The sequence below is a fragment of the Miscanthus floridulus genome, chromosome 17, assembly GCF_019320115.1.
Source record: "Miscanthus floridulus cultivar M001 chromosome 17, ASM1932011v1, whole genome shotgun sequence".
In the NCBI taxonomy this organism is placed as follows: domain Eukaryota; kingdom Viridiplantae; phylum Streptophyta; class Magnoliopsida; order Poales; family Poaceae; genus Miscanthus; species Miscanthus floridulus.
This window is the reverse complement of record NC_089596.1, coordinates 107686333-107758421: the sequence shown is the minus strand read 5'-3', so window position 1 is coordinate 107758421 and position 72089 is coordinate 107686333. Positions and strand designations below refer to the sequence as shown.

Genomic DNA, 72089 nt, shown 5'->3' with positions numbered 1-72089 from the left:
TCGAATACTACAAGATCGCCGTGGTCACTGAGTTCCCTCTGCGGGACATTCTCCGCAACAAAGAGGCCAATGGCCGCATCATTAAATGGGCTATTGAGCTCGGCACCTATTCCATCAAATTCAGAAGTAGACCTACCATTAAGTCATAGGTGCTCGCTGACTTCGTCGCTGAATGGACCAAGATCCAAGAGCCCATCGTCGCTGCTTGCCCCGAACACTGGGTGATGTACTTCGACGGTGCCCTTAACATCAACGGTGCTGGTGCGGGCATTCTGTTCATTACGCCGACCAAGGATAAGCTACGTTATGTTCTCCGGATACACTTCTCGGCCTCGAACAATGCTGCAGAATACGAAGCATGTCTCCATGGCCTTCGTATAGCTGTCGAGCTTAGCGTCAAATGCCTCATGGTGTACGGGGACTCTACGCTGGTTATCAACCAGCTCAACAAAGACTGGTCCTATTCTAGGGAGAAGATGGATGCTTACTGCACTGAAATCAGGAAGCTTGAAGGAAAATTCTATGGCATCGAGTATCACCACGTGGTGCGTGACCAAAATCAACTTGCCGACCACTTATCCAAGCTGGGTTCTTCTTGCACTGCGATCCCACCGGGGATCTTCGTTCAAGATCTCCTGGCGCCATCCATCAAAGAAGATAACGAAGTCGAAGAAGTTCCCCCTACCAAGTAGTTGGTACTTTTGGTACCTTCACCGGTCGCCGATTGGAGGGACCAATTCATCAAGTACCTCACCAGCGCCGAGGTACCCATAGACAAGACTAAAACTGAGTGCCTAGTTCATCAAAGCAGGCTTTACGTGCTGGTGGACGATAGCTTGATGAGAAAAAGTGCTAAGGAAGGGATACTGCAGAAATACATCACCCAAGAGGAGAGAGTGAAGCTACTTCTCAAATTCACTCTGGTTCCTACACAACCACGTGGCCTCGAGAACACTGGTCGGCAAGGCTTTCTGAGCTGGTTTTTATTAGCCCACAGCCATCACTGATGCAGAAGACCTTGTCGACGTTGTGAAGGATGCCAATCTTTTGCTAAGCAAATCCACGTGCCGGCACAAGAGCTGCAAACCATCCCAGCTTCCTGGCCCTTCACATGCTAGGGACTGGACATGATCGGGCCTTTCAAGCCAGCACCAGGTGGTTTCTGGTACATATATGTCACCATTAACAAGTTCTCCAAGTGGATTGAATATAAACCGCTCGTCTCGGCTACTACAAAGAAGGCAGTTGAGCTCTTTGAAGATATCATCCACAGATTTGGTCTACCAAACAGCATTATCACCGATCTCAGAACTACGTTTACTGGCCATCACTTCCGGGACTTCTGCAAAGGCCGTTGCATCTCCATCAAATATGTCTCCGTTGCTCATCCAAGAGCCAATGGCCAGGTCGAACGGGTGAACGGTATGATCCTTGATGTCCTCAAAAAACGCCTATATCAGAAAGATGAAAAGCATCCGGGCAGACGGCTCAAGGAGCTTCCAGCTGTAGTTTGGGGACTGCGTACTCAAGCCAGTCACAACACCGGCGTGACTCCATACTTTCTGGTCTATGACTCAGAAGCCGTACTACCAGCGGACGTTACTTTTCGAGCACCTAGAGTGGAAAACTATGATGAAGAGCAGGCTGAGGCTGTTTGGTCTGAGGACGTCGATAGGGCCGAGGAAGAACGCCTAATCAGCTACGTCCGTATAGCTAAATATCTGAAAGGCTTGTAGAGGTACTACAACTGAAACATCAAAGGTCATTCATTTGCTGTCGGTGATCTCGTTCTCTGCAGAAAACAAAAAACTGAAGGGTTGCACATGCTCTCTTCCCCCTGGGAAGGGCCTTATGTCGTCAAAGAGGTTACTCAACCAGGTTCTTATCACCTAAGTGACTTAGAAGGAGTCGATGTTCCCAACTCGTGGCACATCAAACACCTTATACGTTTCTATCCTTGAAACACTCCAGATATGTACTCTACAATTTTATATTCAATAAGGTTTTTGGTCTCCATAACTTGTCTCTGTTTTGTCTCTATTGTGGTTTAACACCCACTTGTGGTCGCCGAGCTCTATGCTACTTCATGACAAACTCCAATACGTAATCGCCGTAGCTGCGCCGAACATGATTCTCCAAAATCGTCGAACATGATTTCTCCAAAATTGCCGAACACGATTTCTCCAAAATCACCGAACATGATTTCTCCAAAATCGCCAAACATGATTTCTCCAAAATCGCTGAACACGATTTCTCCAAAATCGCCGAACACGATTTCTCCAAATCGCCGAGCACGTTTTCTCTAAATCGCTAAACATTTTTCTTGATCAGAGAGCAACATCCTTTCTTTTCTGTTCTCTTTGGAGATGACCCAGTCTCTGATTTCTCCCTACATGTGCTATGAGCTCCACGCTCTGTGTTATGGGTGGTCGGCTGCGGTCCCTTGGTCACACCTGTTTGTCCTACATGTCTACGGGCTCCGCGTTCGATGTTATGGACTATAGGTCAGCCAAGGCCGAGAGTTCAATATAGAATACATTGCTCGGACGCCGCTTTATGCTGCCTTTATCTCCAAGTTCGTATAACAACTGCCGAGCAGCACACGTTCCGCACAGTTTTTTATGGAAAAGACCTAGTCACCGATTTTTCCCTACACGTGCCATGGGCTCTGCGCTCTACATCATGGGTGGTCGGCTACGGTTCCTGGATCACATCTGATTACTCCTACACATGCAGGGCTCCGCGCTCGACGTTATGGACTATGGACTGGCCAAGGCCATAGGGATCAGTAGCAGACCAACTGTTTTGGACAGTTATTTAAATTATGCCTAATCGCGTCAGGTTTGAAGCTAGCGAAGATTTTTTCGCCGAACTACAAGCAAACTGCATATATTGCATATACATGCACCTTATAACATTTATTCAATGAATAATTGTTTCTTGCGCTTTGCGCGTTCTAATCACATGTTAAGCTTTTATAGATGATAATTTCTGAGCAGATTACTGAGCTTCACCATTACCATCCATCTCACCAAACTAGGTCTATATCGCCGGCCAGCATCTTCGCTACATCCTCCACTTCAGTCCTCCAGCTGCTGTGTCCCCATGTCGTCCAGTCCTTCGGCGAACCCACCCTGTATCGACTGGAAGGTCGATGGTCGGGTAATGGGACCAAACAACAGCGAGGACATGGGTAGCGACGGTCGTAATGGCGTCATGGTTGAAGGTCTTGAAGTTCTCCCATGCTGCCTTGCACCTCTGGATTATGGTGTCGGGACGTTGACGCCTGCCGTCGTGCTGAGTGGCTGGTTCTAGATCAACGTAGTCAAGCACCGACTTAATTGCGGCGATTACAGCGTCGAAGTTCTCCTTTTGGACCTTGGCCTCCTGCACCAGCATGTCGAACTGTGCTTTGGCTTTATGACGATAGCCTGCAGCGTTACAATAATCCATTATACAAGGAAGCTACTTCAACAGTAATTCCGATAAGGAGGAATTCACCTTTCAGCTCCTCAGCAAGTTTGTTTCGCCCGCTCTGTTTCCTTTGCCTTCTCCTAGCGAAGTTGGTCGACTGCCTGGCGCATCTAGCTAAGCTCAACGTCTTGCTCTATAAACACAATAGTTGTCAATGAAACTGCGGCTGTTCGGCAATACAAAGCTACATTTATTGATGTATCGTACCTGCTTTCTGTTTGGATACACTATTGAGCTGTTCACTTTCCTCTCTAGCTGCTCTGAAGCACTTTTCAGTTGTGACAGAGACAGCGGCCAGCTGCTCGACTAGCTCCGCACCTGCTTGGACATAGCCGCCAGCTTTTTGGTAAGGATCCCCTTCTAGAATTCCAGGTCCCGCGCATTCGACTCCGCAAGGTCTCTGTTCATGTTGGGCCCTCTGGATATTCTTCTTCGAGAGGTTCTTGGCCTCTTTGAGTTTTTCGTTCTCCATAGCCAGGGGCTCCATTCACTTTATCAGCTGGCAGCGCTGCTCGGCAACTCGAGATGTTTCCTACAAAATGCATGATGACATTATCGTTAACCAATTCCAATAAACAACCAGGACCTTTCTAGATGAAGTATTCACCTTGATCTGTTTCATCACACCAGTAAGGGAAGTCTCCAGTCTCCTGAACTCCTTGGTGGATGTCCTCCTCTTCGATAATAACTATTTCATCAGCCGCACTTTCAGAGGATCCGGACTGCTTGGGGTCGAGGTTCATCATGCATGATCTCCTCCACCTTGTCCTCCTCCATTGCAGCCGAGGGGGACCACCTTGGTGCTCGGTGGTCGGATAGTAGGTCTGACCATGCCCTCCGGAGTATCGGGGACCGTTGTTTGCTCCTTCGGCACCGAAAGCTTTGCGCTACTGATTCCACCGTTGCCGAAGGCGCTGTCGCCGACTCGTTCGCCATAGTAGGCAGTCGCTCATGACTATCAAGCCCACCAGGGGCAGCAATTGGCTCTCCCGCGTGCTCCCGAACACTCGAGGACTCCTGGATGTGGTCTACTGGCATCTCCACTGCTCTAGGGCCAGTTTCTGGTTGCTGCTCAGTCTAAGCGGGTGGGGTTAGATCAGTTGTTGGATTTGCACTGTACCAAATCAGTTATTCAGTCACAACAGAAGTAAGGGAAACACAACAAAGTAACGTCAGCACAAGGACACTTACGGTTTGGTCTGTTAGTTCAATTTCTTGAACCGACGGGTGTCGGCCTGAGCCTCCGGGCGTAGCCACGGGGTCGACTTCTGTGCTCAATGGGGGAATTCTCGGCTCTTCCTCGGCCAGCCTTGGTTCCGCCTGCTGCTCCGGGGCCGCTGCCGTTTGTTGCTCGGGGATCTTCGTTGCCCGCCTCGTGGGGATTTCCGACGTCTTGCTGGCAGCAATTCCCTCTGCTCGTTGCTCGGGACTCTCCTTGTCGGAGCTTCATGGACTTCTTCGCCTACCCCAGTTTTGTTGCTCCGCACGTGGGTTGCGTGGAGGCCCTTTGTGCTCAGGGGAGGGTTTGTGAGAATCTCATCGTCGTACACCAATCGAACACCGCGGTTCTTCATGTTCGATTGGTCTGGTCATCATCCAAAGAGATCCCGCCTAGTTTGCAGGGAGCAGTCGCTGCTGTTTTCCTCTTCTTCTGGGCTGGCTCATCTTCCATCGGCCTCTTCCCGGGTTTTCATCGACACCAGGGGAGGACTCTCTATCCGACCAGTATCCATTCCTCCAGATTCCGAGGAGACATCGACGGAGCTTTCTTTAATTTGAACATGTCATCGTGCATCCACTGACGGCGGCCAATCGATTTCTCGGCACGCCCGAGAAATACACCACCCTGTCCTGTGAATGGATCTTCACATGAGTAGGATCTGTTTATTGCTCGACAGTATAAATAAACTTCTCAGAAACATATAGTCATGACATTTACCTAAGGAGGCAGATTCTTGCAATTGAAGGGCTTTGTGTACCCTGACAGCCTGAAGGAGGATAGCGGAGCGAATAGCTCGGTAGTTCGCTCTTCGACGTTGCTCCTGTACAGTATTTGTGGCCTTTCTCGAGTACCATCGGTCTCCCCTTTGAATTCAAAGCCTGGGTGCGCCCTCTCTTTACAGGGTTGTATGCGGTGCACTATTTAACTTGCCGCTACCAATCCGCCATTGGTCTTCACACCCTTTATCAAGCCGAGGAGTTCATTCACTTGCTCCATGTTGTCCTTGCTCGGCAACTCTAACCAACTCCTCTGGCTTTCTGGGATGTGGTCGGCGTTACAACGAATCGCTGGGTGGCTTTGTTTCATGTAGAACCATCTGGTGTTCCACCCCTTCAGCGACGTGTTCAGCGGTATGGTAAGATATTCACTCGCCATCCCATCCTGAAGCTGGAGATACACCCCGCCGACCACCTTGGAACCAGCGCCACCTCTCTTCTTCAGCCAGAATAGGTGACAAAAAGATTGAAGTGGGGTAGGATTCCGAGGTATGCCTCACAAAAGTGGATGAAGATTGAGATGTGCAAAATGGTATTGGGGTAGAGATTACACAGAGTAACCCCCCAAAGCTCCAATAGATCCCTCAGAAATGGGTGAACAGGAAACCCTAACCCACGCCAGAAATAGTCTTCAAATACCACTGCTTCGTTAGTGTGAGGCATGGGAAAGGACTCACCGAGAGCTGGCCACCATCCGTCGGTCGCACGGTCGGGGAGAACGCCGGCTTCCACCAATCGGTTCAGCTCAGCTTCTCTTATTTGCGATAGCACCCACTCCTCGTCATGTCGGGCCATGGCGTCCACGTTCTTGGGACTCATCTTCTTCGATTTTGTAGCTCCTCTCTTCGGCGCCATCTCTCAGATCTAGTTAGGTTTTGGCGGCGGAGGCAAATGTGGTTGTGGTTTTGGCGATGTGAGAGATGAGGAGGAAGATGAAGTGGAAAAGGTGGGAACGGGGTCTGCGGTGGCACTATTATATAGGATTTTCCCCACCATTCCGCATTCAAGGTTTTTTGGGAACCGTTCCCGCGATCTGCACCCCTCCGATTTCTCTGATGTGGCAAATGGGCCGTTACCTGGGCTTCTGCGCAACCGTAGCCCATGGTGCTCATTTATCATTGCCTTCAGTTGCTCCTCGCTGAAATATCGCCGACTTCTCCACCATTTATTGAGGCTAAGTAACTGACACTGTACAGCCGTTACTCCGGTTTTTTCTCCATGATTCAATTTCTCTGATAACTCCACCTACAGCGTGGGGACTGGTGGCCTGCTCCATTGGTTTTTGATTGTTTTTCTAATTCTAACCCAGGCACCATGTGACTGCATCACCTACTGTCAGGCTCAGGGACTAAGTGGGCACACTTCATCTTGTGGTGAATGTGCTTTGTTTCTTTTTGGGCCACGCCCGGGGACTGGCTACCTGCTCGGCTGGTTTTCTACTATTCTTCAAGTTTCTGACCCTGGCACCATGTGACTACATCATCTGCTATTAGGCTTAGGGACTGAGTGGGCACACTTCACCTCACGGTGAGTGTGCGGGGTTTTTTCTCGAAGACTACAAGCCTATAGAGGAAGATTGACTCCTACAACTTTGTTCGGACTCTAAGTGGGCACACTTGGTCCACTGTGGAGATATTTTTGATTCTAAACTTGAGCTCCTTACACCCTTATGGCAAGCCATACTTGGGTCACTCTGCTTGGCGATGGTTCACGATGCTCAGCGATAGGACACGCTGCTCGGCGACAGGTTATGCTGCTCGGCAACGGTTCACACTGCTCAACGACGGTTCATGTAGCTCGGCAGTTCAACATGGTGGTTGGATCATGAGCTTGACTGCTCGGCGTCATTCGCACCTGCTCGAACAAGCTCAAGACGACGTTGCACAACGGGTACAAGGCGCTCGGGGACTAGCTGTGGGGTGTACGACCCCGGATACCCACGGCAGACCACATGGGCTACGCCCCTAGGGGTGGCCCAGCCCATAAGAAGAATGCCTTGCAGGGCACGACTCTGCTCGGACAGCCTTTCGTAAGACATCGGAAAGATATCCTGAAGATACTATGAGATCTGTTAGGATATGTATGATCCCAATATTTCTGTAATCAGTTATTACTTTCCGGTTATCTCTCAGATCTAACCGACTTGTAACCCTGCCTCCCGGACTATATAAGGCGGGTAGGGACCCCCTCTAAAATCACAGGCATATCATATGATAGCTAATACAAACCAACAGACCATAGGAGTAGGGTATTATGTCATACTGATGGCCTAAACCTGTCTAACTCGTGTGTCTCTGTTGACTTCTTGTTCTTGATCTCGCGCTCCTTTGCCGATCAATCTACCTTCGTGGGATACCCCTCGGAGGACTACCGACGATATTCTGTCGACATATAGAAAAAGTTTGAGAAATGTTTCATATTGGAACATGGAGTACCAGGTATTGTATGAGGACTACAGAAAAAGTTTGGAGGTCAAAAGTAGAAAAAAATGGTTTGCCGAGTGTCAAAAAATGACACTCGGCAAATCACCACTTTGCCGAGTGTCAGCAGAAGACACTCGGCAAAGGGTTAACGGCGGCTGCCGGCCGTTAACGGCGGCGACCCTTTGCCGAGTGTTCCAGTTTGCCGAGTGCCCGACACTCGGTAAACCTGGTTTTTGCCGAGTGTTATTCACTACATAGAAAACGATTTTTAGCAACAGTTCGAATTTTTTGTAGGGGCGGCTGGTGATGGAGCCGCCCCTACAGTGGCGTGCTAGGGTGCCTAGACACCAGCTGCCCCTACAAATGGAACAGCAAGGGCGGCTGGTGTTATGAGCCGCCCCTAAAAATAGGGTCTGATTTGTAGGGGCGGCTCAATTACCAGCCACCCCTACAAATGCCCCCCATATAAAACAAATGCAGCTCCTTCTTCCTCCTCGGGTCACTCACTCCAACCCGTGAAAAAAGGTGGGGAGGCCTTGGGCACCTCCCAAAAATTGCTCTACGAAGGGGGAAGGTTTTGGTCTCAAATCCTTTGGTGGAGAGGTTGTAGAAGGTAAGAAAATGCTATTCCAAACTTTTTTAAAAGTTTTAATGGTTGGTTAGTGACTAATTAGAGTTTTGTTTTTTCTCTCTCTTCTATGGTGCTTGAGCTATTTATGAGCAAATTAGACCCAACTTTTAAATGTACTAGGGTAAATTAGGGAGGGAAACAAGATCATACCCTTATTTGGTCCATGTTTCTTGATTTTAGTGAACCATTAGTTAGTTTTATGGATGTTTCATGTGCATGTGATCTAGATCTAGGGTTTGGTTTTTTTATTAATTTTATTTTTGTAAATTTATGTTTGATAAAATTGGACTAGGGTTTGTATGAAAGATATTGGGTAAAGTATAATTATTGCTAATTGTTGTCTTTGAAATTGTTTATTGTAATCAATAAATATGTATTTTAATTATTTATGGATAAATGGGCCATTAATTAATTTTTCTCTACCATGGTGTGTTTGTATGCTTCATGTAATTATATTAGATTTATATTCATATATATCTGAGGTATATACAATTATTCTCGAATAATTATTACTTTGATTCATTTTTATATATATCTGAATAAGTAGTCCTTTAATGTTTGTTTTGTTGTTGTTGTAAAAGATGGAGTACAGGAACTCTTGGATGTATGGTTCGTTAAGGTTCAAGGTAGGTTTCCGTGAAGAGGTGGATAAATTTATTGAGGCCACAACGAAGCATGCAACGACATTGAAAGAGAATAAGGATACAATTATTTGCCCCTGTAAAGATTGCAAGAACCGTATGGTATGGACAGATGTGACTATCATCAGATCACATTTGATTATGCGAGGATTTGTTGAGGACTACACAGTGTGGATTCATTATGGTGAAACGGTTATTGTTAACGACGAGGATGAGGAGGAATACGACGACGAAACCATAGAATCCCTGTCCCAATATTCAGCAGAGCTTGATGCATGAATGGATTTTGAGTTTGGCAATGAACAAGGTGGTGATGCTGGTGGTTGGGATGGTAACGACGAATGTGGTGCCAATAATGATGGTGGAGCACGTGTCGGAGTTGAAGATGATTTAGATGACATGATTCGAACCCTTGGACCAGAGATTTTACTAAATAGCCTGAAAGGTCTAGAAAATTTGGAAAGAGTGACAAAAGCATCGAAGGAGACTGTGTATGGTGTTGAAAAGGGTTGTCCGACACATTGGACATTACTACGTTTTGTGCTTGAGCTGCTCATCCTGAAGGCTAAGTATGGCTGGTCAGACTGTAGTTTCAATGATCTATTGCATCTCTTGTCATGGGTGCTGCCACAACTAAACTCAGTTCCCGCCAACACGTACCAAGCGAAGAAGGTCATAAGTCCATTGACAATGGGGGTTGAAAAAATACATGCATACCCCAACCACTGTATACTTTTTCATGGCGAAACGTTCAAGTTATTGGATAAATATCCCCGGTGTGGGGCCAGCCGGTACAAGAACAATGACCTTTATGGTGGGGATGAACCATCCATGGGGAAAAAGAGGAATAAAAAGGGTACAAAAAAGGTGGTACAAGAATCTTAGCCCCCAGAGGACACTCCATTAGGCAACGATGCAAAGCAGAGAAGAATTCCTGCCCTGGTAATGTGGTACCTGCCAGTGTCCGACCGCTTGAGACGTATGTTCCTAAACCCGAAAGAAGCCACACTCATGACATGGTGGGATGATGAGCGCAAGGTGGATGATGATAAGATTGCACACCCGGCTAATTGTAGTCAGTGGCAAAGGTTTGATGAGAAGTACAAAGAATTCAGCGATGACCCAAGGAATATACGGTTTGGCCTGAGCACCGATGGAATGAATCCCTTCAATGAGAGGATGAGCAACCACAGCACATGGCCAGTGATCTTGACCATGTACAACATTCCAACATGGTTGTGTCAGAAGAGAAAGTACCTTCTCCTCACTATTCTTATTTCTGGCCCTAAACAACCAGGCATTGATATAGACGTGTTTCTCGAGCCCTTGATGCAAGAAATAGAGAGGCTATGGAGGCATGGGGAGCAGATGTACGATGCGTTTCGAAAGGAGGACTTCATATGTAGAGCAATAATATTTGTTACTACTAATGATTACCCCGCGCTGTTTGCTTTGTCTGGATAGATCAAAGGGAAGACGAGATGCTTGGTTTACTTGGATGGTACTACATGGGTGTACCTAGATGCATCCAAGAAGATAGTTTACCTAAGGAACCGACGCTTCTTAAAGACAAGTCACAAGTACCACAGCAAATTGTTCTTTAGATTTTATGACAACACCCTGGAGATTGAACCCCCTCTGGAGTGACGTCATAATGGAGAACATGTGTACAGAATGGTGAAAAACATATGCGTCATCTATGGAAAGAAGAATCTAGATGGGACCAACAGAGATAGAAGCACACCTCCTGTCGAAGGCGTACCTTTTAAGAAACAATCGATCTTCTTTCAGTATCTACCTTATTGGCCAGACTTGGAGGTCCCCCAAGCCATTGATGCTATGCACATGCAGAAGAATGTCTTTGAGAGTCTCATTGCTACCTTGATGGACACAGGCAAGTCAAAGGATGGTCTGAAAGCACGGAAAGACATGGTGCAGCTAAACATGATGCCACAGCTTCACCCGATACCTGAGGCTAATGGAAAATACACTCTGCCCGCGGTGTGCTTCAACCTAACACCAAACGAGAAGAGAGCTATATGCACTTTCCTGAGGGGGATCAAAGTCCCGACTGGGTTGCAGCAAATGTGAAGAAGCTAGTGTCGATGAAGGACTTGTCAATAACACACTGCAAGGCTCACGATTGCCATGTGATGCTGACAGTGTTTCTACCTATTGCAATCAGGGCTATAATGCCAGAGTTCTTAAAAATGGCCATCACCCGCATGTGCTACTTCTTTTCGAAGATCTCACAGAAGACGATTGGTAAGGAAGAGCTGAGTGACCTACATGAATTTGTGGTGGAGACACAAAACCAACTAGAGATGTGTTTACCTCCTGCTTTTTTTGATATAATGCCACATCTCATGATTCACATGGTTCATCAGATACAGGCGCTTGGCCCTTGCTACTTGCATGAAATGTGGTCATATGAGCGGTTCATGTCAGTTTTAAGTCGATACGTGCATAATCGAGCATACCCAGAGGGCTCCATGATAGAGGGTTACAGTACTGAAGAAGTCGTTGAGTGCTGTCAAGAGTACCTAAAAGTACAGAAAGGGATTGGTAAACCCGATTCTCATCACAAGGGTAGGCTGGCTGGGAAGGGCACCAGTGGTAGAAAAGTGTTCATCGACCATGATTACAAAGAGGTGAGTCAGGCGCATTACAGTGTCTTGCAGAGTACACAACTGATGCAACCGTATATTGATGAACACTTGGCTATCATTATGGCGGAGAGAAATGGCCGTTCGGATGATTGGGTCATGAAACAGCACAAGCAACGACTAACTACATGGTTGAAGGACCAAAACATACCGCCTGAAGAAACCATAGACTCTATTACCATCAATAGGTTGGCGGAGGGGCCATCGAGACAAGTGACATCTTGGAACGCTTATGACATTAATGGGTACACGTACTATACCCACGCAAAGGATAGTAAATATGTGAACCAAAACAGCAGCGTTCGAATAGAGGCTCTCGATGGATTAGGGCGAAAGATCCAATACTTTGGCATCATTGAAGAGATATGGGAACTTGACTATGGAAGGGATATAACGGTGGCCCTGTTTCGATGTCGCTGGATCAAACAACACCAACTGAACGAGATCGGATTGAGAGTCCTGGACCTCGAGAATCTAGGCTACCAAGATGACCCTTGGGTGCTCGCTTCACGTGTCGCACAGGTTTTCTATATGTCTGACCCACAAAGTAACCTCCCCCCGAAGAAGAAGACAAAGCACGTGGTTGCCTCCGGGAAACAACACATTATTGGAGTCGATGGCGTGGATGATGTTGAAGCTTACAATAAGTACGATGAGATGCCGCTATTCACAGACTTTCCTAAGAAGATCAGTGTTGTGGAAAAGAACCTCCCCAAAGACATAATGCCATGGGAACGAAAAGGTGTCAAAGGGAAAGTCATTACAGCGGGCTAGGGACTATATATTTTTGTATGTGTATGAGACTACATTTTATGCATGTGTGTGAGACTATCCTTTGCAACATCCAGATGACAAAGTGATAGTAAACATTGTTCACAAATCAACATGTTTCTTGTATAGTTCATGAAACTATGAGTCATGTGAATTTATGAACAATGTTTACTAATACTTTGTCACATGAAAAAGTGACCAAAATAAAAGTTGTAGATATTGATGAGTTCTACAACTTTGGTATTCATGAGTTTTTCATGTGAAATCATTTACTCTTTCAAAATATTGTTTCAAGTTGAAATTATTTGAATTTCAAAATTTGAATCGTTCAAACAAAGTCATGACCAAAATAAAAGTTGTACATGTTGATGAGTTATACAACTTTTATGTTTACAACATTTTCATTTTATTTCATTTAACGTCATAAAATTGTATTCGAAGTTTTAAAATTCAAATTTTTAATTTTTGTTTTTTTTGTTTTCTATATTGTTTTGACTACAATTGTTTATATATATATTTCTTCATATATAGAATAATAAAAAATATTATATTTGTGTATATACACATTTTTTATATTACTTTGTATTTTTATGATATAAAAAATATAGAATTTATAATTTAAAAAAAATATTTGTAGGGGCGGCTGGATCCGGAACCGCCCCTACAAATGCATTTGTAGGGGCGGCTGGATCAGAAACCGCCCCTACAAATGGTACCTAGTATAAATAGGAGGGAAGCGCATGGGAGTCATCGTCTGGGCGCTGTCTTCTTCCTCCGACGCCGTCAGGCTGCCTAGGGTTCCGCCGCTCCCGTGCCCGCCGACACCCGCACCCGGTCCCCGGTGCCCGCCCCCGCGCGCCGACCCCCGGCATCCCGCGCACGGCCCCCCGGCGCCTCCCCCGCGCCGCCAACCCCCAGCGTCCCGCGCCTGGCCCCCGGCGCCCTCCCCCGCGCGCCGACCCCCGGCGTCCCGCGCCCGGCCCCCGGCGCCCGCCCCGCACGCCGACACCCGCACCCGGTCCCGGCTTCCGCCCCCGCGCGCCGCGCCGACCCCCGGCGTCCGTCGCCCGGCCCCCGGCGTCCTCCCCCGCGTGCCGACCCCCGGCGACCCGCAGGTAATATAACTTCTATCTTTTCCAGATTACTCAGGGCCTCTAGAAATCCCCGCACCTCTCCTTCGTCCTGCAGAGTTATTCCTATGAAGAGCGTCTGAGGTTTCTTAGCTTGCCCAAATCCTTGATTAAGCACCTGTCTCCATCAGCACCCTGCATCGACAGCTCTGCTAAGGACGTCAGCTCGCAGATCCAATCCGGCACTCTCGTCTTGTCATCAGCAAGTAGGCACACTAATTTTGTAAGCTGCTTCATACTCGTCGGTAGTTCTTCTACCCCAGTTCCAGTTAACCCTAGTGTCTGCAGAAACTTAAGATGCCCTTCTTTAGAAAGCTCACGGATAGGTGTATCCAATAGCGCAAGGTACCTCAGATTAAGTAACTTCCCCAGAAACTCTGTATCAAGATGACCTTCCAGAGGACGACAACCCACTAGAGACAACACACGCAGCAATTTAAATCTCAAAACAGGGGGGATGTTGTCTGTAACGCACCATATGGCATTAAATGATCTCAGTTTTGGCACGTCTCTATCATTAACTTCAATATGTTCTACCCGGTGCAAGGCTAGGCCATGTTTAGTTCCCAACAAAATCCAAACTTTGTCACTATATAAAAAGAAGATTCTCCATCACATCAAACTTACGGTACATGCATGAAGTACTAAATGTTGACGAAATCAAAAACTAATTACACAGTTTGGTTGTACTTTGCGAGACGAACGTTTTGAGCCTAATTAGTCAACGATTGGACAATTATTATCAAACACAAGCGAAATACTACAGTGCACTACTGTATCTACAGTAATTTTGGGGGCGCCGAATCCACGGGTAACTAAACGAGGCCCTAGTCGACGGACATCACTTCCTTGTGACCATTTACTATCCTGCACAGCAAAAAAGTTTTCATCCCGGGACAGATCACGAATCATATGAAGTACCATGTCATGGACACGACAACCATTTAAAAAACCATAGTGCTCCACTGGTTGGATCATGCCTCTGTTTATGAGCTCAAGGAAGTAGCTTTCTCCTACCTTAAAAGGCTCTTTTCCTTCTTCTGTCTGGACTAGACCTTCAGCTATCCACCTGTAAATTAATTCACCATTGTTGATCCTATAACCTTCTGGATACACAGTTAGATACAACATGCATGTCCTTAGATGACAGGGTAGATCGTAGTAGCTGAAAGATAATATCTTCTTCATATTGTTAACATGTCGGTCATCTCCATTGCCAAAACCAACTGAGTCATACACATTGGACCACTCCTCTATTTGTTTCCCAGCCAACAAACTGCCTATTGTAATAATACCTAGTGGTACACCATCACATCTATGCAGTATTTTTTGAGATACCACAGCCAATTCATCATTGTTCCCTGGCCATTTTTCTTCTGCGACAAATGTTCTTGTATATAATAGTTTTCTTGACTGGCTTTCTGGAAGCTTTTCCATTCTATAAACTTTGCCAATTTCTTCAGAGACTTTAGAATTGCGAGTGGTTGCAATTATTCTACTTCTAGGATTACTGTCCACGAAAGCATTTTTAATGACTTCCCATGTTTTTTCATCCCATATGTCATTGTCTCCCCAGAGCTCATGCATCCCTGTCCATGAAGCAAATAACTCTTTTTTGCCTTTTGAACTAGAAGGGTCATGCTTTAGTTAAAAGGCTTTGCATGTGTGGATGTTCTAGTTCTGGGCATATATGGATTCTTTTTCATCTCTTGCTAATTTTACTACAGTTCAGCTTGTAGTGATCGTTCTTTCTTTTTTGAATATGTACTTATCATCTTTAGTCACCTGGATAGTGGCTGTCAGTACTATTAAATTTTATCTAGCTGCTGTCAGTACTATTAAATTTCTAAAAACTAGATAGTGGTCATTTCAGCTAAGTGTCAGTGCTCATTTCAGTTAAGTTTCAGTGCTCATTTTAGTTAATTTTCAGTGCTCATTTCAGTTCAGTTTTAGTGCTCATTTCAGTTTCAGTTTTAGTGCTATTTTCTGAATGTGAACTACTTGATGCTGTGATCTACCTAATGTTGTGATCTACCTAGTACCTGAATGCTGCTGGCTGGCTGTAATTGGGCTTGCTGGCTGCTGACTGCTGGTTGGTCTCCTACAACTCCTATTACTACTACTTGCTACTCCTACTACTACTCTACTACTATACTCTCATCTACTCCACTCTACTCCTCTCCTCTCCTAAGCAGCTTTTGCTACTTCTACTACTACTCTACTACTTCCCTAATACTACTGTTTACTACTTCTACTTCTGTCTTCTATCAACTACTGGCTGCTGGCTGGTCTCCTACAACTCCTATTACTACTACTTGCTACTCCTACTACTACTCTACTACTCTACTCTCCTCTACTCCACTCTACTCCTCTCCTCTCCTAAGCAGCTTTTGCTACTTCTACTACTACTCTACTACTTCCCTAATACTACTATTTACTACTTCTACTTCTGTCTTCTATCAACTACTTGTACTTCTGTCAACTAATTCTACTACTTCCCTACTACTACTGTCTACTACTTCTGATTGTCCAATCTGCCTATTAGGTTCAGAAGATATTAAGCATATGATGTTCATGTGTGATCGAGCAAAGTTAGTATGGCAGCTGTTGCTTTTTTGGGAAGCAGCACCTGCTTTTTTTTTTGCCAAATCTCCCCTCTCCTCTATTTTTGCCGCCTTTCCTATCCTCTATGTTTGGGAAGCAGCAGCTGCTTTTTTTACACCTTTTCCTCTCTATGTTTGTTAAGCAGTTGTTGCTTTTTTTTTGCCAAATCTCTCCTCTCCTCTCCTCTCCTTTGTTTTGGCCGATGATGAAATTGTCCAAGTCCATACATTATATGGAATATGAGCTGATGATCAAGAACTTGTGAGGAACTTGGCATCATTAGCAGCCGCCCCTACATTACCTTCTCCTCTCTTCTCTGTTATGATGCCTTGATGCTCCAAGTTCAAGATCAAATGATGATTGACATGTTTCTGAGGCCTCTACCACTGCTACTTCTCATTTTTTATATTGTTGTTTTATAGGACTACTTTGATTTATAGACCTTTTTGATTTCTTATACCTTCTCGCGTACCTAAAGCACACTTTCTTGCATCTTTTAGAACAAAGCGCGAAATAATGTCACGGACAATAGACAGTGCAGCTCGATGCCCCGAGCATGATGAGCAGCCAACCCTTGAGGAGCAAGCACTAGAGGACCAGCTTACTCAGGAACAGTTCGATAACGAGGTAGAAAAGGATCTAGAAGTGATGCTTACTTAGGAGGAGTGTGACGAGGAGGAAGGCCCCGAAGGAGAGGCTGCTGAAGGTGAAGAAGAAGAGGATGATGAGTCAGAAGAGGGATATGAAAGTCCCGAGGATCCTTTCCCACCTGAAGCAAGAAGGAGGCCAACGGAGGAAGATTTGGACAAGGATTTTGACCTAAACGAGGAGGTAGGGAAGAAGCCTTAGCATGTAAATTTTGCTAAAGCTTTGGCTGTGTTACCTCTGCTAATACTTTGACCTGTCCTATATACAGGTCCCTCTTGAAACTCAGAAAAGACGACGTCGACGTCCACGACATCTCGTTGGACAAGACGGAGTAGAGAAAATGAGAGCGGAGGCAACAACCACAGAGACGGATCATGATGGCTCTGCTCAACAAACTCAAGACACAACCACAACTACCAAGCCTAAGAGGAAACGAGAGGATAGAAAAGGAAATCTATATCCAGATAAGTCTTGCTAAGTGATAACGGAGGTTGGGCCAGTAGGGGAGATCCTTGAGCCGAAGGAATTAAGAGGATGATTCCATAATGCGATCGGGGCCCTAGTAAGAGATAAATTGAACCCAGCAATCCCTAACTGGAAAGAGGTACCAGAGAACAAAGAATGCACTATGGGATAGGCATCTGAAGGTCAATTTTAGATTTCCGGAGGGTAAGCACGAATTGGTAAAAAAAATGCTTTCAGGATGATGGGAGAGTCATTTCGACGTTGGAGGTTGGAGCTCAATACGAAGTATATCCAAAAGGGGTTAACTCCCTTCAATGAGTTTGGCAAAATAACTCCTAGTCAATGGGAGGAGCTCGTAGCTCAGAAGATTTCAGCGGAGGCATTGGAGCTCAGTGCCTGTAACACCGAGCTGGCGAAGAGGAACAAACACCACCATCATCTAGGCCCCGGTAGCTACTATGCCAAGGAAGAGCAATTTAGGAAGATGGATGAAGAGGCCGCAGCTACTGGGAATATCGATGTGACGAACTTGAAGGTACGCTCAAGGAACTGGATATATGCGAGGAGTACAGAACCATCCGGCAGTAATCTTAAGTTTGATAAGCCGGAGACCCAAGAGGCGGTATCAAGGATACTAAAATATGCTGAAGACAAAGAGACAGGCTCATTCAATCCTTCCAGAGAGAGGGACGAGCTTAGCCTTGGCTTGGGAAACAAGGAGCACATAGGCCGCACCAGGGGGCTAGGGAAAAGGATGACCTGGAAGCAAGGATTTGAAGAGGGCAGGCACATGTATAAGAAACATGGCCGAGACCGGGAGACTAGTCTTGAGCTCCAAGTGAAGGCTCTAGTTGCGAAGGCGCTGGAGGAGCAAGGAATGTCTACGGAGCCACGTATATTAGTGACGCCACCGGGAGAACTGGCATTAGTTGGCAGCCCTCCAAAAGTTCCTAGCAGCCAAGGTTCCACTGCAGCCACAACCCCAGTCGATCTCATACGGGAACCTACTAGTTGCACCTTGGTGTTTCTCAGCGGCTGGCAGAACACTGTGATGGAGGTGGCAACGGGTGTGGCACATCCTCCTGGTGGCTTACACCACAATAATAAGATACAGTCGGAATACACTAGGGTCGAGGTGCATACAATGAAGCCCAAGTTCATGCAGTGGAGGATAGACTACGCAACTCCCGAGGGGCTGGTGTTACTCGGAGACGTTATGGGGCAGTTCATCCTCTGGCACAAACGGGACATTATATTGACTGCTTCTTCGCCTCATCTCCCTCTCCCAAATTTAGAGCGAGTTGTTGAGGACGGGGAGATATTTTCACCGTCTCGTGACCCCCACATTCCTGAGATGCCACATTCTTCCCCGCCTCCTATCGAGCATGTGCCTGATGAGATGCCACAACCTTCTCCAGCTCGTACCGGGCAAGTGCATCATGAGATGCCACAGTCTTCTCAACAAGCACAACCGATACATGAACAACGAGTGTCTCCTGAAGAAGGTGATGCACAAGAAGATGAGGACGTGCCTGAATGGGAACTCTGAAAGAAGATTCCAATCAACATAAGGCCAGTTTATGTTCTGATCAAAGACGTCTCGTCGGTGTCCAAGTGGTATTCCCATGATCAGTTCAAGCCTGAAAACCAAGTTAAAAAAGTCCCATCACGGGGTTCTGAGGAGGCCGTCAGTAGCAAACTCCACCAAATTGCAAAGTAGTATCCAAATATTGATGTCATCGAATGGTCAAAGGATTGCCCGAAAAAATATGAAAGAGGCAAGCCCTTCCTACCAAACCGGGACATCCAGCGCCTACCACTTAGAATGAGAAGGTTCCATGATTGGTACTTGCGTGTTCTCCCAATGAGCATAGATATCATATAAGCATGCTTTCCCACCGGCACATTTGGAAGCCCAGCCGGAAAAATTGTCTTTGACTTCAATGACATGCACACATGCTTTCACCTGGGAGAAATGGAGATGAATCTAATTCGCACGTGGTGCCTGTAAGTCCTTATCCTCCCGATATGATATGAATGTAATCTTTGAATTATGTTGTAACTAACCCACGCCGTGATTTGTAGAATGCAAGTGCACATTGTCAAACAAATGCCAAGTGTGAAAGCCGGGTATGTAGACCCTCAAGCTATAGCCCAAACAAATTTTAATTACCCTAAACGGTGGATACTGGATGCCAAAGAGCTAGCAGCTGCAAAGACTCTTCAGGAGAAAGAGCGCATCCGTAGTGCGAAGCTAAGGGAAGAGTCCCTTAAGGTTGCGGCATACATTGCCTTGGCTTTCAAAAATCTCCAACACCACTCTACTATATGGCTACCATACAACTTTGAGTAAGCTCAACTCTATACTTAAAGCTTTGTTCGATATATTTCATTCGATGCAAAAGGGCTTATCTAGTTCTATGATTAAATCCATGCAACAACCACTGGATTTGTATAGCCGTCGATGTCGGGAGGAGCATGGCATGGGTCTTTGATTCATTAGATAAGGACACGGTGACATACAAAGACTTCATATCGATTCTCAAGACGTATACATATCGACAATCCTCATTAGCTTATATGTTTGTATACATACTTGTAACGTTTACTTTTGGATACTAACAAGTTGTATTTGCTAAAATAATTCGAACAGGGCATTTAGGTTCTATGTCACTAATCATCATGGAAGGCATGATTCAGCAAAGAAGGAAAAGCTGGCTATAAAAACACTATGTGCGGTAAGTGTAACTTACTTCTTCAGTACTCCGTTACATGGCTGTCAAAAGCATTACTAAACATTTTCATATGCAAAACACACAGTGCCCCAAGCAGAAGCCTAGGAGTGTACATTGTGGATACTATATATGTTCTATGATGGGTAACACTGGTGCCTACAGGAGACACCCCTTAAGGGTAAGTTTGAACCTCTTCACCCATAGTATAAAAACTTCGTAAATGGTATGAAATACTAAACCGAAACTTGTTTTCTTATAGTGGAGAGAAGAGAAAGGAATGAAAAGAGACCCATACAAGGATGATCAACTCTTAGAGCTCGTCGGCGACCTTTGCAACTTCATATTGGACCAGATTGTACACGTTAGAGGTGCCTACCATGACCGAGAGTCTGAGTTAGGTACAAATCCTCAGTACCAACACCTTCGTGAGACAGAAAGGCTAGCTCTAGGACGTTGATAGCAATGTGTATGGAATTTGTATATTTAATGATGAATTGTATATATTCATGTGAATTGGACTTGTAATTGTAGTTTATAGAATACTCTTATGTTTGTAGTCGCGGTCGCGGGGTGTTCGGCAACGCGAACGCTGGTCACGGGGCGTTCGGTAACGCGAACGCAGTTCGGAACGTTGGTTGTGGGACGTTCGGCAAAGCGATTTTGAATTGAAAAGCGATTTTTTTTTACGGAAAAACGTACTGTAGGGGCGGTTCTAGATTGAACCGCCCATACAAATACCCGTTGATAGGGGCGGCTGGTACTACAGCCGCCCCTACAAATCTATTTGTAGGGGTTACCAGCCGCCCCTACAAATATTTGTAGGGGGCTGGTAATAAGAGCCGCCCCTACAAATAGATTTGTAGGGGCGGCTGAAAACACCAGCCGCCCCTACAAATCGATTTGTAGGGGCGGCCTGGGAACCGCCCCTACAAATGCATGATTTATAGAGACCCTTGCGTAGGGGCGGCTGGGTAAACCGCCCCTACAAATGGTCTACAACCGCCCCTACAAATACTTTTTGACGTAGTGATTGTTTGCCGAGTGCTCGGCACTCGGCAAACCATTTCTTTGCCGAGTGTCATTTATTTGCCGAGTGCTTTCTCTCTGGCACTAGGCAAATAGTCTCTTTGTCGAGCGCCCGATAAAAAGCACTCGGCTAAGGCTGAGACACTCGGCAAAGATGCAGTCTCGGTAGTGTATGAGGGCACGTGGTACGTTTTGATAGGACAAAGTAACGACCGACGGATGGATGGCGTCCGGCCAGGTAGCAACGGGTTGACAATAATGCATGGGCGGTGGTGCCCCGGTGATGCATGCAGATTAATCTGCTGCTCAATGCGTGTGAACTGAAACCTGCGTTGCAGATTACCAAAAGCAGATAAGATATGGATGGATGGATGACAGGATGAGGCATGTGGATTGTATTTTGGACGGCAAGGCAAGGCAGGGCACGGGAGGGAATGGAGAATTGAAGGCCCCCCGGCTCGATGGCGAAAGGGAGGAGATTTCTATGGAGAGTCAGCAATCGATCGGCATGGATTGGTTTGGATGGAGACGAAAGCGATATGATGGGATTGGAGGAGAGGAGGAATTCATCATATATTGATTGATTCATGGGACATGCATGCATATCGATCGGCATCATCAGCATGAAAACGGTTTGGCAGTTATTATTCCTACACCTGACAACACAACACGCAACCGTCCGTCAGCACAGGTCAACAAGGACCCCACCCACCCACCGACTCCGCCGACCATTTTTTTTTTTTTTTGAAAAGGTAAATTTCATTCAAAGCTTAAATACAAGATACTGATATGGGGCAAAAATTGCCCCGTTGAAAGTTGTTCAGAGCCATCTGGATAGTACAATTTCTAGAATGAGTCCCGGACTCGCAAGAGAATAAGCAAGAAGTAGGAACTGCAGCCCGTCTAGCTCTCTTTGCGAGATTGTCAGCCACAGAGTTTGCATCTCTACCAATTTTAATGATAGAATGTGTCATATTTGCTGTAGAAGCTATAAAGTCCGCTAGTATTGGCCACAGTGACCAATGACCTAGACTATGGACGAGATCCCTCTTGTTCGCCGCAGTCGCCAAAACTTCATTATCTGTAATAAAGCCGACCGTTATGACCAAGACCGAGCAAACCAGCAAGTACCCGTGCATCCTCCATTGCCAATTTGCCATCCTTCACCATCGCGACACCCTGCCACGTGTCGACGACGACGACGACAGGCCATTAATTTCGTAGACACCGCTCCCCCCCCCCCCCCCCCCCCCCCCCCCCCCCCCTCGATCCCCTCAATCCCCTTCTCTCTTATCACATATCACGATTAGAATAGAGTCACTTTGGGATTACTATCGAGTGAGCGTTTGATCGCCAAGTCATACGTACAAACTCTATATATACCGCCTCACAGGGCTCAATTGCCAATCAATCAATCATATCTAATTCTTTTCCTCCCACAAGGTAAGATGAGTCCAGGTTTACATCTTAACCCTTGATGTTGCTCGCTTTTGCACCGTGCACCCTCAGAGAGATCGATCTCGATCGATACGTAGCACCACTCACTACTACAGAACTGACATCTAGTCCCGGTTGGGAACTGGTTTTAGTCCCGGTTTCCCAACCGAGACTAGCGTTCCAGGACTAAAGGTGGTGTTCTTTAGTCCCGGTTTGCCACAACCGGGACTAAAGATCCTCCCAGCTTAAAAAAAAATAATGCCTCTCACCGCTGCGCCATGTGAGATTCGAACCCAAGACCTCATGCACTGCCTTGTGCGGAGCTTACCACCCCACCTACACAACACATCTAACAATGGATGGGATGCTTTCCTTTTGAACTAACCCATCGGGGGACCTTTAGTCCCGGTTGGTGTTACCAACCGGGACTAAAGGGTCTACTTTTAGTCCCGGTTGGTATTACCAACCGGGACTAAAGGTTGGAGGACTTTTAGTCCCGGTTGGTGGCTCCAACCGGGAGTAAAGGAACCTTTAGTCCCGGGGGCAAAAAATGCCGAGGCTAATGCCAAATTGGGACATCGTTCTAAAGTCTGTTCTCTAGTAGTGACTGATTAGGCGGCAAATCCTATTGCCCCAACCACCTTCATTGTCACCATCGTCAAGCAAAAGATATGCATACCTCCCCGTGCTTGTCCTCATCATTATAGTCGGGCTGCCACCATACGTGGTGGCGGCCATGCCAGGCTGCGCTATTTCCCCTAGTCGTCATGATGGCGGCCGACGAACTAGATCGTATCACGTCCACGTGCTTCGGGGCCTTGGCGTGGGCCCTTCCTTCGCTGGTATAGAAACAACATCACCACCGGGTCTAAAATGGCGTTCATCGTTGGTTTTGCTCTTTGGCGGTGAAAGTGGACGGTCATACTAATCTTCATCACCACCGGTTTTAAACCAGTAGTCAAAATGGTGTTCATCTCGGTTGGCTATACCAACTGATGGCGACAATCAGGAAAAAAGCCAAAATAATATAGTTGCTCACTGGAGAGCACGCTTCCAGCCCGCGGCCGCTACCATGATGTCCACACCACATCACCATCTCCTCTCCTGAGCCCATTGCCGCCACCTCCTTTTGCCACCATCTGCCACCACCAGGTCTGATGAGAGAGGGAGAGGGTGAGGGAGATTGTCCGAGGAGAGGAAGAGAGAATGGAGAGCACATCTCCATGATGTGTGTGGTGGGGGGGGGGAGAGGGTTGGGCACCATTTCCACGGGCATACGCTTAGAGGTCATCACCAGCGCTATAGCGTGGGCGCGGGGTCCGTTCGCTGCATTTGTTCTCTACGTGTATAGTTAGGGATGAAAACGGATCATACACAGATATCACTGGTATTATATTTATTTTTGTATTTATGTCCGGATTCGGATTCGAATACGGATAGTGTCAACCATGTCGGATAGGATATGATTGGATATCGACATCATAAAAATATGATTTTAGTATTCGGATACGGATACGATATCGGATGTTGAATATCCGGACTCGGATACGGACATATCTAAACCTCTCTAAACGGATTCGGTCTCGAATACGGTCGGAAAATATCCTTACTGTTTTCATCCCAATTTGTAGTACCCTTTGTTTTCCATGGAAGCGGCACAGATAGAAGAAAAGAGGACGAGATGGGGTTCTAAACCGAGGTCTATGTCTGGAGGGGTGCATATTGAGGATTGTTGTACATCACACATAGTCGCTTGTGCAACATTCTGTTCAATTTCTTAAGTTTAACCAAAATTATAAAGAGAATTACAAAAACTTATGACAATAAATTGGTATACTATGAAAATATATAATTAATGAAGAATCTAATGATACTTATTTGGTATTATAAATGTTATTATTTTATTACATAAACATGATCAAACTTAAGATGCTATGACTTGATCTTTAAAAAAATTAGAATAGCTTATAATTTACTGATGAATGGAGTATTGTTTATTAGTTATAGTCCTACTACTTGTGTAGGTTTGTGTTTTGATGCGTTGCTTTTGCGCTGCACACGGGAAAGAACGGAAGAGTTGTTGTGGCGCTAGCTAGGACTTTTGTACTTGCTTTGCAGTTTGGCCGTGCATTATTCCCGCTCGTCCCTTCACTCGCAAACTTTATTTTGTGCCTTGCGGTTGCGGCGATCCGGCGGTCCATGCATGGCGTGGGCGCGTGAGCTCCAGAAAGTTCCACTTTCTTCAGGGTCAGCGGCAACCCAGCAGCAGCAGCTAGCGTGCCTGACTGCCTGTTGTTCGTAGTATTTGTATAATCATCGTTCATGTGCCGTTGCAGTGCAACCAAATAAAAAGTAATTTTGTTATTTGTATTTGTATCATATCGTTCATCTGTCTAACAGTAAAATAAGTCGTTCTGATTTATATATGTATGTTATGTATTTAGATGTATAATAAAAATAATGTATTTAGAAAAATTTAGGGGCTCTTGTGTTTGTACCTTTTTTTATCGAAATTATGATTTTGCCCCTATTTTTTGACTTTGTGAATTTACCCCTATGATTTCAAAACGAAGCACCAGTTTGCTCCTACTCCGTCATCCACCCCTAACGGTGTTAAACTTTATACAAAAGGACATGAATGCCCATACGATTTTACCCCTGTTTGTTATGCCTAATTGTGATTTTACCCTAATTTAGAATTAGACTTTTTTATTGTATGCTGACAATTGATTAAATTTGGTCAAACATATTTGGCACAACTTGCAATTATTTGAACTCAGATTTAATATTGATAAATATTCAAAATTTTAGGACCAAAAGGTTCATAATGATGATAGATGTAACACCATAAGAAATATTTCGATATAATCTTTTGTGTGGGACCAAAAATCTTCAATGTATAAGAATACATGTAGAACATCGATTAACAAACTGTATAAGTAGATGCATGCACTGATAACCTTAGTACCTTACCACATAAGAATGTCATACAGTACATGTTTTTCAGCAAAAGTAACCGCCACACAAGTTGGTTCATGTAACACTACAAGCACTAAAACTACACCATGTATTTACTAACCAAATTGGAAAAGAGAATGACATGAATAAAAAGACAGTTGTGAATCATCATGATTGACCATAGCAGCATTTACTACAGAAACAACAAGTCATAAGTTCTGAAATAATGAGTGGTAACATACTAACAGTAAAGAAGGGTCCTGGCCTCTAAACTGACCTGATACATTTCTAAAAATTGGGTGATTGAGCATTGGAGAATATACAATGCTCTCGATTGACTAAGTCAACATTTCCATTGCAACTTAAGGGTGCTGACACACATACGCCTCTCCATGTACAAGCTAAGGCTAGGATCGTCAGCGACTCTAGCTTTCAGAGGCTTTGGTCTCTGCTCGATGCCGTCGCGTCCAGCATCGGCATAGCCCTGGACGCTGCCGCCTTCTCTCGGTGAAACCTCCTGAAGCCGGCGACGAGGCCGACGTCCATTACTTGGATCGACAGAACCTGCATTGCATTACTTGGCTCCAGCTTTAAGGAATCAGAAGAGTACTGTTTTGGATGCCAGGCGAGGCGAGAACTATTGAGCTAGGTACCGATTCGGCGACGCCGCGCAGGATGGTCTCTGGCACGAGGAGCAGGGGTGGCGGCAGGACATAGGTGATGGCGATATCCAGGTGGCCCCTCATCCGGCGTGGTGCCGTAGCTGCATGACGACGACGGGGCGCACGGTGAGGAGGAGGAACTGCAGCGGCAGCATCTGGACCTGCCACTCCCTCTGCAGAACCCAAAATCTATAGGTTTCGCCGGGCGAGCTGGAGAAATCGACAGGAGCGGGCGTGTGAGGTGGTGGTTACGTACGTCACCGACCCACTAGCTCCTGCTCTCGTCGAGGAACATGGCGCGGAACACGCGCGCACGGTCCTGGAGGTATTCATCGAAGGAGACCTACACGCGCACGCACGGCCCGTCCGGGACAGCTTCAATTTTTGCCTGAATCCACATCTATGGCCGCACTCGCAGAGATTAGGTGGTAGCTGGCAGTTGGTTTACCCTCGGGGATTCGTGGTGTAACACCCTAGGTGTTTGGCTTCCACAAAAGTGCATTTCATTTCATAAACATATGCATCATCTATCTCATCATGCCATTGTCACTAAAACATACATATGCAACATTCGCAATTCTGTTTGTTTCATACTTGATTTGCTTGTGAATGGTAGTAGTGCAACATGTGAATGCAACATGAGTTTCTCATACCTTGAAACATGGCAACATGGTAGTAATATGACAAGTATAAAATAACAACAAAGTCATGAAACATGTGAAACATGGATTTACAACATTAGAGTGAAATGGATTGTTTTGTTGCTTCATCACATGTGATCAGTAGAAGTTGGTGTAGCACTTGTGTAAAGTGGTTGATTATGGTCTAATACACCTTAACTACACTTAGGGTAATTGATGGGACATTGTTCAAGTGGATCAAAATGACTAAATTGCCCTTTAAGTGGAGGTTTGACTTAGAATGACCTATAAAGTACCACTGTTTGACTGATTCAAAAGACCAATCTAGAGACCTTGCATGGCTGTGCACCCTTTACCAAAGTTGTAGCCAATTTATCAAGGAACAAAAGTCTCAATATGACCATCTCATGAAAATGGCTAGAACATGTTCAAACGAGGCCCACAAGTCATTTTTCCTTGCTGAGTTCACACTTAAGAATTTTTCTAAGTCCTTAAGACGATTTACAGTTTCATGTGTCATAGTTTGGAGCCTTGTATCTCCCTAACCAGGCCGAACCAACTCGAGCTCCAATTGACAAAGTTGTTGTACTCACTTAGATCTTCAATTTTGTTAACTATACCATGAATCAGATCGCCACCGTTTGGGAGTTATGGATCGTTGAATTCACGCTGTCAGTCGTGCCATCGGGCGTCGTTTCAGTCTGTTTCAGAAAACCGACAGAGCCATCATGGCCGACCGGCTCAAGAGCTGAGCATCGCGTGGCGTGCATGCTCTGCCAGCGCCTCCATGTCACGTGTTCGTGCTCCAGATGAAAGCCAGCGCCTCGCCACTCTCTCAGCGTCTCGCCAGTTCGCTCTCTGCCATCGTCTTCCTCCGCGAGAGCGGCGACCGGGACGCCGTGGCAGCCGCCGAGCCAAAAACCCACTCAACCGAGCGCCATTGACCAATTCATTAGAGCCACAGCACCACCGTGAGCTCCTCCATGTCCGTGACCACACCGTCATCGCGTTTTCGCCTCAGGTAGAGCTCACCGTGAGCGTGGCTCCACCGGGTCGCCATGACCACCCCCGGCAGAGCTCACATGCGGTTGTGCCGCTCGAGCCCCTTGCTGTCTCATCTTTTCCTTGCTCTGGGTCCTAGGTGTGATGCTGATGCTCGTAGGGTCACCCACTAGGGCCATGACGCCATCACCTCGCCGAAGCCGTCCAAACCGTGGCCGTGCGCCGCCATGGCCGACGCCACCCCCTCTAGCTGCTGTAATCACTGCAATATATGGTACCCCTAGGTGTGCACGGGTGAGGCGAACATGTTGGCACCGATGGCCTTGTCGGAGCTGCCACCGGCGATGAGCTACGCCATCGTCCATCTTTCCCTCCCCTGTCTGTCTCTCTATCGTGCGGGACCCACGCGTCAGTCGCTGAGCGGAGGCGGGAGCCTGTCCTGGGCCACGCCAGCGCGTGCTTCGCGGGCCGCCGTATTCTTCCGGGCCGGCCCAGCCGTAGGATTAGGTTTTCCATTTTCTGGTTGTTTTATTCTTTTCATAGATTTGTGTATATATTCAAAAATATGTATCTCCTAGTTGGTAGATTCAAATGATGTGGTTCCAATTTTGTTGAGTTCATGATAATGTCTAGTTTATATTAAAAATATAATTTATGCCATGTTCTGTTATGAAAAATGGAGTTGCTAATTATCTCTTTTAATCATGAGGGAAATAGGGGTAATTATATCTTTTTCTATGTAGCTCCAAATGGCATGAAATTTTTATGGTGTACTGCTCATATCATGAATAGCTTGTAGTTAAATTTTCAAACATTTTGGACACTATATGTAGGATTTAGGAAATTCTCTTGTTTGCATGGATGGATCTTGTGTGAATTTTCATAATTTTTCTATAGATCCAGTAAAGGTAAAATTTGGTGAGTGCTATTCTTATGCTAGAATGATACTAGGAAAAATGATAAATCTGTTACTTGACACTTTTCAATAGGGTTTCTGAATTATGCTAGAAATAGACATGCCCTCTGTTATTTTGGATACAGCAAGTTCTACTTGCCCAATGGCTTTGAAATTTTTATGGTAGTCTATGTGAAGCATGAGATAGCTACTGTAATTTTTATAGATTTTTTTTGAATAGTTTTACTATATATTGCTTTAATCACCTAATTAACTAAATAAATTAGAAAAGGATATTAAATAATTTATTTAGAAGTTGGCACTATACTTTCTGATGTTCCTCTAGTATGCACAACAAGTTGGTAAACTTGGTTTGGTCCAATTATGCTTTTGCATCATCACTAAATAATTAATTTAGTAAATCTGTCATTTCTGGATAGATTCTAGGTTTACTTGAATTCGATTTGGTTAACATAAGAATCATGCTTTGATGTTTATAAATGAATTGTAGAGAATTTCATAAGCTTTCCAGAATGTCCTCTTGCAAGTCATTTGAATTTATAGAACTCTAGTTGTGATTGAATTAAGGAACTACTCGTTTGCATGTAAAGCCTTAACTTTGATTTAAGTATGCCTTTACTATTTCCTAAGCTTGTGGTAATGTTCCTAGGTGTTAGGCCTTTAACTGAAGATGAGCATCTTTATCTTAGGTTATGCGAGTTAGGTAAGTAGATCTCGTTCTTTAAGTTAAGTTAGATACATGTTTTAAAGTGATTTGAATAGAGCTATTCTTAATCGGTAAACGAGTGTCCAGTGATGTTTCGTTAAACACTTACTGTGATCCATTCATCATAAGCATCATGTCATTCCTTATGCATCCATGATATTTATCTTGTGCATCGACATGCAATAGGTGTACCGAAAGGTGTGACACTGCTGGAATTCGAGGAACTGAGCGAGCAGCAGCAGCCAACACCGGAGGTTCAAGAGGTGCAGCCCTCGAGAGAAGTGCCAGACGAGGTCGCCGTTGAGTGCCCAGTTCATCGTCCGTGCAACTTTGTGAAAGGCAAGCCCCGAAGCATATTAAGCCTTCTAATTTCCGAAATGCAGTTAAAGTATTATTGTTACATATATATATTGTTGCATTAAGTTTAGGTGTTGGATGCAAACATTTGCTGCATTGGTTATCCAATCCTTGTCCAGATATTGATACCCTGAATCCTATGTAGCTCAGGTTCGTGTAGTGCTTAGCCCTGCTTAAACGCGGTAGAAGTCGGGTGATTTTCTGTCACCTGCGAGATATAGGGACATACATATGGCACGGTTGGCTATATTTGCTATCGTGGAAAAGAACCTATCTTAATTTGAAATATAGACCGGGCGGAGGCTTGCCGGTTTGTAGTGACTCCGTCTGTATCGCTTAAGGACTGAATCTTGGAGCCTTTCCTATTCATGTTGAATGCATGCCTCTCTCTTAGTTGGCCATGTTCGAAGACCGACCGCGAAGCCGAGTAGCTCAACTCAGGCCGGGAGTCGATAAGTATAAAGTATGCCTCGAAAGGGAGCCGTAGGCGTGAGTCCAAGGGCAGGTGATTTAAAAGTTCTGATCGTCCTGGCAGAAGGGTAATCCCTGAGAGTGTTGGCGCTGATCGAACCCGCGAATTTAGTTCCTGAGTTGTCCCAAAGGTGACCCATGGCTACCCTTGCAAAGTATGCTAGGGGCTAGAGTTAGGAATACCCCCTCAGCTGAGTTGTAATTCGATTCGAGTCACCGTCTCTCCCGGTTAGTGAGAACTTGATGGGCTTATCTCCAAAGTAGATACACTAAATAACATAATGGTTCGGAAATGATGATATGATGATGACAGCCTTATTATACCTGCTATGGTTAATATTGTTTGCTCCTAATAAGTGAGTGCTCTAGTATATGTGTAAATCTAGTGGACAGGTAAATGATGATAAACTTGATGCGAAGTTTGAATTGGTTACTATATTCATAAGCTCTTTTATGCAACTGTGTCCAGCTAGCCCACCTCATAAGCCTTGTATGACCCTTGGTGTCTTTTATTTCTGGTTTTGACGGGTAAATCTAGCTAAGTACCTTCTCGTACTCAGGGTTTATCTCCCACCTGTTGCAGATGACCAGTTCTATTTTGGTTGCTGCAAGTATTGCCTTCTCCTGGCTGGGGATGAAGACTAGACCGTTGGGCGCGGTCTCTCCTAGTTCTCATACCTGAAGATGCTTGTGGGACATGACTAAGATCTGGCAATGTATTTGAAACTATGAAGTTATGTACTAAACTATGTTGCTTCCGCAAATCTGAACTTGGTTTGTAATATTTTATTTGAACTCTGATGGATGTAATCCGAATATTACTTGTGAAATGTTGTAACGAATGATGTGTTGTGTTGAATCACTACGGTCTTGGTTTGCATGTCGAGAGTTGGTTGAAATCCTTCATGATTTTCGGATTACCAGGATTATGGGAGCTTAAGTATAGGAATTTGATCACTTCGATGATTATTTTTGTACTTACGTTCTTATGATTTGGTCGGTTCTGTTACAGCTGGCATCAGAGCAAGATTCGACACTAAACATGTCATTTGTGTATTTAAAACAAAAGTATTTATGAAAATTCTAAATTAAATACTAAGTATTGCCAGTGGTCATATCCCTTATGCCCAAATAAGGACTCTTAGGTGGCTTATTAAAGTACTAACTTGGGGGTTCCTACTTGTTTCTGTTTCATTGTCCATACGGCGTGCTATTGTATGGATGCCATCCGCTTAGGTGGTAATGTATGGATCAAAATACCTCTATGCTCTGGTAAGTGGGAGTTGTGAGAGCATAACTGTCCAACCGTCGGTCTAGGGGAGAGTAGTTGTGGTTGCTCGCATACTTACATGTTTGATCATGTATCTATGAGAGTACTTAAGTGTGGTTATCTCTGTCGGGTAGCTATGATACTAGAGTATATACATCAGGAGATGTATGTATGAAAGTATTTAGTTTACTGCTTACTTTATATGCCTTTTTGGGAAATTATTGGGCTGAAATGAAATTTGCTGCAGGTACACTAACAACGTATCGTTGTAGATCAACTAGCTACCGTATACGAGAGAATGTATATATGCCACCGTATATTTCGCTAGCCTTTAATTTTTTTCTAGGTGTGTGAGGACATACGGATCATGCATGCATCATGTTCAAGCATACATAGCATTTTTGCATTACTCCCTCCTTTAAAATTGATGGTCTCAACTAATTAAATTTCGTATCCTTTAAATGATTCTTCCCTTACGTTGCAACTTTTTGCTACAGATGGCACGCACGAAACGCACTGCTCGCAAGTCCACTGGAGGCAGAGCGCCTCATCACCGATTAGCTCCTCGTGAGCCCTGTCCGGAGCCTACTGAGGCGGAAAGGCTGAGGGCAGAGCTAGCCCGGGTGACTACTGAGAGGAGTGCAGCTCAGCACCATTTGGAGCAAGTCACATAGGAACGGGATCAAGAGACCCTAGAGGTTCAGAGGTTGATAGTTGCTCACCGCAACTGTGAACGTATGTTGATTCACGTGCTGAACCAATGGAATGAAGCCTAGCACGAGGAGAATGTGTTGAGAGCATGACAGGTAGAACTGGAGCAGTAGTTGGCAGCTGTCGAAGAGTACAATGACCATCTCCATGAGGAGGTTCACCTGTTACACAATCAGCTTCACCCTCTCCTGCCTCCTGATGATGAGAATGACAATGAGGATGAGATGGGCTCTAGTGTCATCATGGCTGAGGATGATGATGACATTGAGATTAATGGACCTGAGGACGTTCCACTTGATGAGGAGGAAGATGAGGAGTTAGAACCTGCTAGTGATGAAGATGGAGGAGAGATCTTTGACACTGACTCTGAGGACGATGCGTAGTTTAGCTTACTACTTAGCTAATGCGCTAGAGCTAGTCTTTTGTTGATCCTCATGCATGAACGAGTAGCTTTGTAATCAGTTAATCATTGGGATGTAATATCGAAACCTATGATATCTTTGATGTCAGTTTGGAACCTCTATGGCTTGGATGTAACCTATCAAACATGTTATGCTCCACGTATGTGAGCCTTTGATAATTTCCATCTGTGCGGTCTATCGATCTCATTGTTGGTTAAGTTCATCACATTAATGTGTCAATCGATGCGCTTGATGAGTTGTGTGATTATGATGGATGATTGTGCCTCTGTTGATAGTATAAATTCATTTTCTCCATTGGAGTCAGTTTGGCATAATTATACAATTCATCTACAAAATTTCCACATCGTCAGTGCTCATTGGCTATACATTTTGTAGATGGCTTATAATCTTCATCGCGGTCATAGCCTTGGAGATGAGGAACAACCACCTCCTCCACCGCCCACACCAGCTAAGCTAATGCAGACAGTCATCGAAAGTCAGCGCATGCTAGCTGAGGCTATGCACCAACTGGCTAACCGTGATGACCGACATGTCCGCCAGGGACCTGAGCCAAACCAGTATAGCAACTTTAAGGACTTCATGGACACAAAGCCTCCTATCTTTTGAGAGGTAGAAGAACCATTACAAGCTGATGAATGGTTGAGTACAATAGAGCAAAGGTTTGGATTGCTCCGATTGACAGAAGGTATGAAGGCCTCGTGTGCAGGACACCAGCTCTAAGGCCCTGCAGGCATCTGGTGGACCCATCATAGGACCACCTTCCCTGCAAACATCGAGATAGTTTGGGACTAGTTCTAGACAGCTTTCTGGGGACATTTTATCCCTCCTGGTCTCATGGCCATTAAGCATACCAAGTTCATGAAGCTAACTCAAGGCAACAAGAGTCTTAATGAATACCTCTAGGCATTTAACAACCTGGCGAGGTATGCTCCTGAGTTCATTGATACTGACGCCAAAAAATAGCTAGTTTCAAGAGGGGACTTTCCCCTAAACTGATGAAGTCTATGGGCAACTGTAAGTATGTCACCTTCATTGAGTTTATCAGTGACACCCTGACTCAGGAGAATAATAATAAGGTATATGATGCTTCCAAGACCTGTAAAAGAAACTTTGAGGCAGGTGCTTCTCAGTCTAAGGCACCAGTGGTATCCAAAACCCAATATCGTCCACCCCATGCTAATGTCCGGTACCGCCCACCTCAAAAGAAGAATCAAGCTAAAACTAGTTTCCACAAGGGGTACATAATTTCCTTGCCAAAGAATACCTCTGGGCAGAGTAGCTCCAATGTCCCACCAGCAAACAGGCCATGTTGGAACTGTAACAAGCCTGGTCACTGGGCTAGTACTTGTCCCTATCCTCCCAAAAATGCCCAGGGAAACGTCTGTCAGGGGCGTGTTCACTACACTACTGTGGAGGAAATTCCTACTGGTGAAGTGGTCACCGCTGGTAAGTTCCTTGTTAATGATCACCCTATAGTTGTGCTCTTTGATTCGAGTGCTTCGCATTCCTTTGTGAGTTCTACTTTTGCATCTAAGCATAAGATGAATGTGATTACAATTGTCAAGGGGGGTTATTGCATTAGTGCTGCTAGAAATAATATCATGACTAACTAAGTAGTTAAAGGTGTAAAGATTGAGATTGGGGATCAAGAGTTCATTACGGATCTTGTAGTTCTGCCGGGGGTAGGAATCGATGTAATCCTAGGGATGAAGTGGATGAGCGGGAATGGAGTGTTGATCGATACATCAACCCGTGTGGTAATGTTGTGAGATCCTGTGGATAAGAAGGGTTTTCTAGTGCAGTTACCTCGTGATATCGCTATCCACAATATAGTCAATGCTACCGTAGCCAAAGCCATTGAGGGTATATCGGTTGTCTGTGAGTTTCCAGATGTCTTCCCTGATGACTTGTCGGGATTACCTTCGGACCGTAAAGTAGAATTCAAAATAGAACTCATTCCGGGTACGGCTCCTATTTCTCGAAGGCCCTATAGAATGCCACCCAATGAGTTGGCTGAGCTGAAGAGTCAGTTGAATGAGCTATTAAAGAAAGGTTTGATTTGGCCTAGTTCTTCTCCTTGGGGTTGTCCGGCTATCTTTGTGAAGAAGAAGGACGAGTCTCTGCGCATGTCCATGGATTATCGCCCCCTTAATGCTGTTACCATCAAGAACAAATACCCTCTTCCTCACATCGATATTCTGTTTGATCAGCTCTCCAAAGCTAAGGTATTCTCCAAGATTGATTTGAGGTCTGGCTACCATCAGATCAAAATTCGTCCTGAAGATATACCTAAGACAACTTTCTCTACTCGTTATGGCTTGTTCGAATATCTTGTCATGTCCTTTGGATTGACAAATGCTCCGACACACTTTATGTACCTGATGAATTCGATATTCATGTCGAAATTGGACAAGTTTGTCGTAGTGTTCATTGATGATATCCTTGTATATTCTCATAATGTAGAAGAGCATGCTGAACATCTGAGAATTGTGTTAACTCGATTACGTGACAACCAGCTTTATGCTAAGTTCAGCAAGTGTGAATTCTGGTTGAACAAGATACCTTTTCTGGGTCATGTGTTATCTGGAGATGGAATTTTGGTTGACCCTACTAAGGTGCAAGAAGTCCTAGAGTGGAAGGCACCTACTACGGTCATAGAAGTCCGAAGTTTCCTAGGTTTGGCTAGCTATTATCATCGCTTTATCCTGGATTTCTCTAAAATCGCCAAGCCCATGACTCGACTACTTCAAAAGGATGAGAAGTTTGTGTGGACTCCAAAGTGTGAAGAGGCTTTCCACACTTTGCGGACCTTACTAACCTCTGCTCCTGTATTGGCACAACCTAACATCGAGAAGCCTTTTGATGTCTATTGTGATGCATGTGGCACCAGTTTGGGGTGTGTTCTTATGCAGGAGGGCTGAGTCATTGCTTATGCTTCGCGCCAGCTTCAAAAACATGAAGTCAATTATCCTACCCATGACTTAGAGCTAGCCACGGTTGTTCATGCCCTGAAGATTTGGAGACATTACTTGCTAGGTAATGTGTGCAACATCTATACTAACCATAAAAGTCTCAAGTACATCTTTACTCAACCCGAGTTGAACATGCGTCAACGACGATGGTTAGAATTGATCAAAGACTACAACCTTCAAGTGCACTACCATCCTGGCAAGCCCAATGTGGTTGCTGATGCCTTAAGAAGAAAGACCCATTGCAATTCCTTAGTTAGTGAAGACTTTCATCTGGCACACCTCCTTCATCCTGTGGTACTCCACAATATCACTGTGGATTGCTCTCTTAGAAGTCGAATTATTGAACTCCAGAAGACTGATGTGGGTGTGTTTCACATCAAGCGGAAGATGAAAGAGTGAAGGGACCATGACGCCTAAGAGGGGGGGGGGTGAATTAGGCAACTTAAAATTCTAACTCTAAACTATGGCCTCTTGTTCTAACCATAGCAAAACCTATGCAATAGATAAGCTATCTAGATGTGCAACTATGGTTTTGCTAGTGTTGCTATCTCTACCGCAAACGTAGTTAAGTAATCAATGTAAATGCGGAAGCTAAAGAGCAAGGTAGAGATATGCAAACTCCCATCGACGACTCCGGTATTTTTATCGAGGTATCGAGAAGCGCGCAAGCTTCCCCCTAGTCCTCATTGGAGCCCCTCGCAAGGGCCAAGCTCCCGGTCAGGTAACTCCATGGATAGCCTCGGGCCTTCCCCATGCGCAAGTGGGTCTCCGATGTGCCTCTCGGCAAGCCTCTCCCGGATGCTCCCCACCGTCTTCACTATCAAGCTTCTGGCCGAAACGCCGCGGGCCTTGTTCCCTCCGGTACACGGTGGCGGCCACACCACAAACGCGGTTGGTGTGATCTCGCAAGACTTCAAGCCCCTCCAATGTACAACACTTGTGCTCGCAAGCATGGGGTGGCAAGAGGTATGCAAACCTCACTTAAACACTAGGCAAACACCTAGAGCAAGCGCATAAGCGGTGGTCTAATCAACCTAAGCACTTCGCAAAGCACTTATGCTAATCACCTAATAAAACACTAAGCACTATGCATGTAGAGATCACTCAAATGGTGTATCAACACTCTTGGTATGTTTCCTCAGCTCCACACCTCTCAAATGGCCGGTTGGGGGGGGTCTATTTATAAGCCCCACTGAGAAAGTAGCCGTTGGGGTCGAACTCCCGCAATTCTGCTACTGACCGGACATTGAATCGTCCTGACCAGACGCGTCCGGTCATCCTGACCGTTGTAGCCATGAACCACTGATCGGACGCTGCCAGCGTCCAGTCGCCTGCCACCGGATGCGTCCGGTCATAGTTTCACACGCCTGGAACCTCTCTGTACTCGATCGGATGCTGATGCCCTACGTCCGGTCGGTTGCCGCCAGCGTCCGGTCTAGCGTCCGGTCGCCTCTGCGAGCTCGTTTCTTCGCGATCTTGCGTACGGCTTGGTTCCAATCTTCATGCTTGGACTTTGCTTGATCTCTTGGGTCTTCTCTTGTGCTCCTAAGGTCTTGCTTGAGGTGTTGATCGGCGGATCATCACGTCGCCTTCGTCCAAGTTACGTCTTGCATCCTATTGGACTACAAAACAAACACTTGCAAATTCATTAGTCCAATTTGGTTGTGTTGGTCATCAAACACCAAAATCCAAAGTAAATGGGCCAAGGGTCCATTTTCCTTACAATCTCCCCCTTTTTGGTGAGTGATGCCAACACGACCAAAGCAAGCAAATAATAAGAGTTTGGAAGTTAAAAAAACTACCTACTTGCTAGGATGCAATGCGAAGGGCAAGGTTGTATGATACTAATTGATAGATACCAATTGAAACTTTACTTCAAAAGCTTGTCTTGCCCTTGCAAATGTCCCCATGTGATATTATGGATTAAAGCCTAGCTTTCAAAAAAAATCTCCCATTACTTAGACTAACCCATAATTTACTTTCCTCCCTTTCTCGGACCATTACTACTTGTAACTAAATGCTTGTCTTTGGTCCTTCAAATTCTCCCCCTTTGGCATCAAACACCGAAAAGGAAGACATTGGTGGCACAAGGGAGGGTCAAATTTCATGATCCTTTGTATAAGAGTGAAATGGATCACAAAATTTGACTCTCACATTATATAGACTAAGCTCCCCCTAAATATATGCATACATATGGTAGACAGCAAAGCATATGCATAGTTAGCAATTTATTGTACAAGAGAGTTTAATCTATATAATGCATGGAGAAAGCATATAAATATGAAGAGAAAGGATCAACATGATGATGCCAATTGAAGAATAATGCTTAACTCCAGGGACTCCAATTTCCTTACAATGAGACTACTACACATGTGATAGGTTTGAAAAAAATTGATACCATTTGAACAAGTGTTAGTCTCAAAGCATCCAAGTTGTAGATTAAGCTCCCCCTAAATTTGTGCACACAAGTGTTGAATACTTGTAAAATTTGTGCACATTGATTTAAGTATCAAAATACCACTTGAAAGATGATATTTGGGAGAGATTATCTACAATTTGGACTTTGGCACATATTAGATAATTAATTGTAAAACAAGCTATGTGCCATGCTCCTAAACAATTTTAAACCATGTAGGTTTGCTCCAAGGGTTGATAATGAAACCGAGCAAGCCTACCATATGATATACCTATTGAATGCATAACAAGAGATGTAAGCATGTAAATGCAAACATAGGCATAAAAGATAACTAGATGCTTTAATAGAATATCAATTGAAAAACAAAAACAATTGAAAAGAACACTAATTGGAAGTAATGACATCTAGTTACCTAACATAGGAAGGAGAATTTGGGTCCATAGTATTCACTAACCTACTTGGCAATGACTTTGTCCAGCTTAATGCACCCCATGAAATGCACCCAAACTTTGCCAAGTCTCCAAATCCCTCGATGTCCAACGGACTTCTTACTTCCCTTTCAGAATCCAAACCTTCTTGGTGCTCTTCATATTGGAAATGATTTCCTTTGGCACCCAAAAGTGTTTGACCCCATTGTTAGCTTGCTTGTTCACCTTGATGGCCACTACCTTGTCATTTTTCTTCTTCTTCAAGAGATAAGGTGTGGAGGCCTTCTTGTCCACCTTGTTGGTGTAGGTGTTGGAGAGCTTGCTTGTTTGCTTTTTCTTCTTTTTCTTTGCTCCTCCCCCATTCTTCACCTTGCACTCATAGGACTTGTGACCTTCCTTGTGGCATACGTAACAAGTCATGGTTTGTTCTTCATCAAGCTTCTTCACTCCCTTGACGGTGTTATCTTGATGAAGTTGGGTTTGCTTCGCCTTGCCTTTTACTTGAGTCAAGTCCTTGGTGAGACGAGCTACTTCTTTCTTGAGTTGCTCATTTTCCTTTGCAACCTCTTGTGTGCATATATCTACAACAACTTTCTCAACACAAACTTGGTTGCACAAAGGTGAGTCTAAACATAAATCATTGCAAGAAGTAGAGGCATCCTTTTTAATGATAGAACTTTTCTTTTTAGATGCCTTGGTGGGGGTATTTTAGATGGCTTCAAGATTAGCAACTTTATCAGTTAGCTCATCACAGTGTTTGCACATGATTTCTAATTTAGCAAGCAAACTTTGATAATCATTTTGTGAGCTAGCTAACTTTTCTTTTAATTTTTCATTTTTCTTTAAAAGTTGCTCATCATTGATTGTGCATGCATTTGTTGTTGCACTAGTCTCAAGTTTCTCAATTTTAGTAGATAGTTCAACATTAAGATTTGCAAAGTTTTCATATTGTTCAAGCAAATTTTTGTATGCTTCTTGTGAACTACCTAGCTTTTCTTTTAAATTTTTGAGCTTCTTTTGTTGACTAGTGCAAACTTTAGCATATTTAAGATTTTGTTGCACAATTGTATTATAAGAAGGCAAATCATCATCACTATCGCTCTCACTAGAGGAAGAGCTTTCATTACCTCATGCCATAAGGCACACATGAGAAGAGCTTGATGATGAATGCTTGCGGCCTCGTCTCTTGTGATGGGGTTCTTCTTCACTTGAAGAGTCATCCCATGATCTTATTGATGTGAGGGCTTGGTTCTTGCATGTCTTCTTCTTTGTCTTGGGTATGGGCTTGTTTGGACAAACTTCCACAAAGTGCCCCAACTCACTGCATCTATAGCATCCTCTCTTTCTTTACTCATTTCTTTGATTGGTGAAAATGAGATCTTGAATTTGGATGGGCACACCCTTGACATTGAGCCTTTGGATCATCTTCTCCACCTTGTTGATTAATTTGATTGATTCTTCATCAAGGTCGGAGGTGGAGGAGGAAGATTGATCATCACTTGAATCTTCATCATCATCATCATCGTCCTCATCTTCTTCATCTTTACTTGAGGAACTTGAGCTTGAGCTTAACTCAACTTTCTTGCCTTTCATCTTTTTCTTCTTGCTACAAGCGAGAGCTTTGCCTTTGCTTGATGAAGAGGCTTCTTCTTGACCCATCTTACGTGACATTTCAAATGCCACTAACTTGCCAATGACTATGCCCGGGGTCATGTTGCTCAAGTCCTCCATGTTGTGAAGGATGGTGATGATGCTTGCATATTTCTTTTGTGGTAGTACGGAGATGATTTTCCTCATGATGTCCGCATCATCTAGCTTTAATAATCCTATAGAATGGAGCTCATTGATAATTAGATTCAAATGAGAATACATATCACGAACAAGCTCATCATCATTCATAGTAAAGGAATCAAAGTTTTGCTTTGCTAGACAATGTTTTTGCTCACGGACGTTGCTTGTGCCGTCATGGAGCTCTTGGAGTTTTAACCAAATTTCATGTGCCATATTTAAAGTGAATACTTGGTTAAAAACATCCATACTAAGTGATTCAAACAAGCAATTTTTAGCTCTAGCATTGAAGTGCATTTCTTTTTCATCACTCTTTGTGGGTTTTTCAGGATTCTTGATGGGTTTCATCCTGTCACGAGTGACTCTCCATACACCCAAATCAACCACCTCAAGGTGACAAGCCATTCTAGCTTTATAGTACAGGAAGTTAGTGCCGTCAAAATGCGAAGGCCTAGCAGTATCCATCCCAACCACTCTAAATAGCGTTGGCTCAATGACGGTTAAGCCAAAGGTCCAAATTGAGCCAACCGGCTCTGATACCAATTGAAGGGACCATGATGCCTAAGAGGGGGGGTGAATTAGGCAACTTAAAATTCTAACTCTAAACTATGGCCTCTTGTTCTAACCCTAGCAAAACATATGCAATAGATAAGCTATCTAGATGTGCAACTATGGTTTTGCTAGTGTGTTGCTATCTCTACCGCAAATGTAGTTAAGTAATCAATGTAAATGCGGAAGCTAAAGAGCAAGGTAGAGATATGCAAACTCCCGTCGATGACTCCGGTATTTTTACCGAGGTATTGAGAAGCGCGTAAGCTTCCCCCTAGTCCTTGTTGGAGCCCCTCGCAAGAAATCCCTCGCAAGGGCTAAGCTCCCGGTCGGGTAACTCCGTGGATAGCCTCGGGCCTTCCCCACGCGCAAGTGGGTCTCTGATATGCCTCTCGGCAAGCCTCTCCTGGATGCTCCCCACCATCTTCACTATCAAGCTTCCGGCCGAAACGCCGCGGGCCTTGTTCCCTCCGGTACACGGTGGCGGCCACACCACAAACGCGGTTGGTGTGATCTTGCAAGACTTCAAGCCCCTCCAATGTACAACACTTGTGCTCACAAGCACGGGGTGGCAAGAGGTATGCAAACCTCACTTAAACACTAGGCAAACACCTAGAGCAAGCGCATAAGCGGTGGTCTAATCAACCTAAGCACTTCGTAAAGCACTTATGCTAATCACCTAATAAAACACTAAGCACTATGCATGTGGAGATCACTCAAATGGTGTATCAACACTCTTGGTATGTTTCCTCAGCTCCACACCTCTCAAATGGCCGGTTGGGGGGTCTATTTATAAGCCCCACTGAGAAAGTAGCCGTTGGGGTCGAACTCCCGCAATTCTGCTACTGATCGGATGCTGAATCGTCCTGACCGGACGCGTCCGGTCGTCCCGACCGTTGCAGCCGTGAACCACCGATCGGACGCTGCCAGCGTCCGGTCGCCTACCACCAGACGCGTTCGGTCATAGTTTCGCGCACCTAGAACCTCTCTGTACTCGATCGGACGCTGATGCCCTGCGTTCGGTCGGTTGCCGCCAGCGTCTGGTCCAGCGTCCGATCGCCTCTGCGAGCTCGTTTCTTCGTGATCTTGCGTACGGCTTGGTTCCAATCTTCATGCTTCGACTTTAATTGATCTCTTGGGTCTTCTCTTGTGCTCCTAAGGTCTTGCTTGAGGTGTTGATCGGTGGATCATCACGTCGCCTTCGTCCAAGTTATGTCTTGCATCCTATTGGACTACAAAACAAACACTTGCAAATTCATTAGTCCAATTTGGTTGTGTTGGTCATCAAACACCAAAATCCAAAGTAAATGGGCCAAGGGTCCATTTTCCTTACAAAGAGCAAGAGACCAAGCACTTTAGGGTCGATGACAAAGGAATTCTCTGGTTTAATGATAGGCTTGTAGTACCCAAAGACAAAGAACTTAGAAATCAAATTATGGCTGAAGCCCATTCTTCTAGATTATCCATCCATCCTGGTAGCAGTAAAATGTATCAAGATCTCAAGCTGTATTATTGGTGGACCAAGATGAAGAAAGAAATCGCAACCTACATGGCAAGGTGTGATAACTGTTGCAGAGTTAAGGCTCTTCACATGAGGCCTGGATTATTGCAGCCACTCTCTATTCCTGGCTGGAAGTGGGAAGAAATTGTCATGGATTTCATTGTTGGATTACCCACTACTAAAAAGGGTTGTGATTCTATCTAGGTTATCGTAGATCGTCTAACTAAATCCGCTCACTTTATTCCGGTCAAGTCTACCTATCACCCTCACAATTATTCTAAGATTTATTTTCAACAAGTGGTACGTCTCCATGGTGTACCCAAATCGATTGTTTCAGATAGAGGACCGCAATTCATGGCTCGCTTTTGGGAGTGCTTACATCAGAATCTTGGCACTCATCTAATCTGCAGTTCTGCCTATCATCCACAAACATCAGGACAGACTGAGCGTGTTAATCAAATTCTTGAAGACATGCTTAGAGCTTGTCTTATCTCTTACAAAGGCTCTTAGGAGGAATGGTTGCCTCTCGCTGAATTCTCTTATAATAATAGTTATCAAGAGAGTATCAAAATGGCTCCTTTTGAAGCACTTTATGGCCGCAAGTGTAGGACTCCTTTGAACTAGGTGGAACCCAAAGAAAGAAGATTCTATGGTATTGATTTTATAAAAGAAGCCGAAGAGCAAGTCTGAACTATACAGAAGAATATGCCTGCCGCTCAGGCTAGACAAAAGAGCTACGCTGATAAGAGAAGAAAACCTATTGAGTTTGAAGTAGGTGACCATGTTTATCTGAAGGTATCCCCTATGAAAGGAGTAAAACATTTTGGAATCAAAAGGAAGCTTGAGCCTCGATATGTTGGACCTTACCGCATTATTGAGAAAAGTGGAAGAGTAGCCTATAAACTCGATCTACCACGTGAGATGGGAGCTATATTCCCGGTATTCCATGTGTCCTAGTTGAAGAAGTGTCTTCGTATTCCCGAGGAAAGAATAGCGACGAGGAGAATCAACTTGAAATCTGATCTTTCTTATGAGGAGAAGCCCGTGCGAGTTCTGGATACTCAAGAAAGAGTGACTCGTAGGCAAGTAGTTAAGTTGTACAAGGTAGTTTGGAGTAATCATAGTGATCGGGATGCAACATGGGAGCAGGAAGATTATTTAAAGGAAAATTATTCGGCTTTCTATACTGATTGGTACGCTTTCCAAATCTCGGGACAAGATTTTTCTAAGGGGGGAGGGCTATAACACCCTAGGTGTTTGGCTTCCATAAAAGTGCTTGTGAATGGTTGATTTGCTTATGAATGGTAGTAGTGCCATTATCACTGAAACATACATATGCAACATTCGCAATTCTGTTTGTTTCATACTTGATTTGCTTGTGAATGGTAGTAGTGCAACATGTGAATGCAACATAAGTTTCTCATACCTTGAAACATGGCAATATGGTAGTAATATGACAAGTATAAAATAACAACAAAGTCATGAAACATGGATTTGCAACATTAGAGTGAAATGGATTGTTTTGTTGCTTCATCACATGTGATCAGTAGAAGTTGGTGTAGCACTTGTGTAAAGTGGTTGATTATGGTCTAATACACCTTAACTACACTTAGGGTAATTGATGGGACATTGTTCAAGTGGATCAAAATGACTAAATTGCCCTTTAAGTGGAGGTTTGACTTAGAATGACCTATAAAGTACCACTGTTTGACTAATTCAAAAGACTAACCTAGAGACCTTGCATGGCTATGCACCCTTTACCAAAGTTATAGCTAATTTATCAAGGAACAAAAGTCTCAATATGACCATCTCATGAAAATGGCTAGAACATGTTCAAACGAGGCCCACAAGTCATTTTTCCTTGCTGAGTTCATACTTAAGAATTTTTCTAAGTCCTTAAGACGATTTACAGTTTCATGTGTCATAGTTTGGAGCCTTGTATCTCCCTAACCAGGCCGAACCAACTCAAGCTCCAATTGACAAAGTTGTTGTACTCACTTAGACCTTTAATTTTGTTAACTATACCATGAATTAGATCACCACCGTTTGGGAGTTATGGATCGTCGAATTCACGCTGTCAGTCGTGCCATCGGGCGTCGTTTCAGTCCGTTTCAAAAAACCGACAGAGCCATCGTGGCCGACCGGCTTAGGAGCTGAGCACCGCGTGGCGTGCATGCTCTACCAGCGCCTCCACGTTGCGTGTTCGTGCTCCAGATGAAAGCCAGCGCCTCGCCACTCTCTCTGCGTCTCGCCAGTTCGCTCTCTGCCATCGTCTGCCATGGTAGCCGTCGAGCCAAAAACCCACTCAACCGAGCACCATTGACCGATTCATTAGAGCCACAGCACCACCGTGAGCTCCTCCACGTCCGCGACGACACCGTCATCGTGTTTTCGCCTTAGGTCAGTGTTTTCCTAAACGCTAAACGGTAAACAGTCGGTCACCTACCATTTAGCCATTATTCGGGCAAAACGTCCCATTAAACGGGCTAAACGGGTGATTAAACGGAAACGGTGCACCACCGTGTAGCGTTTACACGGTGTTTAAATGGGCTAAACAACCGTTTGGGCGAACAATGCCTCAGGTAGAGCTCACTATGAGCGTGGCTCCACCGGGTCGCCATGACCACCGCCGGCAGAGCTCGCACATGGTTGTGCTGCTCGAGCCCCTTGCTGTCTCATCTTTTCCTTGCTCTGGGTCCTGGGTGTGATGCTGATGCTCGTAGGGTCACCCACTAGGGCCGTGATGCCGTCACCTTGCCGGAGCCGGCCAAACCGTGGGCGTGCACCGCCATGGCCGACGCCACCCCCTCTAGCTGCTGTAATCACTGCAATAGATGGTACCCCTAGGTGCGCACGGGTGAGGCGAACATGTTGGCACCGATGGCCTCGCCGGAGCTGCCACCGGCGACGAGCTATGTCGTCGTCCGTCTTTCCCTCCCCTGTCTGTCTCTCTGTCGTGCGGGACCCGCGCGTCAGTCGTTGAGTGGAGGCGAGAGCCTGTCCTGGGCCGCGCCGAGTTCTAGGGCGCGCCAGCGCATGCTTCGTGGGCCGCCGTATTCTTCCAGGCCGGCCCAGCCGTAGGATTAGGTTTTCCATTTTCTGGTTGTTTTATTCTTTTCACAGATTTGTGTATATATTCAAAAATGTGTATCTCCTAGTTGGTAGATCCAAATGATGTGGTTCTAATTTTGTTGAGTTCATGATAATGTCTAGTTTATATTAAAAATATAATTTATGCCATGTTCTATTATGAAAAATGGAGTTGCTAATTATCTCTTTTAATCATGAGGGAAATAGGGGTAATTATATCTTTTTCTATGTAGCTCCAAATGGCATGAAATTTTTATGGTGTACTGCTCATATCATGAGTAGCTTGTAGTTAAATTTTCATATATTTTGGACACTGTATGTAGGAGTTAGGAAATTCTCTTGTTTGCATGGATGGATCTTGTGTGAATTTTCATAATTTTTCTATAGATCCAGTAAAGGTAAAATTTGGTGAGTGCTAATCTTATGCTAGAATGATACTAGGAAAAATGAGAAATCTGTTGCTTGACACTTTTCAATAGGGTTTCCTAATTATGCTAGAAATAGACATGCCCTCTGTTATTTTGGATACAGCAAGTTCTGCTTGCCCAATGGCTTTGAAATTTTTATGGTAGTCTATGTGAAGCATGAGATAGCTACTGTAATTTTTGTAGATTTTTATGAATAGTTTTACTATATATTGCTTTAATCACCTAATTGACTAAATAAATTAGAAAATGATATTAAATAATTTATTTAGAAGTTGGCACTATACTTTCTGATGTTCCTCTGGTATGCACAACAAGTTGGTAAACTTGGTTTGGTCCAGTTATGCTTTTGCATCATCACTAAATAATTAATTTAGTAAACCTGTCATTTCTGGATAGATTCTAGGTTTACTTGAATTCGATTTGGTTAACATAAGAATCATGCTTTGATGTTTATAAATGAATTGTAGAGAATTTCATAAGCTTTCCAGAATGTCCTCTTGCAAGTCATTTGAATTTATAGAACTCTGGTTGTGATTGAATTAAGGAACTACTCGTTTGCATGTAAAGCCTTAACTTTGATTTAAGTATGCCTTTACTATTTCCTAAGCTTGTGGTAATGTTCCTAGGTGTGAGGCCTTTAACTGAAGATGAGCATCTTTATCTTAGGTTATGCGAGTTAGGTAAGTAGATCTCGTTCTTCAAGTTAAGTTAGATACATGTTTTAAAGTGATTTGAATAGAGCTATTCTTAATCGGTAAACGAGTGTCAAGTGATGTTTCGTTAAACACTTACTGTGATCCATTCATCATGAGCATCATGTCATTCCTTATGCATCCATGATATTTATCTTGTGCATCGGCATGCAATAGGTGTACCGGAAGGTGTGACACTGCTGGAATTCGAGGAACCGAGCGAGCAGCAGCAGCCAACACCGGAGGTTCAGGAGCTGCTACCCTCGGGAGAAGTGCCAGACGAGGTCACCGTTGAGTGCCCGGATCACCGTCCGTGCAACTTTGTGAAAGGCAAGCCCCAGAGCATATTAAGCCTCCTAATTTCCGAAATACAGTTAAAGTATTATTGTTACATATATATTGTTGCATTAAGTTTAGGTGTTGGATGCAAACATTTGCTGCATTGGTTATCTAATCCTTGTCCAGATATTGATACCCTGAATCCTATGTAGCTCAGGTTCATGTAGTGCTTAGCCCTACTTAAACGCGGTAGAAGTCGGGTGATTTCCTGTCACCTGCGAGATATAGGGACATACATATGGCACGGTTGGCTATATTTGCTATCGTGGAAAAGAACCTGTCTTAATTTAAAATGAAGACCGGGCGGAGGCTTGCTGGTTTGTAGTGACTCCGTCTGTGTCGCTTAAGGACTGAATCTTGGAGCCTTTCCTGTTCATGTTGAACGCATGCCTCTCTCTTAGTTGGCCGTGTCCGAAGACCGACCACGAAGCCGAGTAGCTCAACTCAGGCCGGGAGTCGATAAGTATAAAGTACGCCTCGGAAGGGAGCCGTAGGCGTGAGTCCAAGGGCAGGTGATTTAAAAGTCCTGATCGTCCTGGCAGAAGAGTAATCCCTGAGAGTGCTGGCGCTGATCGAACCCACGAATTTGGTTCCTGAGTTGTCCCAAAGGTGACCCACGGCTACCCTTGCAAAGTATGCCAGGGTGAGAGTTAGGAATACCCCCTCAGCTGAGTTGTAATTCGATTCGAGTCGCCGTCTCTCCCGGTTAGTGAGAACTTGACGGGCTTATCTCCAAAGTAGATACACTAAATAACATAATGGTTCAGAAATGATGATATGATGATGACAACCTTATTATACCTGCTATGGTTAATATTGTTTGCTCCTAATAAGTGAGTGCTCTAGTACAGGTGCAAATCTAGTGGACAGATAAATGATGATAAACTTGATGCGAAGTTTGAATTGGTTACTATATTCATAAGCTCTTTTATGCAACTGTGTCCAGCTAGCCCACCTCATAAGCCTTGCATGACCCTTGGTGTCTTTTATTTCTAGTTTTGATGGGTAAGTCTAGCTGAGTACCTTCTCGTACTCAGGGTTTATCTCCCACCTGTTGCAGATGACTAGTTCTATTTTGGTTGCTGCAAGTATTGCCTTCTCCCGGCTGGGGATGAAGACTAGACCATTGGGCGCGGTCTCTCCTAGTTCTCGTACCTGAAGATGCTTTTGTGGGACATGACTAAGATCTGGCAATGTATTTGAAACTATGAAGTTATGTACTAAACTATGTTGCTTCCGCAAATCTGAACTTAGTTTGTAATATTTTATTTGAACTCTGATGGATGTAATCCGAATGTTACTTGTGAAATGTTGTAACGAACGATGTGTTGTGTTGAATCACTACGGTCTTGGTTTGCATGTCGAGAGTTGGTTGAAATCCTTCGTGATTTCCGGACTACCGGGATTATGAGAGCTTAAGTACATGAATTTGATCACTTCGGTGATTGTTTTTGTACTTACGTTCTTATGATTTGGTCGGTTCTGTTACACGTGGAGGGGCGCGTCGGTGGAGATGCTCGTGCTGTAGGTCACGGCGTCTGGCAGCGACGACGGCCGCGCCTCGGCCACCCCTGGCCTTGGCCCTCACGGTGCGCCGAGCTGCAGGCGGTGGTGGCCTGCTCGTCCATGCGTTCCCACGCACGCCGAGACCCACGGGCGGGCGCTGCTGACCTCCCCGCGGCCGCCTAGAGGAAGCCGCGCGCCCCGCCGATGCAGCCGCCGGGCAGCGCGCCCCGCGCCCTGGAGGCAGCCCCGCTCCGCTGGTTCTTCCGCGTTGCCGCCGCTGGAAGCCCGCGACCGGATGCAGCCGCGTACGAGACCTGGGATGAGGCGACCCGTGCTTCTGTTGGGATGAGGCGTTAAGGATAGAGGGCAGGTGTGGTCATTTCGCCTTTGCTTTTTAGATTTATAATTTTTTAATTTGTTTAATCCATGTCCATCTGACGGATGTCTAAAGCAGGGGCAAACGGACCATTCATTTTAAAATAGTAGGGGTAAAAATACAAAGTTAAAAAAGCAGGGACAAAATCACAATTGGACTACTGGACAAGGGCAAGAACGTAGTTTTCCCAAAAATTTAAACAACTTATAGTTAAAACGAAGACAGTGTTAATAATGAAACTGTGTACGTACGTAGACTTCTAGTAGTAGCCGGTACACTACGGTTGAGTGGCAAATGGCCGGCCTCCCATTATATATAAAATAAAATAATGTATTTAGATCCTCGAAATACAGTATTATACATATCAAATTGTCGCAAGCAGCAAGTACTAGTACATCCTAGAAACTACTGTGGCACCGTTCGGATGGTATGAAATTCAGCCAGAAATCACTGTTTATAGCTGAAAAATATTGTTCACTCTCTCACAAATTCCTCCAGATCTCTCTAAATTTCTCCAAAGCGAACAAGCCCTATACGCATGCCTGCCTTTGTTGAAAAGCCACACGATCACGCCTTCCGTTGGGCCACACGCCAAATCTCTTTACTTTTTCGTTGACTTGATAATACATGGAGCAGTGTAAACTTTCTCTGTTCTAAACTATAAATCATTTTGACTTTATTTTAAACTAGACTGTTTAACTATATAGAAAACACACAAACATCTGGAGTCGGTTAATGATCGTTTGCAATCATCATTAAGTTGATGATGATGGATAATAGAGAGCTAGCTAGCGAACATGCATGTGGATGGTATCCATGCATACATGCGCCGGGCGGCGGCACGCATGATTGGTGGCGGTATTTATTTAAGTACTGTATATGATTGGTCGTGTGATTCATTTTTATAGACATACAGTATATATATACCATCATAGCAGTTGCATGCATGCCCCAACTGACAACGGGCGATATACATATGCACATTGAAGCAGCAGCCAGCTTAATTATGTTAAATTATACTACTAGTGTAGATACTGACTGCTGCTCATTCAAATTGAATCAGAATTAAACCGAATTCAATGGGTTATTAGCTGCTTTGTACGTAGTGTGTAGGGCCCAACCACAATGCAAACAATCTGCATCAGCACTATTCTTTTCTTGGATAGATTTGCATAAGGGGCGGAGCCAGAAATCGAGTATATAGGGGGCATGTACAAGGCTAGAACCAGTAAACCAGATCAAGTTTTAGTCACATATATAATAGTGATATATATTTCACAAATATTAACCAAAAGAAAATTGCACATCTATTATCTTAAATTTAACTCTACGACTACCCATGAGATCATAGGCAATTCGATAATAGAATAATAGCGACCGTTTCCTTCGGGCATTCCTGAACCCGTTCTGGCCATGGTTCGTCCAACCACTCCATGAACTGGCATTTCTCAGCCTCATCCTGCATGAAACCCAAGAAACGCCTACCAGTGTGCTTCCCACCCCAACACTTCTTCAGAATAGCATGTCGACCATGTTCACACTTTCGAACCCTCACAACACCCAGCCCGGACCACTCAGTCTCAGGAACACCATCAGGGACTACGGTGTCGCTGTTGCCCTAGTACCATTTTGGGGGAAATCTTAATTGCGTGACCAATGTATCAAACAAATGCGCACATAAGCATCGAAACAGGTCTAGATTAAACAGAGCATACGCAATCTTACCAATTTTTGCCTAAAGAACCATCTTTTTGGCAGCCAGAGTAAACCGTAGGGGGGGAGGACGCGAAGGGAAATCGGCACATACCTCGGAATCGGTCAACCGGTAGCTGCTGCTATCGTTAACGGAGTCGCCGGAGTTGGTGTTCTCAATGCTCGCTGATCGGCTCCTCGACGGTGACCCCGAGGGTGGAGAACGAGCCGCAGACGACGAGTGCGAGGCACACGGGCAACCGGGGCCACCGCTGCATCGCTGAAGAGCTCGGCGCATGGGCATGGCGTCCGCCGCGGAGGAGTTGTAGCTCATCGGCGCTGGGGGGTGGCTCGACGGCGACGGTTTTAAGGGAGGAGAGGGAAGGCGAAAGGCCGGCGTGAGGGAGACGAAAGGGGAGAGAGCTGTGAGTGGTGAGCGAATGAATGGGAGCGAGGCACACGGGTGTGTTTATAACGCGTACGGTCACAGGTGGTAACGATACCGATTCCAGGAAGGGGTGAGTGCACCCTACCGTGGACAAGCAACCAAACACACCAACAGTTGGCTCCACTAGTGCAGTCAGGAGCTGAACCACTCAACTAAACAAAATCTCATCTCAACCACGCCAGGTATAACAGCCCAACCAAACAAGCCCATGTTGTGTTGCTGGAGCCAGACCTGCACTACCCAGGCTCCAATCCTAGCCAGGTCAGGATTTAGCCGGGAAACCAAACGGGCCCTATTTGACCCCTTCTGTTTTGCCTTCATCCAACAAACAAAAAAGTCCTGCTCCATCAACCAATAATCCATTCAGTTCATATGGACCTGTGTTGCAATTCACGCCATTCGATTCAGTCTACACACTTGCACTAGGATCCATGCCGGCAGCATCTTTGTTCGGCACTGGCATCTCATCTTCTGCTGCTTCACTTTTGGCCTGCTCTTGAATTAGACATTACGAAGTTTGTAAATATGGCCATTATATGAATTCTTCAATAAGGCATGTATGCTGTTTGGCACATATCTGAGTCGCCTGCAGTTTACTCCCTGCTTATTGTCATGGTTAATTTGGCTATTATTTTCAGATAATTAATTATAATCCTAGTTTTCCCTTATTTGTAACCACTAGCTGATGCTTGAATAGGCTGTTTTGTTTTGCATCAACAAACAGCACTAGATGATGAAGACGGAACCGTCCGACGAACCAGCGAGGCCGCGCGCGGCACGAAATAGCTAGGCCTCATCTATGATCTGTATGTATGGCCAAAAAAAGGCGGGTGGTGCTCCCGGTTTGTCTGCAGCCATGGCATTGCCATGGCCATCGATCCATTGGCAATTTGGCATGCAGGTCAGTTGGAGCAGAGCCAAGAATGGAAACAATGGAGGCTGTACGCATGCAGGCAAGCATAAAAGGCCCCGGCCGGGAGGCCTTAGGTGGCCAGTACTACTCCCCGCCGGCCGGTGACCCTCGCGCCGCGCTGTCCCGTCACGCCGGATCGGACCCCCCTCCTTCCCAACTCCGACGTTGGCAAGAGAGGAGGGCGTTCCTCCGTCCAGCGCCTAACCAGCATGGCGCGCCGCCTCGTCGTGCTGCGCAGCCCCAGCGGCAGCATGGCAGTAGTGCTGCTCCTCGCCGTCGCCGCCGTCCTCTCCAACGTCCCCTCCTCCGCCCTGGCCTCCTCCGCCTCCTCGTCCTCGTCACTGCCGAGTGAGAGAACCGGGAGCAGCGGCGGCGACGACGAGCAGGAAGCCCCGGCGCCGCCGTCTTCCGACGACGAGGACGACAAGGAGCAGGAGCAGGTGATGGACCCGGAGAAGCAGAAGCAGAAGGAGAAGGAGCGGCAGATGGCGAAGGAGCAGGCGGCGGAAGAGGAGAAGGTCGCCCAGCAGGAGCTGCTCAAGTACGCCCAGGAGAAGCACATCGTGTCCCCGACCAACGGCGCTGGGTGGTACAAGGGCATCGCCCGTGAGTTCGTGGACGCCCACAACGAGCTCCGCGCGCGCTACGGCGTGACGCCCATGAAGTGGGACAGGAAGCTGGCGCGGCAGGCGCGGCGCTGGTCCAACGCCATGCGCAAGGACTGCCAGCTCCTCCACAGCGGCCACGAATACGGGCAGAGCGTGTTCAGGAGCCACGATGACTGGAACGCCACCGCCAGGGAGGCCGTCATCTGGTGGGGCAAGGAGGAGGCCATCTACGACAAGCAAAGGGAGAAGTGCCTCGACGGCAAGAGCTTCAAGGAGTGCGGCCACTTCGCGCTCATGGTCGCAAAGAGGAGCACCAAGGTCGGCTGCGCACGCGCCGAGTGCTTCAAAGGCGGCGTCTTCATCACATGCAACTACTACGCCAGCGACCTCAAGGACAAGGACAAGGACAAGGACAAGGACAAGAGCAACTGACTCGACGATCCATGCATCTAGTGTTTGTTCTTCCTTCATTAATTGTACCTGACCACGTACGTACCCATGCACCTATTGTACGTACGTGTTTGTATTTGTATATACGTAGTACGTACGTACTCAACCCCCTGACATTAATTTCCACATCCACCCGTATTCTATATATATAATGTATGTACTGTAGTAGCTAACTTATTACGTACTAAAGGATTGGATTTTTTTTATGCAAGTTCTGGCTCTATGGCCTTCTCATTGATAACTCGGGCTCAACAACATCGCGAGCAACAAAAGTTTGTACAAATTCTGGGTGGGGGTTTGTCCAAACATGGCACTCGTCCGGATCCTAACTCAAACCAACCTTAGCCAAATTATGCGCTACTGAATTACAAGTTCGTGGGATAGACAGGATACTGCTACACATGAAGTGGTCATACAATAAATCTCGGGTATCACGTATCAGCATTCCACACGCCGCGAAGTCCGTGGAGGATGATTGTAGAGCCTGTTTCAAAAGCACCGAGTCTGTTTCCAGCTGTATGCGCGATATGTTAGCTTATAGGATCATCGGCTCAGGTGAGTCGACCACTCATCAGTTTTGCCGACTACGGTCAAGCACGATAGAGGCTGTCCGACCACACACACAGTACAAGCACCAGCGTTGACCGGAGCCATGTATAGGACATGGCAAATTTGAACTCTCTTTACTGAGTTGCACTGGCAAACTATTTATACAACTCTATCCTGTCTAGTCCTAATACAGCTGTCATGCTGCTACAGTTACTAGATAACACAGCAGTGCTAACTCTGGCGACTGTCTCTGCATGTGGCTACAGTCCGGCAGGTGAGCCGTTTGACGCCTGCCTCTATAGCGGCTACAGTACTACGGCAGGGAGCCTTTTTGGCGCCGCCTTCCCTTGCTATGTGTTCACACAAGGAAACAGTAGATTATCTAACAATTCTTCCCCTAATCCTACTGCTATCCCTTATACCCCCTCCATGCCGATCATCTCCTTCAGCTCCGTGAGTCGAAGGCGTCCGAACGGCTTAGTGAGGACGTCCACGAGTTGCCAACCAGTTTCGACAAACTCGATGACGATCTGCCCTCCATCGACACAGTCCCTGAGGAAGTGGAACTTCACGTCGATGTATTTGCTCCGGTCGTGCAGGACCGGATTCTTTGCGAGGGCGATGGCGGGCTGGTTGTCCACCATCAGTGCTGGTGGGTGAGCTTCCGCACTAGTCAGCTCGCCCAGCAGCCGGCGCAGCCACATAACTTGGCACGCCGCTGTGGCCGCCGCTACGTACTCTGCCTCGCACGTAGATAGCGCCACCACCTTCTGTTTCAGCGACAGCCATAAAATTGGAGCAGACCCGAGGAAGACGAGCACTCCAAAGGTGCTCCGCCGTTCGTCGATGTCCCCCGGCATGTCTGCATCGCTGAACACAGTGAGCTACAACCTACTTCCCGCTGGTCTTGGGAAAGATGATCCCCTGATCTACCGTCCCCTTGACGTAGTGCAGTAGCCGCTTCACCGTAGCCCAGTGATCCTCTCTGGGATCCTCCATGAAGCGACTGACATAGCCCACAGCGAACGCAATGTCCAGACTCATGTGGACTAGATAGCGTAGACCGCCAATGATGCTCCGGTAGAGTGTTGTATCCACCTTCGCCGCGGTGCTGGCCTTCGTCAGTTTCAGCCGCTCCTCCATTGGAGTCACGCATGGCTTGCACTCAGCCATGCCGCTCCGCTCCAACAGCTTCGAGGCATACGTGCTCTGACCGAGCATGAGTTACTCCTTCCCTTGTCTCACCTCGATGCCGAGGTAGTAGGAGGGTGCGCCGAGATCGCTCATTCAAAAACAAACCACCATCTCACGCTTGAAGCTATAGATGTCCTTCGTGCGCGCACCGGTGATGATCAAGTCATCCATATACACGCCGATGACGAGCTCCTCCTTCCCCCATCGCCACGTGTAGAGTGCGTGCTCGATTGCCTACCGCTAGAACCCAAGCTCGCCCAGCGTGGCGTCAAGCTTGGCGTTCCATGCTCGTGGGCCCTGTCGCATCCCATAGAGCACCTTGCGTAGTTGGAGCACCCTATGCTCCGCTCCCTTGGTGGCGAAACCTGGAGGTTGCCTGACGAAGACCGTCTCTGCTAGCTCGCCGTTGAGGAAGGCCGATTTAATGTCCAAGTGATGGATGCGCCAGTCATTTGCTGCTGCCAAAGCTAGTAGCAAACAAACAGACTCCATGCGCGCTACTGGCGCAAAGACTTCCTCGAAGTCGATGCCCTCGCGCTGAACAAAGCCTCGGGCGATGAGGCACACCTTGTGCTTGACAATGACACCGAGCTCATCCCGCTTGACCTTATACACCCACTTTAGGCTGATCGAACGACATCCTGGAGGTGGATCGACGAGCTATCATGTCTCATTTTCCTCGATCGCCTTCATCTCCTCCAGCATTACCCGTCGCCAGTTTCCATCATGCTTCGCCAGCATGAACGTGGGTGGTTCCTCTGTACTGACGAGCAATAGCTCTTGGTCATTGTGCAGCCGACCATCCAGGCCTGAGGGCCCTGTGCCGCCGACGATGTTGTCTAGCCTACGGAACCGTACCTCCTCACCTTCGTGGAAGGCATCCATGAACTCAATGATGTCACTTGGAGGTGAGGCGAACTCGATCGGCATCAATGGAGTTCCCTGTTCTGTCGGAGTGCTTGGCATAGTACCTGGAGTGCTCGGCACCCTAGTTGTAGTGCTCGGCACTACTTCTAGATAGCTCGTCACTACTCCTACAGTGCTCGACACCACTGTAGGAGTGCTCAGCCTTAGTCTTGGAGTGGTAGGCACCACTACAAGACATCTTGGCTCCGCTATGGGAGTGCTCGGCACTCGTCCTAGAGTGGTCGCCACCACTGTAGAACCTTCTGGCACCACTCCTGGCGTGCTCGACATCCCTCTAGGAGTGCTTGGCACTCCTCCCGGAGTGCTCGGCATCCCTCCCGAAGTGCTCGGCACTGCCCCAGGAGTGCTCACCTCTACCGCTGGAGTGCTCGGCACCCCTTTCGGAGTGCTCGACACCTCTTTCTCAGCGTCTCCACCATCGTGGATGACCAGGTGCTCGACGACAAAGGTGCTGGTGAAGCTACCAGCTTCCCCCGTGCTCGAACTGTTCCAGTCCCAAGCCGCCTTCTCGTCGAACACGACATCGCGCAAGACAAGTACCTTGTCTCTGCGTGGGTCGTAGAGCCGGTACGCCTTGGTACCCTCCGTGTAGCCTAGGAACACTATCGGTGTGCTCCTGTCCTCCAGCTTGGTGAGGACTGGCTTTGTCTTCCTAACATGGCCGATGCAGCCAAATGTCTGGAGGAAGGATATGCTCGGCTTGCGCCCATACCAAGCTTCGAATGACGTCTTGCTCGTCAGGGCCTTGGTCGGAGCGCGGTTGAGGATGAACACCGCCGTGGTCACCGCCTCACCCCAGAACCTTGCCGGCATGCCTTTTGCCTTCATCATGGATCGAGCCATGCCGACCATCGTCTGGTTCCATCGCTTCACCATGCCATTATGCTGTGGCGAGTACGGCGTGGTGTGGTGTCGCATCACACCCTGATCCGCGTAGTATGCAGCGAACTCCATCGAAGTGAATTCACCGCCCCGATCAGTCCTCAGTACGCGAAGCTTCTTACCGCTCTCGGCCCCCACATGCATCTTGAACATCTTGATCGCCGCCACCGCTTCGTCCTTGCTCATCAGGAGTTGTAGCCACATGTAGCGACTGCAATCATCCACGAGCAGGAGGAAGTACCACCGACCACCATTTGTGGCTGGCATGATCGGCCCACAGAGGTCACCGTGGACTGAGCTCTAGAGTGTCCTTCATGCGATACTTGGCCGCCTTTGGGAACTGCTAGCCTCCTCTGCTTCCTGGCTAGGCAGCTGTCACATAGCTCACCTTCATGCTCGATGTGGGGTAACCCTCGGACCATCTTCTCTAGCTAACCAAGCATGTCAAAGCTGAGATGTCTGAACCAAGCATGCCACAGCCACTGGCTCCTCGATGTGCCTTACCGCCAGACACACCAGCTGCTCTACCTTCAGATCGAGCAGGTACAACTAGTTCAGGGACCTCTTCACCTTGGCTAGAAGTCACTGCTCTTGGTCCCTGATCCTAAGGACTCCATCCTTGATCAGTACCTCGCTACCACACTCATCCAGCTGACCAATGCTGATGATGCTAGAATGCAGCTGCAGGATGTAATATACATCCATTAGCGCGTGGTGCTCCCTGTTCTAGCACCTAAAGATGATGGTGCTGCGCCCTTGGATTGCCATCCTTGAGCCATCACCAAACTTTATCGTACCGGTAACATCGTCGTCGAGCTTGGAGAAGGCTGCCTTGGAGCCTATCATGTGGTTGCTGGCACCAGAGTCTAGATACCACCGTTGCTCCTGGTCGGCACCCACAAGTCTGAGGTGGACTTGGGCACGTGATTTGTCGAGGTTTACAGCCTTTAGGGCCTTCCTAGGTCCTTCCACCATCATCACCTCTTCCTTCTCCTGGGCCTCGATGTCGTGTAGTGCACATAACATCGCTATCAGGATAGTAGCCTCATCATCATCATCAACTTGCACCAGATGAGCCTCAGCCTTCTTCTCCTGCTTGAGATTTGGGCACTCCCGTGCCCAATGGCCCATCTTCCCATAGCACCGACAGGTATTGGGGTCGACCTGCTTCTTTTTCTCCAAAGAAGCCTTATTGCGGTGCTTGCCATCGCCACTACGGCTAGAGGAGGCTACCTTCCTTGAGTTCCTCTAAGCAGCTCACTCCTCCTCTGTCAGCAGCAATTTGCCGCTGTCCTTCATCACTGTCATCTGTTCTAGGCGCTCGTCCACCGCCCGCAGATGGCCTATCACATCCTCAATGATGAGGGTAGACAAGTCCAGCATCGTCTCTATGGAGAGAGCGATCTGGATATACTTTGCCGGCACAGAGTGGAGGTACTTGGAGACCACCTCCTCTTCATCGATGGTGACGCTGTGGCTCTTCAGCTTGTTGATGAGCATCTGCAGGCGGAGAGAGAAATCCTCCACTATTTCACCATCCTTGAACTTAAGGTTGGCGTACTCCTGCTTCAGAAGCTGGGCCGTCACCTTCTTTGCATGGTCGGAACCGACGTGCATCACCGCAATAGCCTCCCATGCCTCCTTAGCAGAGCTCTTCGCCCCCAATGGCTCCTTATACTCCACCGGTATAGCAGCAAGGATAGCCTCCAATGCTGACATGTTGTCTTCCTCATTTTTGATGCCCTTGTCAACAGCATTCCAGAGACATTGGGCTCTGAGCTTGACCTTCATGGTCATCGACCACTCTCCATAGTTGGTGCGAGTCAGCATCATCCAACTAGTTCCGCTGACCTCCCGCACCGTGCGAACAACGACCTTAGATCGTGGTTGGGCAGCCATAGCAGTGCCACTGCTGTCGCCCATTTTCGAAGCGTTCGTCATCACCAGCGGTTCACTCACTAGTCTTGCCGACCATAGCCGAGCACGACAGAGGATGTCTGACCACACACACAGTACAAGCACTAGCGTTGGCCGAAGCCCTGTATAGGAGATAGCAAATCTGAACTCTCTTTACTGTGTTGTAGTGGCACACTATTTATATAACTCTATCCTATCTAGTCCTAGTACAACTGCCATGCTACTATAGTTACTAGATAACATAGTAGTGCTAACTCTAGCCTACCCCTGCATGTGGCTACAGTCCAGCAGGTGAGCCGTTCGGCCTCTGCCTCTATAGCGGCTACAATACCACAACAGGGAGCCTTTTCGGCGCCACCTTCCCTTGCTATGTGTTCACACAAGGAAGCAGTAGATTATCTAACACGGTACGCCATGATCCGTTGCCTCCTGCAACGCCTTGGCGCAAGCTGCTGCTTCAGCCGTGATGGCATTAGGGATTGATCCTAGGTTTTTGGGCCCAGCTAGGACTGCTGATCCTTCATGGTCTCTAATAATAAAACCCTAGCTGCCCTGTAGTGTATTTGAGACAAAAGAGCCATCTAGATTTATTTTCAGCTGGTCCTGCGGTGGAGCTATCCAGTGGCCGGGCTTAGTACATCTTTGCACCGTTGCAAACTTCCCATTCAGCTCCCCAATCATTCTTAGCACATCTCCAGCTGCCTCCTCCCCTGATCGCACCCCTTCACCCCTATCCGCTTTGTTTGTGACATTCTACCATGTCCAAAGAAGAAGTACCTTTCTCAGGCGAATATCTTCCTCTAGAGAAATCACCTCCATAGCTACTTCCCATGCCAATTTCTTCAACAACAGGTTTTGGTGGACTGGCTCAAGTGACAGGCTAGCCTAGCACCATTTGACAAGTTTGCATTTGAGGAAACAATGGCCTCCATCCTCATCTAGCTGATAGCACAGGGGACATCTAGTGTCGAGCTACATACCCCTTCTTTGGATGTTCATTGTTGATACTAGGGGTGGCACACACAGAATAGACCGCAAGCGCATGGTTGTTAGAGTAGCTTTTCACCAAGGAGTAATCCTGGGTATCGAATCCATAGGGAATAAGGAGTGATCTAAATCTAGAACTACTAGATTCCTATGGATGTTGGGGAGGAAAGGAGTGGAATACTATGGGTAATTCTATAACTATTGCTTGAACAAGGAATGGTAAATACCAGTTGTTTACTTTGGGGCATAGCCCGCCTACCAACCAGAAGGGTTAACTAGAAAAGGTCTACCACGAGCCCTATGATTTAATAACTAAGCCTATCGTGGTGGAATACAAAGGATGGACAAGGCTATCACCACTTGCCACCTACCACTATATATCCGGAGACTTAGCCACAAATACAGGTGAGGTATAGCCTAAGTACCATGCTTAATCTATACGCTTACTACTCTAATCGGGATCCCAATGAAATAAGACTAGAGCACTCTAACCAAGTGGTGAAACCTATAAACAACATAAATGTAACAAAACTTAATGCAAGAACGAGAATAGAATTACCATAGAAGAGCCATAGAGCTACACGAAGAAGAGGACGCCGACAAGCCTGACTCCTCCTCCAGCTTCTCCTCGCCTTCTCTCTCTCTACTCTAGAGAGTAGCTATCCTAAGCTAAGCTACTCTCTTGAGATCTCTTTCTTCACTTGTGTGTTTACAAATGAGCATCACGGGTCCTATTTATAGCTGAAGTGAGGCAGGGGGGTACTTATAGGCAGCCACCAAGGTGGTGGAGGTTAGTTGGGTGCCGGGAGGCCTCAAGGGGGCACCACCCGGCCCTTGGTTCCACCGACCTTGCATCATAGGGTGCTGGTTAGCTCTCCAAGGCAATGGCAAAGACAACACATGTCGAAATTCCCATGGTAAGGTGGTGCTTAGGTCAGTTTGGAGCTCCTCTTTGTATGGCAGTGGGCCCTTCAATCCAAGCGAAGTGAATCTCAGCCACTGAGTGAACCGACATTGGATCAACATTCCACAGCACTCCAGGACACCCTCCCATGGATCAGTGACATGGCAGGGCACCAGGTGGGGCCAGGCGGCGCCATGTTGGCCACATGGATGGCTTCTAGAAGGTATGTTTTTGCTCCTTTTTACCTATTTTGTTCCTGCAAGCACAATTCTCCAAATATATGTGGAACCAAGTGAAATCTAAACATAAAATGCTAGATTTTATGCATTTCATGGCTAATTATTGATGCAAAAGAGGGTGTTAAGAGCCGTCAACAAGCTCCCCCACACTAAACCTTTCCTCGCCCAAGTAAATAGTGTGAAATAATAGGTGATTGACATATGCTTCTCTCCAAAACCCAAACAAGTATAAAAATTATTCTAATGCTCATATTCATACCTGTGATCTTTCTAGTGGCTAAGATCAAACCTTGAGTGGTTGATAAGTGGAACAACTGTGATCAAATTGGTTACATCTTTCCTTCTCAAAATTCCTTGGAGTTTTTAATCAGATTTTTCAGAGAAAACATGATCCATGTGTATCCTCATGTGAGCTCTCCTTGTCTCTCAAAAGGTGTTTAGTGATAATCCTTTTGAGGGCATAAGTACTTTACCTTTCTCTATCCTAGAGCTTATGTGGAGTTATAGGTATGGATCAAAGCTAGGCGTATTTGTCCTACTTATTTTGCTAAGTCAAGCAATGGATCCTCGGAGGGTCATGTCATGCAATCATAAGCCAAGATATATGGGTGGATAAGATGGTGGATGATGTCTTTTCTCCTTATCTCTTCTTCTCTTTTCCTTGCAGGGAGCTTGGCTATCTTTCTCTTCTCTTTTTTTTGGAGAGAGCTAAACTCATGAGCATTTGTGCTCAAGCTTTCTTTTCTTTTTCTTTTTCTTTCTTTCTCTCTCTCTCTCTAGATAGCATGTCCTCTGTGGAAATAGAAGGTATGTATATATATATTTTCAAAAGGAGAAACAAGGCTTTATAGTGGAATGAATGAGCCTACTTCCAGTGTAGAAGTAGCTTAGAGAGGTGGTAAATGTGGACTTGGTTATAAAAGCATGACACAACTCTCTACTTAGATCTCAAAGGTTGGCAAAGCTTAAAGTAAGATCAAATAGCATTTTGTGCTGGTTTTATAAGTAAATATACTTTGGCTTTGGTAGGCATTTTTTCTCACATGAGGAATCATGATATCATAGCATTTATTTTTAAAACAAATATCTCCAAGGCTATGAGTAAAGAAAAAGCAACTTACTTTGTCACTACTATATCTCATAAATCAACAACTTAGGTAGACCATACTAATCAAAAGTAGATCACAAGTTCTAAGTATGAGAATAGAATAAAATTTATACTAATAAAATTTTATAGATCAAAATAGCCATATGTTTAGTCATTTAAATTTATTTTCATGTGTGTAGAGATGGAAATAACAAATTCTAACATGAAAATCACTTATTGGAGAGAAATAGGGGTGCAAACCTACGTAATGGATCAAGGTGGGCCTGAGGGCCAGCCTTGCCACGGCAGCGGTGGCAGTAGGGCGTCGAGCGCCAAGCCTAAGGCGTCGGGTGCCGGGCCTAGGTGGCCCCTCACGTCGGTCTTTCGCTCGAGATGTTTTGTAGTGCATGCACAACTTAGTGATGGCACTTTCGTGATTGTGGGAAGCCGTCAAGATCCAAATGGAGGCTTCCCCCACACTATCTCCTTTGGTAATCTGTTTCTTTTATTCAACACAACAAACGGTAAAATAACAAAGTCCTACTAGTGGGAAAACACCAGAGGACAAGGACACACTTGACTTTATTTATTAGGCGCTTGATTACAATGATGAAAACTTAAACTAATGGAAAGCAAATCTAACACAAACAAATCAAACCTAACACGACCTATAACAAACTAAGGAAAACAAATATAAACCTAAGAGCACCTAATCTAAAAACCTAAGCAGGCCACGGGGTCTTGGGGAGTGGCGCCTCATAGAGGTGCTCATTCCCTATGGCCTCGAATAGGCGCTTGAGCTTCGAGGTGAGCCCCTTGCAGAGTACATCCATCTTGTCCTTGATGTCAAAGCACCAAAGCTCCTGCTCCACCACCCTTTACCCTAGGGCCAGCTTCTCCTCCTTGAAGGCGCGCAGCTGAGCCTGAACCCCTCAAGGGTGAGCTCCTCCTTCTCATCCTCGCTGTGCTCCATTTGCCTAGGAGATCCATGAATGGGTGGAGGAGTCAAACAATGGCTCATGGAGGGGCCTGATAGTGACCCTTCCATGGTCTTGGCTAAAAGGATCAAGATGCCCAAGAGGGGGGGTAAATTGGGCTAATTCTAAATTTCTTTGCAATAATTAAATCCTATGGTTAGCCCAATTAACCCATTGTGCCTAGATAGTGTTTCTAATTGTTCTACCGCACAAAAGACTTGCAACCTAAGTTCCAATCCTACTCTAGCATGGCAATTCTATGAATGTAAAGACAAGAATTGAACTGCACAAAGTAAATGCTCAAAGTAAATAGAGAGGGAGAAATGCGGTGATGTTTTGCCGAGGTATCAGAGAGTCGCCACTCCCCACTAGTCCTCGTTGGAGCACCCGCGCAAGGGTGTAGCTCCCCCTTGATCCGCGCAAGGATCAAGTGCTCTCTATGGGTTGATTCTTCGACACTCCGTCGCGGTGAATCACCCACAACCGCTCACAACTTGGCTTGGGTCATCCACAAGCTCTCCGTATGATCACCAAGCTCCCAATCACCACCAAGCCGTCTAGGTGATGGCGATCACCAAGAGTAATAAGCACAAACTCTCACTTGACCATGACAAGCCTAATGAGAAGGTGGATGCACACTTTGCTACTCTTGATCTTCACTAATGAGGGCTCTCTTTGGGATTCTCAAATCTCAATCACCTCACTAGGACCTTGCTCTTCTTGGCACTCTCTAAGGTGTTTCTCAGATGTTGGAATGAGCAAAAGTACTCCCACACATGAGCGGAGGTTGTATTTATAACACCGACTGAAAAACAAATTGTTATGTGCCTCTATGGGGTGACTAGACGCTCTGGTCATGTTGACCGGACACACTGGTCAGTATACCCCGAGCTCCAGTGGTTATGAGTTGACCGGACGCTGGTAGCGTCCAATCAACACTGACGGGACACGTCCGGTCATGTTTTTCCCTCATTGGAACCTTACTGATGTCGACCGGATGCTGGACCTCCAGAGTCTAGTCACTTGCTGAGCAGCGTCCAGTTAGTAACCAGAACCTGATCAGTGTCCGGTCAGCATTGATCGGACGCGTCCGATCAGGATTCTCCCTCTTTGAGATCTTACTGGAGTCGACTGGACGCTGGCCCTTAGCGTTCGGTACCATGACCTCGCAGCATCCGTTCACTTCCAGACACTTTCACCTTGGTCAAATGAACTGACCGAACCCTGAGCCAACGTCCGGTCACACCAGAGCCAATGTCCGGTCAGTATTTGACCCTCCATTCACTTCCAACTCTTGAACATATGTGAATGAAGTTTGCTCCATTGGATCAAAGGGCTGTTGTGGAGTTACCTAGTGCTAGTTTTAATAAGTGTGCACCACACCTAACTCACTAGACTCACCTAGGTCAAGCTACCCGTTCATACCCCCCTTAATAGTATGGCCAAAGGAAAAACAAAGTCCTAAACTACTCTAAGTGTCTCTCCAACTTCAATCGACACTTAGAACTAGTCCATCCTTAACCTTGTCGTCCATCCTTTGAAAACCGAAACGATTTCCATCGTAGGGGCATGACAACCATGATTTCCCAATCGATCTCCATTACCGTGACCTCACTCAATTGTTTCTGCAAAACACACATTAGTCACAGTAATCACGTATTGTCATTAATCACCGAAACTCAACTAGGGGCCTAGATGCTTTCATTGGCATTGCTAGAGTCAAGGCAGTGGAGCACCTTCTTGTATCGCCCCAAAGTGAGCTGGTGCCCAGAGAGCTCGTACTTCACCCTCTTAGGATTGGGGGTTGTTGGCATTTCTTAGCATCACTTGTTACTAGGTTATCATCCCTAGCATAATGCTAGAAATGCGTGGTTGGTAATTATTAATGACACTTGTAAACTTCATATATATATATATATATATATATATATATATATATATATATATATATATATATATATATATATATATATATATATATATATATATATATATATTAAGTATCCGCAAGCGCACGGATAATATATCATTGTAACATTTCACCCGGGAGTATACCAAGTATCGTTATTTATATTTTTACCACAGGGAGAAGCTTATGGAGTGGTGTTGGCATAGAGATATTGACAAATGTGTATACTTATGATAATAATCACTCTCATGCAATTGCAGGGTTAAGTCAAAGGGTAAATAAATAATAAGTGTAAGGTAATAGTGGTATTCTAGAGATAGAATTAGAGACTCATAAAATATAGTACAGCTAAGCAGGAAATTCGTTAAGAGCAAAATATTCCTAAGTCAATACTTATCTACTAAGTCTTTTGTACACCCTAATATATACACTCTCATCTATAGTATAACTAACTCTGGATCTATGCATAAGGAACATTACTAAGGAAGATCAAGAACAGAGCTTGTCTACCTTCGCAATCACGTTCTATGTGCTCTACAAATAGGGAGTGGACTATAAAAGACTCAATGGGAGTGTCATATCCGTGATCTACCACATGACACAGAGTGCAGAGGACATCAGCAGGCAAACAATATCTAAGCACCATGCTTACATAGTATCGACCACTTAACTCACGTGCATAATGAGCTAAGTGCTTTGCGAACATGTGCATAACTCATCATTAATCATAACTATATCAAGCATACAACTAGAGCAAACTAAGAACATAATAAACAGCAACATAATAATATTAAAGTGGCACAAAGTCATAAATATAGAGATACAATGGCTATACCAGTCTCCAGACGGTAGATCCAGAATCCTGAGCAATAGCCCACACTCTTCTTGAACCTTGCTAGCTAATCTATACTAGAAACTTGAAGAACTAGAGCTCTAATCTCTAATCTCTAGAAACCCTAGTTTTCTGTCTAGCCCTGACTTATGATCTCATGACTTGATTCTCCCTAGAGGGAGGGGGCTAGATTATATAGCCCTGAGAATACAACATGAGCCCTTAGATCAAATTGACCTAAGCAACAGCTTAGATGCATCCTAGGAGGCGGTGGGAAACCAACATAGCGACAAGGCTAACAGGTGGGCCCCAATGGGGCCGAGCGGCCCCACTTGGCAGCCTCTCGGCCTCTGGTTCGATGATGTGGTTTCTAGAGTCCCCTAGAACCTTCTGGAGTTGGTTTCACGGTGGAATTATGATTTTTTCCTTTGACATTTAAGTACCCCTTGATAGTTTTCTGATTAAACCTTGCTGAAAACATAGATTCACCAAAACTGTTTAAACCCCTAAGTCTATGTTGGTGATCATTTTCATGCATTAGTTTGGGTTATATTGATGTTTATAATGGTCGGTAACTACCATCAACAATTCCCCCAAGCTTAACATTTGCTAGTCCCTAAGCAAAGCTAAACTTAGCACGGATCAGAAATTTAGGGTCGTAACAACTTCTCAAAAGTAACATGCATTCAAACAAGAACTCTCCTCCGAATTAGACCAAACTAATCTTACTTTCAAACTTACTCATATTACCTTTAGCCATGAGGCTTGTAGCCTTCACTTGTGTCTTGAGCAATTGAAAGACAGAACAATCAAGTGAAGCACTATGTCTCATGTTCTTTGTTCAACCATTATTCTGGAGTTTTAACAAGTTTCCAAAATAAAACTCAGAGATTCCATTGTATGACACTCTCAAGTCTCTCAAAATATTTAGTATTTGTGGATCTTCACCAAGGCAACAGTGATGTTATGCCTTTCTTCCTACAACTAAAGCTTATTTGGGTCTCATAGGAAGGGTGATAACACGAAAGAGCATACTTGCAATACATATATTATAAAGTCAAACAACGAATCTAAAGAGAGTTGAGTCATACAATCAAATCAAGATGTGCATATGTATTTAATACGGAAGATATATATATGGTAGTTAACCTAATTCTACTACGCTCCTTGAAAACATATCTCTCTTTTGAAACTTGGAAATATTTGCAAGAAAACATGGGTTATCTTATTCATCTCTCTTTTTTTCAGGCGGGCATCTAAGTACCCATTGTTTTGATAATTGGACACCTGTCCATTTTTTCTCAACTCATTTTTTATGAATAACTTTTGCATAACCACATGCTTCTCTCTGTATAACAATTGTTGGAGAGATAGTAACAAGAACTTGGAGCATTTATTTGATGGATGAAAAACCTAATAAACATGTTTTTGTGTTCACCCCTAGTGTAGGAGTAGAACATTTTTTGGTGGATCTAGATGGAAGGCATGTTTTTGTGCCTAACCCCAGTGTAGGAGTAGTGCATATGCGGGTGGTGTGTACGTGATCTTGATTTTAAGAGCATGACAAACCTCTCATAATGGTCAGCAAAGCTTGACAAAACCCAATGCAAGACGAGCAACATATGAGTGGAAGTTTTCCAAGCCTAAATATAAACATGTTTGGGTCTAGTAGGAATTAACACTTTATCATACAGGATCTCATCATGTGGAATTTTTATGTTTTCTAAAAGAAATCTCTAGAATTCAGTATCACTTGGACCAAGATAAATAGCAGCTCAGACCTTCTCATATCATATCCGTCAATTACCTAGACTTAGATCAAGCATATGCTACCCACAAGTTTCAAGTTTAGAGCAAATTCTCATGTCAAATTAATCTCATCCAAAACTTGAAAGAATTCAAGACTGAAAACTAGGTACTTCAAAGGAATTACAATAGAGCAAATATTCATCATTTCCATCATGTGAGATCATCTTCAAGTTTTATTTATTTATTAACTCTTAAAAACAAACTAAAGCACACCTTAAGCAAACTATATACACACTCTTTTTATTTGGTTTCCATCATTTTTCTAGATCATACTATAGTAATATATATATATCTATATATATATAAGACAAAGGAAATTTTTTATTATTTTCTTAGTTTACCATTTTTTAACTAATACAAATTTGAAAATTAAATAAACTAAAGAAAATAATAAAATACTAGAAAGAAAACTTACCTTAGGTAAATGGGGGCTCCTCCCCCAAGCTGGGTGTTGGTATGGTCCTTCAGCGAGGCGGGTGGTTACTGTGGAGATGGCCAAACAAGTAATTCTAGTTGTCATTCTCCTATTGCTGCCATTGGGAATGTTGGTGAAGAGTGTTCTAGATCTCCTGCTAGTTCTCCTCGATGATGGTGAGCCTGGTGTCGAAACAAGCATACTCCATCTGTTGTTCATGATAACCTATGGGATGGTCGTGGTAGCCATGGATAGAGAAGGACATGTGTCCTCCCTGGTGGCCACTGGAGACCTCCTCGTAAGACTGCTGCTGGTAATAGTTAAAATTGTCGTCCAGCCATTGCCCACTTGGGCCCTGTTGCCAGGAACTCTCTAAATGATGCAGAGAAGGCTGCTCCCACCCAGCATGCTCGGGTTGGTGCATACGGGAAGATCCTGGCTGGTCCTAACCTACATGCTGAGGAAGGTGAACCTGGGCAGGTCCTGCTTGATCAAATCTTGTGTAGCCGGTGAAGGCACGACCTTCTAGAATGGGGTCATCTCCACGGTACCGAGGCTGCAGGTTGCGATTGATCCTTACAGAGGCACTCCTATGAGGTGCTTGCTCTATTTTCTGCAAATCAAAGACAATATACAGACCGAGGTTCTGGTCTGGTAACGAAAATTCATTTATGTAGTCCACATACATCATGACTATTTTCCCATCCTTGCCCTTTTTTAACATGTGTGCATGATTAAAATAGCCAGAATCAATAATCCATCGGGGACTATCAATGTATGTAATAGAAGCGTTTGCTAGTAAACCCAAATTTCTAGCTATGCAGGTGACCAAAGAAGTGCACCCAACATCTCCCTTTAGTCCAGGAATTTCTGCCCATTGTGCCATCATGAATTTTATAGGTGAGACCTTCTTTCTTTTAACCATGGCATAAAGCAGTTTAAGTTCATCATTCCTTACTATGCGGAAATCATTTCTAGGAAAAAGAGAAAATCTTAGCCATTTGTGCATGAACCGCAAAGTAGGGTGGTGAATGTCATTGGTGCGAGGGTGGTAGCAAACAATTGCTTTTGATCTCTCTCTCTAAAACTTCAGTCCTATCAAAGTCTTGTATAGCTGAGTCTACATCAATTGTGCACTGAGTAGGGAATCCAAGAAGCTCACTAAAGGTCTTCCAAGGAAAAGAAAATTCTTTCCCAAAGAACCTAAATGAGACTTCCGAGTCGGTGGTTTGCAAAGTGAATAAAAATTCAATAGTCAAAAGCTTGCACCTTGACTCATCTATTTCCCATGCATCCTCCCATCCTACTGGCTTTGAAAATAAGTTCAAATTCAGAGTCCATACATGTGGACTAAAGTAGGGCTGGGTCAAAGGCAGGGGTGAGGACGAAATCCTGATCCTTTAGCTTCTTGTAGATGTTCGTCTCCCTATCATCCCAGAGCTTGAGCTGCTTTTCTTGTAGAAGAACGTTCATCTCCACGGGGGCTGATCCGGATAGTGCTCCAACAGCGGGAGATGGAGGATCAACCTCCATGTCGGTGCTTGCTCGGGACGAAGAACTTGTTGAACGGAACGATATCGTCCGCTTGAGTTTGCCAGCAATCTTGCTCATTTTCCTGCAAAATAGACAAAAACAACACAACTCGTGGAACAGGATTAGGAAAATAAAAAATGTTAGTGGTTAGCCATTCCAAAAGTCAGTCGTCCAGAGGTTAGTCGTCCGAGATTGCCTAGTGAATATTCTAATCATGATTCTGGCATGTCTTCCACCCTAATTCTTTTTAATTTCCTGTCTTGATTTGGATAGCACTACCACTCTTAAATTCTATTTGTCTTGCTTAAATTTCAACAGCACCTCTTCCTCTCTTTCTCAAGATTTTAACACTACATTCACACTCAAACTTTCTCTTACTCTTTCTCTTTCCAACACTACTTCTACCAAAGGAAATTCAACCATGAATTTTTCTTCTAGATTTTCGAACACATGAGCTGGGATTATGTTGTGTGATGGCCGAGAGCCGCAAGTTTGAGGCTGGGATTTATAGCAGGGGAAGCAGGAGGCCAGCCGGCCTAGTGGTGGGGTCGGCTAGCCCCACACAATGGCCAAGTAGCTTCCTCTTTCTCTTGGTGGTTCTTTGCTTCATTCTTAAGCAAGTGATCAGCTCCGTCGGTGCTCCTTTCGGTGGTGAAATGATAGAATGGAGGTGAGTGGGAATTTAGGTGAATATGGTGGTTGAGTGGAGATGGAGGTGATGGAAGTGAAGGGTGGTGGTTGAGTGGGTCCCATGTCTCCCATATTTCTACCGTATATATGTATAATAATGCAATGCAAAAATATTTTATGATACTATAAAATATAACAAGATGGATGATGGTATTTTTAAATTTTTTACGCCTCCACAATAATTTTTTCTCATGGGTTTTTACGTCATAAAAATTATTTACTTGGGGCTTAGATTTTTATAATGCCATGATGAGAATTTATATTTTATGATGCAAATGTTGAAAAGTAAATATGCTAAGATAAAATGATTAATGCAATACGAAAAAGTAAATATGGATAACTACCGAGTTACCTCCCGGCGAGGGTTCAGGATTTTGAGTCCTCCGAACCGGACTTCTCCGTTCGGGTTTATTCTTCGGGTGCATCTGTCGGTCCCAAAGATGGAGACCTTAATGGCTGCACTTGCTTTTCACGCCACTCCAAATTAGAGCATTGTTCTGGTCTTGGCTTGAAGGCAAACCACTCTTCCTTTCCATTGATATGGAATTTGATTTCTCTAGCTTCGATATCCATGTGAGCAACACTACAAGAAAACCTTCTTTCTATGACAAAAATCCTCATGACGGGGCAAATTTTTGTCATATAATATACCATAATATGACCCAAAAGTCTGTAGGATCATAAAATCAGGACCGTCAGAACTATATATGACGATTCTTTTTCTTTTGTCACATAAAGGTACCAAGGATCATCATAAAATATAATTCTTAGGTAGCCTGGCTGACGGTAGTGAATTTATGATGATATATGGAGTTTTTATGTGAGGTAGTAGACCATCACTGAATGTTTTTTAAATATGATGACCCCAATATCAATGTACCCAGCCCAACACAGGAGAGGGATAATGCACGCAATGTTGGGCTCGAAGCTAGGCCTCGACCTAGGTGAAAAGGAGCTAGGCCACCGGTGGAGGGAGATAGGCTAGGCCTGAAAGAGTAGGGCTGAGAGACTTTTTTTCTTTTTTCTTTTTTCCTTCCTTTTTTCCTTTTTAATTTATAAATCCATTTTGAGTTCAAATTCAAGCGCTTTAAATTGTTCAAACAAGTTTAGAAATGACCAAGACCAAAGTTGTAGATCTCGATGAGTTGTACAACTTTGTTGTTGCCCACTTTTCATTTGAAATCGTTTTACTATGTCAAAATTCTATTCAAATTTATCAAATTTGGAAACTCAAATTTAAAATTACCCAAACGAATTCGGATGAAGAAATGACCATGACCAAAATTGTAGGTCTCAATGAGTTCTATAACTTTGTTGTTTACAACTTTTTCATTTAAAATCATTTACTCTCCCAAAATTCTACTTGAAGTTCTTATATACCGAAGTTCTCACAAATCATATGAACAAGCGTAGTTTTTCTTTTTAATCTCTGGCTAAAACTTGTAACTAGTTTTTCTCCCTTATACTAACTTCAAATTTGATGATTTTTTTTGAAATTTTCTAAAATCATGCTCTATCAATTTCTTGTGTTCTTACAACTATTATTTTTGCCATTTTTTCATATGACTTTGTTCTATCAATTCAAAATTTGAATTTCCAAAAATGGCAACTTCAACAACATTTTCAAGCAGTAGATGATTTTAGCAGAAAGTCATGAACATAAAAGTTATAGAAGTGATCAAGATCTACAACTTTTATTTTGGTCATTTGTTCATCCGACAAAGCGATACTAACATTGTTCATAAATTTTACACATCTCGAGATGTGTAAAATTTATGAACAATGTTAGTATCGCTTTGTCGGATGAACAAATGACCAAAATAAAAGTTGTAGATCTTGATCAGTTCTACATCTTTGTTGTTGATGACTTTTTCATTTGAAATTATTTAATACCCCAAAATTTTGTTCGAAGTTCTAATATTTTGAAATTCAAAATTCAAACCGTCCAAACAAAGTCATATGGAAAAATGACCAACACAAAAGTAGGTAGATCTCGATGCGTTATACAACTTTGTTGTTGACATTTTTTCCATTTAAAATCATTTATTACCCCGAAAATCTATTTGAATTCCTCATATTTTCAAATTTAAATTTTAAATAGTTCAATCAAACTCGGATGGGGAAATGACCAAAACAAAAGTTCTAGGTCTCAATGAGTTGTACAACTTTGTCGTTGACAACTTTTCTATTTGAAAGACCATGTGTGTCATGCTAAATTATGTTCATTTAAAAATATATACTTAAATGTTAAAATAAAAAAACTTGACGCAGTATATT

General features: G+C 45.1%; 1 protein-coding gene and 1 pseudogene across 1 annotated transcript; one reads left to right on the top strand and one right to left on the bottom strand.

The window, feature by feature from the left end:
- Positions 1 to 25861: 25861 nt before the first annotated feature.
- Positions 25862 to 49798, bottom strand: LOC136516165 (uncharacterized; annotated as a pseudogene).
- Positions 49799 to 51984: 2186 nt separating this feature from the next.
- Positions 51985 to 53181, top strand: LOC136518799 (secreted protein PRY1-like). Its single transcript, XM_066512484.1, has one exon. The coding sequence runs from the start codon at positions 52113 to 52115 to the stop codon at positions 52941 to 52943; it is 831 nt and encodes a 276-aa protein (XP_066368581.1). The 5' UTR covers positions 51985 to 52112; the 3' UTR covers positions 52944 to 53181.
- Positions 53182 to 72089: the final 18908 nt, after the last annotated feature.

What these genes read in the sequence shown, in the direction of transcription:
- LOC136518799 (XM_066512484.1), top strand. Translation starts at nt 52,113, where the DNA reads ATGGCGCGCCGCCTCGTCGTGCTGCGCAGCCCCAGCGGCAGCATGGCA.